Here is a 72,089-nt window from a genome sequence, read left to right on the forward strand (position 1 = left end):
CAGCTGGTTTAAATAGCAGTTTCATTGCTAATCTAAAAAAATGTTACAGGTGGTGGCAATTGTGTTATAATAACCTTTCTGACCCTCTGATGACTTCTCCAACCTGAAGTACTATAAGATCTGTAATGCATTCTGAGAAATGATCACATCTTTTTTGGGACCACAATGTTTGCTTAGATGGTAAGTTTTATAAGGGTCTTTTCTAGCTTCACTTCAAGTCAATAGCACAATGTCATTGACTTTATGGGGAAGGGTTGGGCTCTTATAATTCAATGCTTGAATTAATCTAAGATAGTCAAGTCAAGGAACAAGAGTTTAGTTGCTCCGCCATGGGGGTCTTTGCCACAGCAAAAGTCCTGGTATTTTAAACTCACAATTCCACTTTCTTTCTCTACTGCCTAAAAGTAAACATAGGCTTGAGAGAAGTGAGAAGTATTCCACAGATGGGTTTCTAGCAAGGCTCCTCATGAAAGCCTGGTGTATAGTGCTATTGTCAAAAAAGGTATAACGTAGATAGCTTTGGTGTATGCTACAAGATATGATATGGTGAAGATGCAAGACAGAACTTAGACCATGGAGGGCTGGCAGGGCTGCACCTGCAGCCCAGAAAGGAAGGAAAATACCAACCCAATTTCCGGAGCAGCATCTTGCTCAGGATTGGCAGAGGGCGGCCACTCAAAGGTATTTCTGGCCCAGAGAAGGGCAGAGAGTGGGTCAGCTCTCCGCAGGGAGAGAGGAGTGAATGAGCATCTGGGCAGACAGAAACTGCAGAGCTGCCTGGGGAATGCTGCTGCGGGAGTGACCCTGAGGCAGGCAGAGGCCTGCAAACAAGCAGCCAGTGGTAATCTCCGGAGCAGAGCTACAGCTGGGGATTGGAGGGAGGGAGTCCTTGAGGCCTGAGAGAATCTCAGGAGTGGAGGTTTCCAACAGAGGATCCAGAGGAGGGCCTGAAGGAAAAACTCCAGCCACAGGTAGAGCCTCCCTGCACAGAAAAGGGGACATTACCAGAGCCTGACAAGAAGGCTGAGAAGCAGCTGGGGTTTTCTGTGACTTCTTTTTGCTGTCTATCTTGATTCTTTTTGAGCACAGGCCAAGACCGGCCTCTGGAAGGGTGTACCCAAAAAAGGCACTAGGACACCTTGGTGTAGGGGTTACAACAGGCAGCACTGCAACCTGGCTGCAGAAGAATATCATAAAACACCATCTGGGGAGGCTAGGCTGGGGTAAAGGAGAGGTTTGGAGGCTCGCAGAAGACACAGGGCTCAAGACCAGGCAGGATCACCGTGGGCATTGACTCCCGGGAATATATAGGTCATCAAAATCATGGCAGGTGAGAAAACATAAGATCCACTTCCTGGCAGATGTGGTGATCCAGAGCCAAGGTCTACCCTGTTGCCACCTATAGGCAGATGAGTGCAGGGCAGTACTAGCAAGCCCTATAATATCTACAGACATCACAGATAAAAACATGGAAGAGTGGCTTATATGGTTCATGGTGCCTGAGCATCTGTTCTAAATCCATGTTAGCTCCTTATATGGTCCCCATTGCGAGGTACTGTGTTATCGTATAAGGAGCTAAGATGGATTGATTATTATGACTTATACCAGTATGTGTGAGAGAGAGTCCAGTTTAAACTACCTAAATTGTATAATAATATGAGAGCTCACAAGCAAGTACAGATTGGATGAATGGACTGTAAATGGATAGAAAACTGGCTGGATCATTGGGCTCAGAGGGTAGTAATCAATGGCTCGGTCTAGTTGGCAGCTGGTATCAAGTGGAGTGTTCCAGGGGTCAGTCCTGGGGCCAGTTTTGTTCAATATCTTCAACAACCTGGAAGATGGGATGGAGCATACCCTTAGCAAGTTTGCAGATGACACCAAGCTGGGGGGAGTAGTAGATACATGAGAAGGTATGGCTAGGATTCGGCAATACCTAGATAAATTGGAGGATTGAACCGAGGAAATCTCATGAGGTCAATAAGGACAAGTGCCAAGTCCTGCACTTAAGACAGAATAACCGCATGCCCCTGTACATCCTGGGGACTGACTGCCTATGCAGCAGCTGGGCTGGATTAGTAGGAGTGTTGCCAGCAAGTCAAGGGAAGTGATTCTTCCTTGCTATTTCTCACTGGTGAGACCGCATCTGGAGTACTGTGTCCAGTTTTGGGCCCCTGTAACAGGCTTGGCCCTAGGGGTGGCTGTGATGCCTCCTGGTAGCCATGGAAGTCTTGCCTTGCTTGGGTTGCTAAGGTGCCCTCCCTCTTCTCCCACCTGCCACATCTTAATGTAAATATCACTTCATGAGAAGCGAACCTTCCCCAGGGTCCTGAAGCAAGCCCTTTTCTGCTATCATTCAGTAGGTTCTTCCCAAACTCTACCAACTCTTGTCCCACCCTCACCCACTAGGTGGGGCACTCCTAGCATATTTACATCTGGATGCACTCATTGCCTTAAGAGCTAAATTCATGGCCTCTGACTCCCCTCCAGCAATGTCCATGCCTTGCAGGTGTTAATGGCTATCACTGAAGCAGGGCACTTTACCCCAAGTCATTACCAGGCCATCTCAGGCCTCTACTCCCTTGCTGGTGCTTTGGCCTTCCCAACTTCCTCCCCTTTCCTCTAGCTGTGCCTTTGCCTAGGCCCACTGCCCCAGCCCTTGCTTCTGGGCTTCAGCTTCTGTCTCTGTCCTTTTTGGGTACTGGGCCCCTGGCCCCTTGTGGCTTCCATCCAGGCTGGGCTAGAGTCCATCTCTAGGATTGCACCCTTGCTATGGTTAACTGCAATGCACCCCTCAGGCATCCTACTGTGGCCTCCTCATGCTCTCCTGCACTACACCCCAGTCCACTGGTCTAACTGTAAACAAAAAATACAAGCCCACTGGCTGAACAAAAACTCTAAACCTACTGGCTGTATAATGGACTCTTCCTGGGTTACAGTTCCTACAAGCCTTTAGCATTTGCTTCCAGTTCCCAGATATACCAGGGTCTCAGATCTTACACCCCCTCTCATCTACCCTCCTGCAGAGTTCTTTCTCCAGTGACCTTCAGGGTCAGACTCACTGCCATGGCACAGGCCCTGGGCTTAAATGCCTCTTTCTGCTCAGGTGGCTTCCTTCTAGCGACCTGTAGGTCTTTCTCTTTAGGGCCTGACAACTGGTCTCCTTGGTGTCGTGCACTGCAGGGTTAAAACCTGAGGCACTGTGCAGAGATTTGTTTTGCCTTTAAGAGAGGGAGTAAGATTTTATCTAGCTACGGGTCATGGAGTTTGTTGACCGCAGGCTAGAGTACAAAATTTACGAGTTGTAGTAAAGAAGCTTTTATTTTTGTTTACTTACACGCTTATGATGGAGACGCATAGGCACAGCAGCTTGATTAAATACTTTCTGTTTCAGCTATCTAAGTTACAAGCAGACTGCTAATTCTCTCTCCGTTGACGGATCGTAAATCGGGTCGATGAACAGGGGGAGGGGTTACGCCTGGGAAATTCGATGACGGAGAAGCGATGTCACAGTTGGCCAGACCACGACAGACAGGACTGATTGATTGAGTCCTAAAATGGCTTCTGCCGGGTTTGGGCTGGGTGCAGTTTTTAAGGTTTCACTCTTTCTCTCCCCGCATCACTGTTTACATCAGATGGTATGTTGTTTTTTCACGCTCCTTTCTAGTAAGGGGGGTGACTGGGTGAGAGACTTTGTACAGCACTACAATCAGGAGGAGTACAAGACACTTGGCAGTTGGCCTCTTTTCAGCTGCTTGGGCTCTAGGGAGAGAAGCTGTAGCAGATAAAGTACCAGGAGCCCTAGGTCATCTGTTACAGCCTCCCACTGCAGAAGACAGTTTGGAGAAGAGAAGACTGAAAGAGGACTGAATAGCAGTCTTCAACTCCCTGTAGGGTGGTTCCAAAGGGGATGGAGCTAGACTGTTCTCAGCAGTGGCAGATGACAGAGCAAGGAGTAATAGTCAGCAAGGGAAGTTTAGGTTAGATATTAAGAACTTTCTCACTATCACTGGAACAGGTTATACAAAAAGCTTGTGGAACCCCCATCCTCGACAAAGCCTTGGCTGGAATTGTATAGTTGGGGATGGTCCTTCTTTGGACAGAAGGCTGGACTAGATGACCTCCCGAGGTCCCCTCCAACCCTAATTCTCTATGATGCTATGATTCTAATGTAAGTGCCAATAAAAGAGTCAGTGGAGTTGGCCACAATCAGAATTAACCCAATGAAATGAAGTTGACCTCTTACTACAAAGGCTTCTTATAGATTTAATATCAGAAAAAGTTTTGGGAAAGAATGACCAGAAAATTTGGATTTTACTAGTCTGCATGTTCTTGAAACAATCACTTTTAAAGATACTAGTCTAAGGAAATAAAATGTTGTGGATCTGATTCTCCATTTTCTAGAAAATTCTATTTCCCCTGATGCTATTTATTTTAGCTATTCTTTGCTTCCAAATTCATAGACAAAGGAAGATGACAAACTCCACTGTTTGCCATTCCACCTTCTCTCTGCAGCCACCTAGCTGTACCTTTTATGTTTTTATGCATTTCTGCATTTACTTTAACTGGTAGCTGTGTAATTGTTAAATCACTGACATTATAGTTCTTGCTGCCCTGATCAAGAGTACAGTTATGCAACAGTACATGGAACTTAGAAAAAAATAAAGCGCAAATAATGATAGAAACTAAAAATTGTGGATATTAATGTTAGCTATTTCAGCTGGTAGTCCTTTTTGCTGTTGAATCTATGCCTATCTTTTTGGAAAAACATGCCTGTCTCAATAAATGTATAATATGGCCCTGATCAATAGACAAGATCTGTTCTCTTCCACTATACATAAAGGAGAACATACATACTTACAAAAATTGTTTGTTACTTACAAAATAGGTAAAGTGATGCAGAAAGTTCTTAGTCATTCATTAAAAGAAATGGCAGGGTTCTAAGTTTTCTAATTCTTGTGTAAGTAATAGGAAAAGATAAAATGGACTTATTTTCCTGAGTCTTCTTTTGAACTAGTGTAATCAAAACCCTATCTTATTTTATCTCTTGCATTTCCTTCCAGGGGAAAAATAAGAAGCCCATTTTAGTTCTGGAGAGTTGTTCTTTCTTCCGTTCTTCCCCAATTAAGAGTACAGTTATGCAGCTGCACATGGAATTTAGAAAAAATAAAGCACAAGTAATGATAGAAACTACAAATTGTGGATGTTAATGTGGAACATTGCTAAAATGAAAACCCAAGAGAAACCATATAAGATAATGTAGAAAAGAACATTCTATGAAACTCAGCAGTGCCTTGAGGCACTAGGAATGGTGAATGCATTCAGGAGTGTCTTGATGCATTGCCACAGTGAGCTAATAAGGAATCAAATGAAGGCTGTTAGATTCAAACATTAAAACCTTCAAGTCCAAAAGTGCAGTTTACCTATCAAAAGTAAAGACAACAATAATCAGAACATTTGGGCTTAAATAAGTCTACCTTCTTGTAGTACTGCTAAGATAAGTATTGTACATATCTAAAACCATGAATTACACAGTGGTTATTAATAAGTCATATGAGACACTGCTAGAGGCATTAATTGTGCAAATAATGAACGATACTCAGACTGCTACGTACGTGGGTTTACAGGGCAAAATAGCCAAGTAGCTCACAGTTCTAACTATCTTGGAATTGGGAAATAGCTAATTTTAACCATCTTCAGCAAATATAATAGGGAGATTTATTCTTTTACAGCACACTGCACAACATAATAGAAACAAATTAGTTTTGACTTTAAGATCAGGTAATTCTCTTTATTGCAGGAAATAGCAGTTTTTTGGGTTTTTTTACCTGTGTACAATGACCTATGCCTATCCCTTAATTTGTGCCTAGAGTACATTTTTATACATAGCTAAATCAGGGAAGATTGTGGGGCGGGGCAGGGGGTGGAGGGAGGGAGCAGGAAGGCAGGGAAGAGAGACAGAGATTCCTAATAGACAAAGCTATACTGCAATACTGCACACACACACACATGCAACTTATGTCATTTACTTATGCAACTTCTGAGTACAGCCCCAACAGGAGCAACTGAGGCTAGCTGCATTCAGACTAGCCTCTTGTTTGGTATTAAGGCTCTCTTTCTATATCAGAGATACAACTCAGATGTGACCAATCCCCTGGTCACAAACCTAGAGTAGAAGGGATGAGGAACCAGCAAATTGGTGTCAAACAGTGGGGTCCAGGCTTTAGTTTGGAACAAGGAGTCAGCAGGCTAGAACCTGGAATGAAGATAAAAGCCAGGAAGGCAACAAATAGGACCTCAAAAACTGAGAACAAGTTGACACCTCAAGATTAGCCAAGTAGCTTGCTTTTTATAAGCAGGCAGGCACACCCATGGAGGCAACTGTGGCCAGCCAGAAATACCCTATTTATTTGAATAAAAGGCAACCACCTGCCCTGCCTCACGCAGATGCCTAACTAATGTAACTAACTAATGTAAACAACAGAAATCTGTGATGTACATAGCAGATAGACTGGGCAAAGATTCTGGTTGCTAAAGTGAGGATTTGTATTGGGGGCTATTGAAAATTCTATTTAAGAGAGTATTCCAGTTAGTAAAATGCCAGTTAACACAGCTTTTACTGTATATATCTTTAATTTCCCAGCCTGTGTGTCTGCTTGCTGCTTGCCTGTAACCAACACAGTGGGCCTTGCAGGAAACTTTGTCACTAACAGGCTTTTAGAAATCAATTAACCCTTGCCATTTTCCTGGACCATTGTTATAATGTAATATCTACTTTTACCTACAAGCCAGTTCCCAAAAGCAAACCTCCAAATACCATTTTCTAGCCATCAGGGACAGGCAACAAGGGGCAAACTGCATGCTTACCCCACTGCCTTCACACTGCCCTCCCCTTCAACCTATTGCCTGTCCCCCACTGCTCCCTCTACCACCTGTCCTCTTACTGCCTCCCCCATTGCCCCCTACTTGTGCCACCTTGTGCCCCTATTGCTTATCCCACTTTATGTCCCCCCCCGCTGCCCTCCGCATTACTACCCCCGTCATTGCCTATCCCCCCCCCCACACACACACTGGCAATAATGGGGGATGGGGAACAAATTTAAGATAAATCTCCAATAATTAGATTCTATGCATAGAAACTTATAATACATTTATATACATTTTCCATGTACAGATTCTAATTATTTGAGGGTCATCTTATATTTGGATAAATATGGTAATTAGGGTTGTTAGTAGCAAAGCCCATTCAAGTAGCCAGCTGGGGGCAATTTGGCCTGCCTGCTGTAGTAGTTCCTGACATTTTGGGGCTGGGGAATGGGTGAAGAAGACCTAGAACCAGGTGTGCAGAGCTGTTGTTTTGCCTTTTGTAAAGGGTCCTATCTTATTATCTCATGTTCAGTGTGCTCTAAAAATGCTTTGTACCTAAATCCCAATCAGGTTCAGCCGGGAACTGAGCTATTCAAAAGTAGAAGTCTTAAGGCAAAATTCTGCTTCTCTGCTGAGACCAACAAATGCATGAAGTGATTGAATAATATTCCATTTTGTCTATTAGAGTAGCCTGAATGGCACTAATATGTGCAGATTTCTTACACATTCCCAACTGAGCTATACTATGCATACTCACTTATAATCTAATGTAGCATCCACCTCCATACACGCTCTATTTGAATTCAGTTTCAGCATGGAAGTACATAAATGCTTGGCAAAACCTGCCTTCTCTTAAGATGTTTTGAATCCTGAATTTTCATATCACATGACAGTTGCATAAAAGCCAGGTTAATAACCAGCAGTTGAAACTAAGTCGCTGAGCATCCTGGAAGGAAAGAGTCATGGGGTAAGACAAGGAACACTTGAGAAAACTCTGTGGCCCAGTGACATGGCCACTGCACGTGTAGGAAACAAGCCCTTGCTTCTAATTCTACTTGTGCATTTTTCATTATGAAGTCACTGGGAACACTTCATAAAAAGCATTAGGAACAGAGATCGGACTATATAGCATATTGAATCTCTCTCCCAGAGGGGCTGGGATAGATACATAAACTGTATTATTTGGAAAGCTTTATAATGTTAGCCCTCACTGCAATATTTCTTCATGAGGGAAAGACCTCAGTAAAGGCATTACCCAGAATCCTTAAAAAGAGAAAGTGTGTGCCTGTATTTGGAGAGAGGAAACTGTTATCTTTGCCCAAGGCATTCACAAATAATGACTCAAGCCACATGTATGAGAGAGAGTGGTGCGAGACTGGCAAGCACAGAACGTATTGTAAACACAAAGTACATCTATACAGGCATTGGCATTAGCAGATTAAATAGAATGTAACTTAATATTCACACATGCAGATTCAATACACACATGCACATCTCTCTCAAGAACTAATGCCTAGAAAGTTCTTACTAACAGACTTAGAGATCTCTGAATTTGCTTTCAGAAGAAGAAAAATTGCATATATAATGCTCAGAAAATCTTTTTGGGTAAATGTGGTATCTTTTATTAGACGAACTAAATAGTTGGAAAAATTGTTCTTTACAAGCTTGCGGGCACAAAAACCCTTCTTCAGGCATAGAGAGAGTCTGCTGGTGTTTTTGTCCTCTCTTGGTTGGAATAGAAGCTAAAGCCATTATGCCAAATGCAGTCTGTGAAAATGCAAATGAGTATCATTGACTCCAAGATGAACATGGGCCAGCAGTGTGGAGAAGCAGTTAGGAAGGCCAACCGTACCTTGTCATGCATCCACAGATGCATCTCGAGCATGTCCAAAGAGGTGATCCTCCCCCTCTATGCGGCACTGGTCAGGCCACAGCTGGAGTACTGCATCCAGTTCTGGGTGCCACACTTCAAGAGGGATGTGGACAGCATGGAGAGGGTCCAGAGGAGGGCCACTCACATGATCAGGGGACAACAAGGCAGGCCCTATGAGGACAGGCTGCGGGACCTGAACCTGTTCAGCCTCCACAAGAGAAGGCTGAGGGGGGATCTTGTGGCCTGTTACAAACTAGTCAGGGGGGATCAGTAGGCATTGGGGGAGTCCCTGTTCCCCCGAGCACTGCCAGGAGTGACCAGGAATAACGGTCACAAGCTGGCAGAGGGTAGGTTTAAGTTAGATATCAGGAGGCGCTACTTCACAGTCAGGGCGGCTAGGGTCTAGAACCAACTTCCAAGAGAAGTGGTACTGGCTCCTACCCTGGGGGTGTTTAAGAGGAGGTTAGATGAACATCTTGCTGGGGTCATTTGACCCCAGTATTCTTTCATGCCATGGCAGGGGATCGGACTAGATGATCTGCTCAGGTCCCTTCCAACCCTAGAAACTATGAAACTATCGGGAAAGATTAGAATGGATGCAAGTTAATATGTGTGAGACAGATGGGTGGGGGTGGGGGGAGAGGAATGTTGACTTGGTGATAGCATGTAGCTGGTAAAATGTAGAGAGGTTACCTGGGGTTATTGGATGGCAAGGAGGTTATAATGTGCCAGAAATCCAATATCTATATTTAGTCCATGATTTTTTGTGTGCAGTAGTTTTATGAAGTAAAGTTCATAGGCTCATTTATGAAAGGTGTTTTATAAATTCCCTTTGAGGATTAGAACTGAAAGATTGGAGAGAGAGTGGTTGTCTTGTGAAAATTGTGCACCCACATGTAATGGGGAATTTTTGTCTTCAATAGATTTTCTCTGTGCATTCATTCTGGTACACAGTTGCTGTTTGGGATCTCCTATGCCCCTATTTCCATTGGGGCATTTAGTGCATTGGATGAGATATATTACATTTCAGGAGATGCAGGTGTAAGAACCAGGAATGGTGATGGCTCTGTTGTGGGTTGTAGTTATTGTGGGACTGGTGGAGATGTGTTGGCAGGTTTTACATTTCTTGTCCTGGTATGGTCTGGATCCATTTGGTGTGTTTTGGGCCATAGGAAGTTTGCTTCTGGTGATAAGATTGGTGAGGTTTGGTGCCTGTTGAAGGTTAGGAGGGGTAGTTTTGGGAAGATCTCTTTAAGAATTGGGTCGTCTTCTAATATGGGTTGCAATTGTTAGCAGATTTCCTGTATAGATTCCAGGGAAGGATGGTATGTCATAACTAATGGTGTGTGATCCATGGGGATTTTGGTTTTGTACTTCAGCAGTTCTTCAAGTGGTATCTGAGTGGCTCTTTCAAAAGTGTGATCTATCTCTCTGGAAGGGTGTCCTTGTAGAGATTAGTTATGACATACCATCCTTCCCTTTTTTCAAGTATTCAGTGGCAACTGTTAATCCTCCTGGATCATGGTGTATGCATGAGGGCCACCCAGACCTTCAATGCATATACCTGGGCAGGAATTTTTTTGAGGAATGGAGGCTGCCCAGACCTTCCATCTTCCCTTTAGGCCACTGAGATAGACTCCAAAGACCAGAGTAAGTTCAGATGTTTGGTGACTCAACAACTGTAGTTGTAGAGGTGTCTGGGAATTGAATCTAAGTCACCTGGGTGGTAGACAAGGATTCTGCCACTGAACTACAGGGGACTCCTCCATTCTATTAAGCAACAGGACTATTAACCAACACCCTTGGAACATATAATAATGTTCACCAGCTGTCTGTTGCTAGCCAACCCTTCCCTAGGGGTCACCAGCCTGGTCAAGTTAGGGTGAAAAAAGGCTAAGACTAGAGCAGGATTTTGCCCTAAATGTATAGACAGCTTCCTAGTCAAACACCATGGTGCCTAGTAAGTGTAGGTACTTTGAAGGTGAGGCACCTCCAGGACTGTTTTGATAGTATTTTTGCATTAAGGCACCACAATTTCACCTAAATCCTGCTTTAGGTACCTATGTCTTCTATCTAGCCCTAGATCCTAACTGGTTCTAGTTTTGGAACCACTTATACTCCATTTAGAACAAAGGCTGATCAAGGAATATAACTTTTACATTCTCTCTCTATAAAACACTGCTTATTAAGCAGGTGTCAGCTTTCTATATGAACTTCAGTCTCTGATGGTTCCTTAGGGCTAACTTATCATTTTGAAGGGCCCCCTGGTTTTCTTTCTCTCAGCATATTGGTTTTTCATATGATGTACTAACCCAGGACTGTATTAACTGTTTCATCAGGAAAATACATTCCCAACAAATTGAATTAGGAAATAGCAATATATAAGATGTCACTACTAATCAAACCAGGTAAAATAGCTGTTCAAAAATAAACCTTAAACATGACTGTAGAGATTTTCAAGTAGTCAAATGCACTTGTGAATAATATCCTGCATTTAACTGAAAAAAATAAAATAAAATATTTTTTATCAAATAACATTCAATTCTTAAACTACTGAAACACATAAATAAAAATTAAGTGAATAAATTATTCCACGAAAACACTAACATTCATCATATATATAATTTATACCATATAGTTTCTCTACCTCTAATTTTTGTGTACTTGCTCCAAAAGAAATGACCTCGCTGATTTTCAATTAATGCAATTTGTCATTTGATTTTCCCTGGCCACACCACACCACATCTTCACTATGTCATACTGAAATACATAAATCTAGCAATAAAATCACAAAATTATTAACATTTTAAAATTATTTTCTTATTGTGAAACACCTAGACCTAGAACAGTTACTTCAAAATAATGTATATGCTGAGTTTTCCCTCACAGTATTTGTGTCTACACATACATTTATGCCAGCTTACAATTGCTGCACAGTAAGTTATTGTGCAGTAAGTGGGAATAGGCTGGCGTCTACACATGCAGGTGTTAAGTGCACTAATGCTGTGTGTGGACTGACTTGGGACTGCACAGTAAGGTGTTTACACTGCTAACTAATCAGGTTTAAATTTGATACTTCCAGGATGCAGGTATCAAATTTACGTTCAAGTTGGCATAAGTCACCATATTTACTGTGTACTATGGGCATGTGCATGTAGACATGCACCCATACTGCAGTTATTTTGGTTATTGCACAGAAATGCACATATATAAATGCTCCCAATGTCAAATTCCATCAAAATGAAAATGAGACTTTATTTTTTGAAAATATGATTATGTCACAGTTGTCACATCCCTAACAGTTGGGGGGAAGGGGGAGCGGTGGAGGAATTCTTTCTCATACAGCCTGAAGAGCAACACAGGTGTGTAGAAGAAATCAAGATCTAACACATTAGTTGTCTTTTCAAAATGTTTTTGATAAGCCATGGCATTTTATTGCTGTATAAATGGATATATCCTGTATACCACGGTGATAACATCTAGGTTCAATTGTTATTATTTACTACCATCAATGTCCCTGTGGTATTTTTCATTTTATGAGGGAAAGTTATGAGTTACAGTTTGTTCTTTGAACAAGATTTTATTCAAAGGTGAACCTGAGAAGCATATAAATTATATTACCAAGTCCAAACAAGATTCTCTTGAAGTCTGAAAGAAAGAAACTTTGAAATGTTTATAACGTACTATATTAATTTAATTCATTTTGTTTGCCCTCTCATGCATCTATATCTGAGCAGGGGAAAATCTGTTGCTATGGTTTTTCCTACAACCGTTTTAAGCCATTATATTTGATCGTTTTATATTAGAATATTTTAAAAATCTGAATGTTGTGAATGATAGCATCCAGAAGGGCAAACTAGGTTTCAGAAACATTTATTTAATTTTAACTTTAATATAATATAACTTATCTCAAAATCTCCATTTTAGCAATTTATGAAGTTTACTACTGTGCTTAGATTCTCAGCTGTAAAATGGGAATAATACCTTCTGGCTGCTCAATATTTTGTGAAGCTAAAGATACTAATAGCGAGAGGATTCTCATTTTCTACACTAATTGGATCCAGTTGGCATCTAGAGATGCAGACAACTTTGAGCAGAGTAATTTCCTTGAAAAAAATGTTTTGCCCTTGATTCAAAAAAGGATACAAGCTCTCAGCTGTTTGAGTCTTGCCTTGCTAACAGAGAAAAAAAATCACACGCAGCAGAAGGAAGTTGGCTATTCTTCAAGAACTCCCCCCCACTCTGCAAAACACCCAAAATGTAAAGACTTACCCTGAAAGAATACTCTGCTATTCCTGGTTCTTAGATTGTGCTTGTCTGTACCATACAGTCCTTATATGCCTTTGCAACTACCTTGGGAAGAAACACTGAAGTTCCAACAAGCTACAAGGAAATTTTAAACAATTTAGTTTTGTTTAAAATTGGAAGGATATAAAAATTTGGCCTATTGGTGATATGTTATTTATAAATATCCTCTGTGCAGTTTGTAGTCTAATTAATAATGTGATTTGTCTGTGTCAATTAGAATTGAGCAGGCAGTTGTTTGATTGTTTTTATTATTTTTTCAAGTGGAGTGGTTATTATTAAAAGGACCGTCCCAAGACGTACAAGTAAGAAAATACACTTTCTTAATAAAATAGACTAGAACACCACCATTCTGATCATACAATAGCAAAAAAAAAGCAATATTGAATGACTAGCATTTATGTTACTTGCACCATTCCTTAGAGAGAGAAATTTGGAGTAAGAAAGAAAGGTATGTGTTTTCTCTACCCCTGTGGTATTATCCCAGAAGACTAAATATATGCATTTGACTATTACACTTTTTATTACTCATAATTTAATTTTGTCATTTAAGGTCATTTATTTTTCACTTCAGCTAGGTACAGACATTGAAAAAGCCTCAGGCAGAATTGTTCTAAGTTATGCAGTTTTTTGTAAGTGGCATAGTTTAGATTAGTAGAGAGCCGAACACACATTCCCTCTTCGGGGTGGGCAAATCTTAGACTTGGTTCCGCCATTTTTAAACCAATTTTGTGTGCTGAATTTCTGTTCTGTTATTAGTATAGACCAGTTTTAGATCACTCATATCAGTAAAAGTGTAATGTCTATATCTGGCTTTAATGTTGAAAAAGTAAATGAAGGCTTTTGGCTTTTAAACTCATGCTAAGCTTGTGCTCTTACTAAAGTTAAGTTGTCTTTATCAAACACGGGTCTTCATGTCTGCCACTTGCATTACAAATCTGCTACCCACACATACTTCAGGTTATAAGTTAGTGCAAACTAATAGGTACTGGACATGTCTACACGTGCTGCTATCGCACCATTGTTACTGCGTTATCATTTAATACTTCCTTGTGGAAGTACTAAAAGATGGTGCAGTAATAGCCAGTATTGCAACTTGCATACCACACTCAGTTATTTTTAAGCACTACATTGCTGTAGCAACACTCTCTAATGGGCGAGTGAATCAATACAGCAACCTAGCTGTGCCATTATGGGTTTTGCCATGGATGCTATGTCATCATAGCGCATTGCTACAGTGACATAGTGTCATGTGTAGATGTGCCCTCTAAGTAATAAGACTGAATACAAGGACAGTAGAAATTAGGTGTGCAATGCAACAACAGGGACAAAGTAAAATTAAACAGAGCATAGGACTCAAGATGCACCATACTCTTAATTTATTGTAAAGAAAAGCAGGATGAAGAGATCTGTACAGTATCTCTGAACATCAGAGATTCAAGACATTTTTCTCCAACCTAAATTAGCCATGATTACTATTCCCAGTGCAAAATTTATGGGATCCAGATTTCTTTTGAGGTCTAAAAGAATTACCAGGTCCAAGCTAATGAAATACAGTATTATTAATATAGTAACTCACTCGTCTTCCACATTTCAACTGAATAGCTATTTGATATATATTTAGTGTGTTTCATTCATAGATGTCAAAGTATCATAAAATGTGCAAATTTAGAAATGGAAAAAAAATTGAATTTGCATAAGAGTGGAGCCCACAGAGTTCCTTTATTAGTAAAGAAATTTATGGTATATAGAAGATGCATGGTTTGAAGATGCTCTTGCATGCACTGGAAGTGGATAGAGAAAAAAGTCAAAATTGATGTTCCATGGGAAAGAAATTAATCTTAGACTCTTGCTGATTATTGCTCTCCACAGAGTTGATTTTGTGGATTAAATATTGTAGAGCAGAACCCCTATGGCCATACTCACTCATGCACTTTTCTGGTATTTGGAAAGGGTTTCTCCATAGATAAAATGACTACTAAATTGTTTGAGAACAACAATTTATACAGGAAGCAAATGCATACACTGTTTTACAGTACTTTCTTATGGTGAAAAGGAAATATAGGACCACCAGTACTGACATGCTTATGTGATTTAATTTCTATGTGTACATGTAAAATTACACCACACCTTGATCCACCAAAGCACTTAAGCATGCTCTTACTGCTAAGCATCTGAGTAGTTTCAAAAAATTCAATAGAAGCATTTACGTGCTAAAAAGAAAGAATGTGTTTTTCTTTGCTAGCCTGGACCTAATAACCTAAAGCTTTTATATGCTCAGTTAAGCAGAGAATCCATCACTTCAAAGATCTATAAATATGAATTCCTTATTAAATGAAAGCATTTGGATGTACTGGAGCTTGAGTGCGCTGGGGAATGAGTGTACATGTTGCACAAGGAGACTGTTCAATGAGAATTTTGGCTATTTAGAAGTTTCTGCTGAACTTTTCTAAAAAAAATGGAGGTGTTTTTCCAGTGAAATTATCCCAATTATCTAAATCAGTGACTCCTTCTGGCTATACTTAAACCCCTTTTTGCAAAAGTAAACCTCACCAACTGAAACTAAAGCTCATTTATTTAAATCAATGTAATCCATTTTCCCAGACACTCTTAAGTAGACTTAAACTTTCTTATACTTACTTTATTTGTAACTTGAAGTAAAATCAATATAAAGAACTTTTAACCTGACTCAGAAGTGGCCACAAAAGGGCGTGAAGCCATAAATCTGTTTCTGAGCCTAAATCAGTACAGTCCTCTTGAGCTGACAGTGGTTTAGAGTTGTGTTCTTTCACTGTAAAAACAAAAACACTGTAAAAAGTTAGAGACAGTTTTTGTTTTGTTTTTCAAAAAAAAAAGCACTGAAAAGAGGCAAACTTTTCCAGTGATGCATGAATTTAGCACCTAAATTTCATGGGTAAAATTCTGGCTTCATTGAAATCAAAGTAAAACTCTCTTTGACTTCAGTGTCAAGTTGTAGCTAATTGTATGTATATGAATGAAATGCTCAGATATTATTTTATATGCACCCAAAAATAAATGGGTGGATGTTGCCATACCATAATTTCTCATTGGTACTTATCAACAGAAAGTGAAAAGCTGAAAAAGGTAGGGGGAGGGGAATGAAATGAAATCTGTGAGATGTTCAGGAACTCTTTTTGGATGTTGGTTTTTATAAAGAAAATATGACATAGAACACATAAAAAGGAGCTCGGATAGTCTTTGGAGAACCTGTCAACCTGAACTAATTGACAGAGGAGTATCATTATTTAATGAGTGAGTTGGCTTTTAACAAATTTTTCCATAGTTTTGAAGCACAGTGATAAGGACAGTCAATGCTGGTTAATAACCATTTATATGTAAATTGTTTCTATCTTTAAGAATTATAATGAGTATCCAAATCTTCTAGACAGCTTTGAAGTTCTTGGCCCCAAATGTGGATTTTCATTCTAAAGGAAATTAATTATTTTATTTTATAGTTGAAATGAATGCAAGACGTTAAGAAATGTACTAGACATCATATGTTATTTTAGAAAGTGTGTAATCATATTTCTTATCTCTTTGAAAATGAACACTGTTTAAACACATAAGTAAATAGAAGTAATTTTTAAAAAATATTATTTATTTCACAAAAGGTGGAGCTCTGAGAATAAATATTTTATTCTTGTTGGGACACTGATGCTGCTGTCATAAAGAAAAATTAAGGAGAGAAGAATGTGAAGGAAACATACAGCAGGAAAGGAATAAACTGGAGTAAGGAATAAAAGAGAAGGGAAGGAAAATTAAAGCTAAAAATAGTGAGAGAAACAAATAAGGACAAAGATAGCCAGAGGCAGAGAGTAGATAGAAAGTGAGAAACACAGAAATGGAACTACAGGCAAATAAAAAAATAAAATCAAAATAGAAATCAAGCAAATAAAAGAAAAATAAGAAAATGTAAAGAGGAAATATAAACAGAACAGAATTTTTTTTTCCTTAAGTAATTCACTGAAGCAAAGGGTTTGGAGGAAAGAAAAAGAGAAGTCTCAGGAGATGGATATGAACCTAGAGGGAAGCCTAGGGAAAGAGTAAAAAATAGAAAGATAAGAAGATGGCAGTATGTGTATGTAGTATGAAAACAAGAGAGAGTAGAAAACATATTTAAGTTATTCATCATCACAAATAAATGGGAAACCATTGAATACTCTTTGAAATGTCAATTTTATTACATTCATCTGCCCTGACAGGTAAAAAACTTACTCGCAGATGCAATAAAAATAGATTAGAATTAGAGACTGATTCTGGGAACTATGGGTCAGTGGATTTGGTAGAAAGGGAGGTCTTCTGCCTCTAATAAAACCTAGTAGTGTTTAATTTGAAATGATTTTTCTTACTTTGCAACTTGAGATGCAGATTAACTTAATCCTATTCAACATTATCTACATAATTCTTAATGAGGATCATCACCATTTCAGAAAACCTGAAGTCTGTTAGTAACAGAAATCTGAAATGTCAACTAGAAGGTGTCCATCCAACCACATTATGACTGCCTACTCTTGATTAATGCAGTCAACTTAAACTATTGAGATATAAAATGAAGCAGTTTGTATACACTGTATTTTACCCAAAGGCTATCATTTTCAAAGTCGTTTCTGGCACCTAGTATAACATAGAAATTGAAAAAGTTGAAGCCAACAATTTTTCATAGTGAAATGTCTTCTTTAAAGTTAGAAGATACATATTTAATGGTTCACCTGAAGCTACAATCTTTTATTTTATGTGGAGATGGTAACTAATTTATAGTGACATTTTGAATTTCAGATACAGGAGGGTATCACTTATCATTAGAATGATTTTCTTTTTTAACTTGATATAGCTTTACAATAAATTGTGGGCTTTTCTTTAATTATGGTTCAAAATTTCAGGATATTTTAACAGCTATTTGTTATGTTCCAGGTGATTTATTAATAGTTGTTACAAATATGATCCATCCTTTTACTACTTTTGATTAAATATACTTCCTGGGGGAGATTTAAAAAAATAATTTACAAGTTAAAATAGTTGGATCTCAGTAAAATTTTGCTTTGAATTAAAGTTTATGTAATGAAGATTGAGCACTGAGGGGAGAATACTATTTTGTTTTACCCTACTGTGAGCTTTCCATTTTTGGTACATATGCACAATTTGCAATTCTACTCTATATATAATGTGGATCTCTAAGGATCCACATGGCTACTTAGCATGTATGTTATGATCTGGCTCAGTGGGTACATAGCTCCTTATACACATACGCACATTGTAACCTCGCACGAGCCTATTACTAGCAGGTGAAGCAGCAGAGCCTGGCCATGTTTTTATAGACTTCATAGAAATTAGGGCCTGGAAGAGACCTTGTGAGATAATCAAATCCATCCTCATGCCATAAGTAAGAAGTCTGCTGGGGTCAAATGATCCCAGCAAGATAAACATCCAAATACCTTTGGAATGAATCCAGTAAATGCTTGCACCCCGCCCCCCCCCCCCAGGGGAAGTCTATTCTAGACCCTGGAGATTCATACTGTAAAGATTTTCCTTATGTCCCATCTAAACCTGTCTTTCAGGAGTTTGTGGCCATTAGACCTTGTTATCCGTTGGGGATCCCTGGTGAATAACTGTTCTCCCAGGTCCTGATGTACCTCCCTTATATACTTATAGACTTCCACCAAGTCCCCCTTGAGCCTTCTCTTCTCCAGGCTGAAGATTCCCATGTCCCTCAGCCTCTTCTCATAAAGCTTATCCTCTTGGCCTTTGTTCACATGTGTGGCTCTCCTTCAGAATCTCTCAAGCTTATCCATATCCCTCCTGAAGTGGGGGGCCAAAAACTGGACACAGTACTACAGCTGTGGCCTCACTAAGGCCCAGCAATACAGATTTTGCTATGGAGTGGAGCAGACTGGGTTTTAGCCCAAACCATTGCTCCCAACAGCAGAAGCTTCCACACAACTCATCCCTCTGTATTATATGTTGGTTGCATTGGCTCAGCTTCAAGACGAGGGATAAAGAAAATCATGACTAATTTTTGGCCTATGGTCTGGTGGCCAAGGCCTTATACTGGGAATCTCCCTGAAGCATTCAGGTTAAAATCCCTGTGGTTGAGGGGGTCTATAGACCTTGAGTCTTTTGTTTCTGGGTTAGTGACCTAGCCACTCAGCCTCTGGGGCTGGAACATAGGGTATGCATTCTCCATTTGCTTATTTTTTTGAGTCACCATTTCAGGATTTGAATCCAAGTACTTGCTTATTCAGCCAGATAGAGTTGCCTGATGACAGTGTGCACTAGTCACGTGGAAGATATCATATCCATACTTATATATGGAGTACAATCACAAAACACATATGTGCCAAAAATGGTAGTTATGCATGCCAGATAACTGCTATTTGCTATTTAAAATATTGAGCTAAATTAGAGGTGGTTGCATGGAAAAAAAAATCCTGTGGCAGATATAGTCTCAGTGTATGGATTTTATAGATGTGTGAGGGTGAGAAGTTGTACCCCAATGAAGAGCCTGTCTCACTAAGAAGATAAGCATGTCATCAGACCCTTTGAGCAAGGGGACCTCTCATGGAATTTGTTTTTCATTGACAGAGACCTCTTGCCCTAAGATAAACAGAACTTCTCCAGGTGGGGTGAAGATGTGGAGTCAACGCTTAATTTCCAAAAAGATACCTTGTAAACATAAGATGGAAACATATCGCAAAGGATTTTTTTCAAATAAGTCCTTTGTACCCCTGGCTGGTCCCATCCAACTTATCTTGGAGACTGGAAATAGCTGTTTTGGTTCTAAAGCAAGGGCAGGCAATTATTTCAGGTGAAAGGTGGCTTAACAAGTTTTGGTGAACTGTTGAGGGCTGCATAGGGTAGCCCTGGCCTTCGAAAGTTGCCCCACCCCTGGTCACCATCTTGGGACCAGAAGTCCCACCCCTAACTCCTAACTTTTGCCACCAGAAGTCCCTCCTCTTGCTCCCTGTAAATACTCCTTTTGGGAGGGGGCGGGTTGCCATCTTAGAACAAGGAAAAAAAAAACAAATCGTATACTAAAAATCAAACACCTACTGTAACAGATTTTAATTTTCTTACAAAAAATATTTTTGTCATGATTTGTGTTTGCATAGTGTATACAGAGATGAATGCATAATAACTCAAAAATAAATTCTTAGTCTTGTATACTGTAGTGTGTGTGTATGGTGGGGTGTGGGGTTATGTGTAGTGTGTATGGTGGGATATGAGGGGTTGTGAGGGGTGTGGCTGTGTGGGGGGGCATGGGGTATATTGGGGTTGTAAGGGCAGGGTCTGGGTATGTAGGGTTTGCAGGGTGTGATGGAGGGTATGGGGGTGTGGGGATCCTCGCATTCCTCCCATAGTGCAGCAGCAGCAGGTGGGAGCACTCAGGCTGCTCATGGATGGTGCAGGCATCCAGTGGGGCATGGCTCCAGCCAGTGCTGCACAGCACAGTGAGGGGCACAACCTCCAGTGGGCTATCTGTATAACCAGTGCTCCCCACACTCACCAGGCACAGGAGGAAAGTCCTAGGCACTACAGTCAGCTGCTTACTCTGTCTCCTAGAGGAGTGTGCCTGGGACTTCCCTCCCCTGTCATGCAGGCCCGAAGGGGAAGGCTGCAGGCTACAGTACCGAGGGCTTCCATCCCATGCTTGGAGAGCATGGCGAGCACTGGTAATACAGATGGCTCAGAGGAGTCTTCCCCCCCTCACTGTGATGTGCAGCTCTGGCTGGAGCCAAGCCCTGCCAGTCACCAGCATCTGCACAGTGCACGAGTGCCGTGAGCACTCTGCTTGTGGAGGCTGTGCTCCATGGAGAGAGTGCATGTGCAGTCCCCACACCCTCTCCTACACTCATATGCTGCCCACCAGAGCTCCATGCTGCCACCAACGCCACTGAGCATGGCCTCCTCACTGCCACCAGCTTCAGCCCCAGCCCCACGCTCTTGCTAGCTGCAGCTCTGCCCCCGCTGCTTCCCTACATGCTACCCAGAGCAAGCAGGAGACCAGGAAAGCTAAGTGGGTCCCCAGGGACTGCAGCAGCAGCAGCCCTGTCTAGAAGCTGTATGCTGTCCGGACTGGGCCCTTCTGCCCATCTAGGCACAGTAGAGTATGTTTTGGTGGGGGGGTTATGTGGGAACCTTGTTCCTACCCTCATGGGTGGAAGGACTGAGCAAGGCACAATTTGTTGGTATGCACTGCGGGCTGGATCTGGCCCACGGGCCATATTTTGCCTGCCCCTTTTCTAAAGAGTAGGAGATTCATGTGCTTCCTTCAACATTTCCTACCCAGTACTAATAGAACCTATTTGGAATAAGGCTATACTTTTTTGTGTGTGTTTGTTTTTAGTATTTGATCCTATGTGTCCATCTGTTATGACTGACAATTGCTGTTTTGGGGACAGGTCACTATCTACTCTAATATTTTCTCTTCAGTTCCTTGCTTTGTCCAAAAGTCACCTTTTTTTTTTCATTGCTAGTTGAGAAGAAGTTTTTTTATGATTCGTTACATTTTTAGGAAGTATTTTAACACATTTTTGTATATTTCACATTTGCATATGTGCTTAGGAGAAAACAGCCTTGAAATTGGATATAGCTTTTAGACAAGCATGACACTGGGATCTATTCAGAGTATGATTGAAGTTTGTGTTGTAATTTGATAGGGCTTGAGCTGTGAAGCAGTGTATGAAAAATGTGCTTTGTTTGAATATATATAACTAGGACCTAGTCTAAAGCCTAACCAAATCCACAGAAAGGCTTCCTTTGTGCCCATGGATTTTGTATCAAGGTCCTAATAAATATGAATTATGCTTAACTGATTAATTCATGAATTAATAGACTGTAGTATCTACAGTTTAAAAACAGTGACAAAATGGATTCCTTCTTGTTATTCTTTAATTCTATATGGCTGCATAATTCAACATGAGCCATAGTTACTGTGCATTAAGTTTAGTACTTGGATTACCCAGTACTAAATCAATGCACAGTAACTTGTGCAACTGCATGATAGCACTGGCACATGGGTTTTACAGACACTAACTTCACAGTAGCCTAAGACTACTGCACAGTAGCTTATTAGCATCGGTTTTGCCCGGTACAATACTGCACAGTGTTATTAGGCTACTGTGCAGTTAGCATCTTATGTAGATGCACCATATATGTTTGTTTATTCTTCTTCTATTTGTGATGGCCAGAACCAAAAGGGTTAATGAGCAACTTATAGCAAAATAGGGATCTGCTTTTTAAAAGAATCTGGTAAAGGCGCATAATAAATGTTGCCTAAGATAAAGCTTATGAAACTGTTTCCTGCAGACACATCCTGTCTGGATGTGTAACTGTACTGTTATATTTAACTGTTTGTACCATTCATAAGACTAGCACAAGTTTCAAAAAGCAGAACTAAAAAATAAAACTGCAGTCTTAGCTGATTTAATAAATTTTTGCTTAAAGGTCAGTAAGATTGACAAACCTAACCACAAGGTATAATTAATACATCTTAAAAAATTTCCAAGTAGGTTGAATTTGGGCGAGAAAAATGCTAATCTCAGACCCAAAAGTGATGTGGTGTGATCTGCTTATTGGGTAAACCCAAGCTTAGGCAGTAGCCTTTTATAATAATTTCTAACACCTTTAACCCCATAGGGTAACAGCTATAGGGTAAGATTGTGAGTGGCTCTAAAGCCAACAGATTAGCATAGGACAGGATATAAAAGAACATGCACATTATGTGACCAGTAGGAAGGACAGAACAGAATGGTCATTACTGTCCCAAGCCCCAAATTCCTTACTCCCAGTGTGAGCGAGGACCAGATCCTGACTGAGGCACCTTCCCCAGTATTCCCTCTGACAGCATTGATCGGGGATGCTAGACTTCGCTGGATCAACTCAACATGTACCTGACACTGAGGGACTATTGTTAAGTTGCTAATGAAGTGGGAACTCTTTGTCAATTTGTCCATCTGTTTTTTTATCATTGTCAATTTTTAACTTTTATTGTTATATTGTCTGTTTATTAGCTTAACCTTTTTATTAACTGTTATATGTGCAAACTATATTTTTTCCTGCTTAAACATATTTTTGTTATTTTGTTGTTATAGGTAAAATTCATTTTTACTGTTATAAGTGAAACTTGTCTTTGCTTCACTCCCAACTCCACCTCCTCGATCCTGAAACAAACAGCCCAATGGCTGATACAGTTGCAGCACTCAGTCAGCCTGCAACTAAATTGATATACTCACAGTACCCAGCTGGCCTGTGACATCTGTTCTTAATCAAAGTTGTCTTTTATTTTTCTTCCTAAAACAATCAATTTTTTTACCTCTCCAAGATACTTTCTTCCCTAATTCGGTGTTCCTCTATATCTTGTTTTCTTCTTCAATATTTTCTTTTTATTACTTAGTTATATTCATGTAGGTTCATTCATGTTGTTTTTCTTCCTTTTCCTTTAATTATGTCTTCCCTGCCAATAACGTTTCTTTCATTCTATGTCTAAATCTATCTTTCTGGCTTTTTATGTCACCTCTTCACAACATGCTTTCCCAAAGCCTTTTCTTTATATCTCTTTCTTTAAGGCCTCTTTTTCTTTTTCTCTATTATCCCTCCTTTTCCCTTTTCTTGCTCTTTTGTATATTTTTCTTTGCCCAATTATATTTCTGTGTTTGTCTTCTGAACTCTCATTCAAGAATTCTTCAATAGTTTATTGTCATTTAATTCACTCTGTTGGTAATATCTCAAAAAGTATTGGGCAAACCTGTGTTAGACTCTGACTTCATGCGGCACCCAACAACTAGGGAGATGACTGTCCACTTGCTCATGGATCCTGGTATTCATTAGCCAAAGCAAGCAGGGAGCAAACACCAGCACACATTGCTCTCAACAGCTTTATTCAAAATGGAGAAAGCTTCAGGTGAGCTCCCTCACAGACACACAGCCTGTGAAACCAGGGGAGCAGCACTGAACATGAGTTTTTCCCCACATTTATCCACTTTGGTTTATGCTCATTACCATTCATTCTACCCTCGCCCCTCCTATGTTCCACCCATTTCTCTTCCCATCTCAAGCTCTGCCTCTGTTCACTGTTTGTTTCATTTGCATGTTCACTGTTTGTTTCATCTCAAGCTCCGCCTATGCATTTCATTCATTTACATTTCTTCTTGCTATGAGTGCATGTCTAAGACCTTGACTTCTGCTCTTCAGTCAATGGGTGGACTTTGATGAAAACCTGGAAGCTTCTGGAGGCTTCTTCACCAATCACCATTTACCTTTTTGCATATGTTCATCTCGGATTCTGTTACCAATTATGTGTTGTTTTCCACATTCCAGTTTGTTTTTTTTATTTCAGGTTGTACCATTTTCCACTTTTTTTGGGCCCCTGTATCTTATCTCATTCCTCACTGTAGCTGTTTCCCAGAACACAGGCTTAATTGCCGCTTTTTCCTCAGAAAATGGTTGACACAGTTAAGATGGTTACTTAGCATAAGCAAATAGCTAGCTTAGCTATCATTCTGCTTTACGGTTAGCAGCTTCACTAGGCCACAGGTCATGCCTTTATTCAGCTGTAAATCCAGTGCTCCCTAATATCCAAATATTGTCACCCTAACAACCTGATTACAGAAACTGAGTGAACAAAATGGCTGTTAAAGGAAAATTTGCACCTGGCCATTGGATGTTGTATAGAGTCCATGACAGTAGTTGGAAGCCACACCAGTTCCTAAAAAAGATGGAAATTGTTGCTTATTATAGTCACCTGCATTCATTGAAAAATAAAGCTATTCTGCTAAGACCTGTATTGTCAAATGCAAGCAATGCCCCTACAGAGAGAAGAAGCTGCTTCCTGCAACCTTCCTTATGTTACTGATGATAACTGAAGACATTCAGGACCTGGACTTGCCACCTGATCTGGAAAACGTGAAAGATCTTCAACCCATGTTCAGATTCTCATTTGCACTGATTCAAACTGGCACAAGCAATGCGCTTTCAAAAATATAATAGAACAAAGTAGGCAGTACAAGGATTTAATGTGCATTTATGGTACCAGAAATTACAGGAAATCGTAGTAGGGGAAGTTATGTTTGGAAAGCTATTTTAATTAGTTATGCATCTCCAAAGTCTCTATTTTTATGCAGAAATTAGTAATGACTCATAAAGACTAATTCAGTTCTCAACAGGCAAATGTGGTTGATAGGAAAAAATGGAGTATGTTGGTAAAAGACAATGAAGAGGGAAGCTATGATGTGTTCAAAACGGGTAAAAAAATAATTTGAAAAGGGAAAGAACAGAATAATTTGCTTGATGTAAAATATGCATTAAATAGAACATTGTGTGATTAGAAATATTTTCATGTATTCATGTGTTAAGGTAATCCCTTGCTCACTGTCTCTTTTAATGGCCAGGCTGTGAAGTTCTGGGCATTCCAGGAGGCAGGTGCTAGCAAATGGTCTTGTAGAGTACAGGTATGGCATAGATCAAATGACTCAAATTCATGTTTGATGGCAAAAAGCTCAAAAAAATGTCACTTAGTATACCCCGGCAGGGAACACAGCCAGCTCCAACACGTGGAGCTTCCCTCCTATGCTGTGCAAGTACAAGGGCTGTGCATGAATGGCAGGGAGTGCTGGCAATACAGACAGCCCAGGGGAGGCTGTGCCCCTCGCTGTGATGTGCAGCGATGACCGGAGTCATCCCCTGACCACCTCATCTGCTGTTGCTGCCACCACTTGCCGGGGCTGCACACTGTGGAGGAGTGTGAGGGGGCTCCCTACACACCCCACCTTCCCTCACACCCACACACTACCCATCCCAGCTCCACACTGCCACTGCCCGCCTGGGTGCAGGTTCTGTGCTGCTACCAGCCCCAGCCCCAAGCTCTGCACTCCTGCCCAGCTATAGACATGCCCCTGACACTTCCCTACCTGCTGCTCAGACCCAGTAGGAGACCGGAGAAGCTGAGCAGGTCCCTGGGGCTGCAGCAGCAGCTTCTCCGCACAGATGCTGGTCAGGTGGGGCCCTTCCACCCACAAGGGTAGGAGTGAAGCAATAGGGTATGTTTGAGGGCCAGGTGTACATTTGAGCACCTCGCTTCCACCCTCATGGGTGGAAGGGCTGGGCAGGGTGCAATTTGTTGGTGGGCTCCAGAGGCTCGATGAAAGTGCTTGGTGGGCTGGATCAAGCCCGTGGGTCGTATTTTGCCTGCCCCTGACCTGTATCCCAAATACCCAAATTTTGTGCCAATGTTTATCTGTCCTTTAGCCAAAGTGCTCATTGTTAGTTGTTCCTTTGTCAAATGCATATACTTGGCAAGGCTGAGTAGTTTGGCTGTTCTTTTAACTCAGCACCTGTCCTCATTATTTTTTCTTTAACGGTCCTTTTTTGTACCAGCTTCTCCATTCAAACGTGTGTTTTATTTTTTATTCTTATCAGGTGATTCAGTGGCCATGAAGCAGACTGATTTTGCCTACACTAAAATGAGGTCCTTTTTAAGGGGTCCTTAAAAAAATTGTATCTTCACTGATCTACACACCTTTACGCTTTTTTTTTCTGGTGAGCTATACGGTGAGCTTTGGTAGTTGTTTACTTACTTGGAGCTTCAAATGTCAGAATTGTAATAGAATTCTATTGGAAGCAGGTAGAATTCTGAGAGAGGCATTTAATAGCTCTGTAGCAATACAGAATAGATGTTAGTTAGAGATTATGCAAGAAATTTTGTTTGGTAAACTGAGAATAATGGAACAATGGAAAGAGCCTCTTTGAAATAAAGATAAAATCTAAATTGAGAATTATTATAAGAGAGGTAATATCTTCATATATAGAGGTTTTTGGCAGAGTAGTATAGCTTCTATAGTGTGACTAGAGTGTATAGCTATATTGAGTTCAATTCTTGTATTTTGGGGCTCTCCCAGTTAATGCTGCTGTGAATGGGTGTGGTCTTTCAGAGTATGAATAAGCCAGCTATGTGAGATACTAGATATATTAATCTCTTGATCCCTAGTTAATGCAGAAGCATACAGGTTAACTCAATGCAACTTTGACTTTTTCTTTCTGAATCTGCTTAAAGCAAAATATGATAAAGGAAATTTTTATATTTTATGTTGAAATGCTAAACGATTGCTTATGAGTTACCTATATCCTGTGTTTCATATCTGTCACCATGATATCTGGATGTGGAATACAGAATTAGAACTATATTTTGTCTAGCCTCTTGGTAAAACATTGGTAAGAATCATACCTTTTATGTTGAAAAGAAATTATCTAGATCTGTGGGGAGCTTAACCTCTGCAACATGGTCCCTCAAATGAGCCATTATTACAATGATTACTCAGCCTTGTCTAGAGTTGATGCACATTTCAATGGAGGTCTGTAGGGAAAAATAGGTACATTTTTTAATCATTACCAGTGTGAGTCAAAATGGCACCTGCTGACACTTCAACTAGCCAACCAGGGCATTACCCTTGAATTAAATCAACATGCTCAATTCTAACTTAAAAAATAAATCCCATAGCAATTTACTATATTTGTCTCACTTAAAAAAACCTCAAACCTCTTAAATTGTTGCAGTTTGGTGAAACTCATAGCACATTTGTAACTTTTTGAATTGCACTATGTATGATTGGGGTTTGCATGATGAAGGTAATTTTAGTTCAGAAAAGTATAACTGTCATACAATTATTTTTAAAAGTCAGTGTACTTCTATGTAGGTCTCTATGAGCACAGAAGTAACTAGCTGATTTACACTGAATCATACAAGTCACAAAAATGCTGAAACTTATCTTGAGAATTAAACTTTCTTAATGTTTACACCTATTATGAATAATGCTAATAGGTATCTTGACAGCATACTAAATAAGTTACATAATTTACTCCAGATAAAAGTTGCTGTGTAAATGTATTTGGGGAAAATAAAACTACAGCAACACAGGCTAAGAAAATAAATTTTTGACAATTAAATCGCTACGGTCAGGGGAATACTATACATTTCTGCTACAGGCAAAGAAAAGAAAAAGGACGCATGTCACTTCAAATATTATTTAAAGTTTGAAAAGAAATAAATTATAATAATAGAAAAACCCTTGTCATTAGTTTAGCAAAGAACATAACAAAAAATTGTTTCACATTTTCTTTGTATGAATAATTATACAATAATTTTAGTTTATGAAAAACTGAAGTTGTATTATATATGTGATGCCTTCAGGAGATATGGATATCGAGGACTGGTTGACGTAAGCCCTTGTGTGACAAATATCTAATCATGAAAAATGATCTGCTAGTCTATTTCCACACTAACAGTCTTCACTAAATATACTTTAAAAGTCTGCTTGTTTATCATCTGCAAGTCAGGTGTGGAATTAGATTTCTAACCAAATAAAATTTCCAGAACTCTGCATGCCAATCAAGTGAATTGTTCTCAGGAAAGATCAGCCCCATTGCACTTTTACAGAAATCAAGTGCTAACGTGTAGGTATATATATGTCAAGGTTTCTTAGCATGTCAGAAGAACTATAAGTGAATGAAAGTGCTTTGGGAGTTGCAACTTCATGTTTTCCATTTCAGAGATTTGTTACCAGCCAACAGTTGCTTTTACACTAGAACAGAATGTATATTACAAGGGTAGAAAACTTATAGATGGGAGGTACTTGTTGGGTCATCTATTCTCCATCTCCCTGCCAATGCAATATTATTCTTGATTGCATGTTTATCAGCACCAATATATACACTTTGAGAGCTGTCCTCTGAAGATGGCTATAAATATAAAGATGGCTAGATATCCCCAAAATATATAAAACAGCCACTAGAGAATTCCTAATTCATACTGGGAGCCCTTGGTGGTATAGAGCTATGGTGCAAATCCACTGTTGTCAAGTAATATTCTTTACCTGAGGCTGACGTGGAGAGCATGGCTCAGGGAAAAACGTCCAAAGATGCATGTCTTCTGGCAGTTCCTTGAAGTTCTGTGGAGGTGGAACAACCCACCAGGTGTTTTAAATTATATGACCTGGGCCTAGTATTGAATGGCCCCACATTAGGGGGAAAGAAAAGTTAGCTTTGCATCACTGTTTCTAAGGGTGTTGTTACACATTACTATTTGCCATAGCAGCTCAGCTCTCCCTAGGTCTCTATCAGCTCAGGGTAGTAGAGTTCTGAATGACTGATTGTCCACATGGGGAAGGGGCTGGGAGCAGTGCATCCTGGGGTACCGGAGGACCGCAAATTGCTGGAATTGGCCCCATGATGTAGACTGATATTACTACAATATGACCTGTCTGACACCAGCTGGAGATAATCTTTGCTTGTTCCCTTTCTCTTGGTCCCAAATATGTCCCACATACCTCCCTTTTGTGGCTGTCTAGAGGGCCATTTTCAGCAGGAGTGCCAGAAAAGACACTGGATATTGTTAACTTCTGATTGTGGTGGTTAGAGCACTATGCTAGAAAATAAGGACCCATGCCTCTGGACCAAAATGCTCTCTAAATAATTGTTGCAGATTCCCCAGGGGTGAACTTATTTGGGACTCCCAGATTTACACTCTCTCCAACACTACCCATTGAAGACAGCCCAGATGTAGCTTTTGTAGTGAATGACCTATAGAGGACTTCGAGACCCAGCCTTTTAGTTCACAAATTTCCTTCTGGCTTATCTCAAGGAGAAGGATTCTACCTCTTCAGTGAAACAGATTCCACCAACCACAAAGCAAAGCAGGCAGCTCTTCTTAAGACCAACCTTTAATGGTCAACAACAATACAACAGGCTATTCTTGCATGCCAAAGCTCACAGTCTTTGTCAGGTAATAGCCCCTGCTGTTTTCTTTCAAGTATCTCAATCTCCCTTTGTCTTTCCAATCTTTCTCCCCTCTTTGTCTCTGGAAGTCTCTCTTTAAAGACTGTCCCTTTGCACTATGCATCTCTGAATTGCCTCTGTGGCACCAGAAACAGCAAGGAGTCTTCTTAGGTGCTGGGCTGGAGTCCATTTGTGTCAGTGTAGGTAAAGTGTTTTTCTGTTACTTTATGGCCCATTTTCCCATAATCGGATACCAAGGCAGATCTTTCAAAAATAGGTAAATCCTTTTCTCATGTATAAGTTAGGGAGACTGAAGGACACAACATAATTGTAACAGGAATATGTTTAACCTAGACATACTACAAAGACAAACACTCTGTTAAAACAACCAAAATATAGCCACTTAAATGACAAAGTGTCAGGCCATGGCCTTGAATCTGAGGTTCAGCCTGCCTGGCATGGCCACTCATCCCATTCTGCTACCTCCTCAACTGAGCACTGGGGTAGGCATAGGTGGTCAGCTGACCCAGCTGGCTCTTTACCCCTTCCTATAAAATCCCATGACCCAGAGGAAGTGTCTGGGCAACAAAGCTCAATCTTGTACACAGGCTACATCACCCTTGGCTTGTGCTGCTATTGACTCTCCAGCAGATCCTTTGGCTACCTAACCCAGTTTGCTCATGTGACCTGAATTTGTCCTGACCCTTTGGCTCCCTAACCCAACTCTGGTTTGACTTCCTGGATACCTGACTTGGCTGGCCTTCTGACTCTCTGCTCTGCCCGACCTGGGATCTCTGCACCTTTTACTCAGTTCCCTCAGACAGATCTTCTGGCTTTCTGGTTTCCCTACATTCAGACTCTGCACACTCCCCTTGGATCTTGTTTGCTTCTTTTGACCCTGAGTGACCCCCAGACCTGGCTGCCCATGACCTGGCAAGATACCAGGAAAGAATAATTTTAACTTTTGTGCACCTAAAAGACAGTTTTCTGTTGGTTCTGCCTCTGCACTGCGGGTATGTATGGGTATATAGGTCACATCTACACATGTCACTATGGCAACATTGTTTCTGTGCTGTTACAGGTGCAGTAACAGCCCACACTGCACTGTACGTGCAGTGCATGGTTATTTTTAGCAGCTACTTTGGCATAGTAGTGTGCTACACTGGAGGAGCATGTCGCTACAGTGAAGTAGCTGCTGGTCATTTGTAGATGCCCACAGATGCTTCAGCACATTGCTACAGCAACATAGCATCATGTGTAGGTGTGCCCATAGAGAAGTTATATTTAGATAGAGGGAGGTCAATCTAAATGCCCAGTTGTACAGGTATACAGTGGACTTAAATCGTACAAAAAATGGAGCACCCAATCTAAGTTTGTTCATTTGAGGAGGAGAACTAACTTAGATCGAGCTGAGGTCACAGCACAGTCCTGGGGATGGAAAAGCCCAGCTACTCACTCCAGCCCCAGGGCTGTGCTGTTCCCCCACATACACCCTGACTGGGCTATGTTTAGCTCCTTGACCCTCCCTCCCAACTGAGAACACTCCCCACCCCCCGCATGCACAACTCCACCTGCTGACCTGCCAGCCCCACAAATCCCTCCGGCCATAGTCACCATCCCCCTGGATCCTGCCCACCCCTCCTGAGTTACTTACATCAATTTCCCTGAGTAACTTCCGCACTGGCAAGTGGCTGCACATGCTGCTACTGGTCTATGTTCACATGGCTTAAAGTAAGCTGCAAGAATGAAGCCCAGCTGCAGTGAGCGACTGTATATACATATGTGTGCACGTGTAGACTGGGCATTTGCAGTAAGCTATGCCCTTGCCAGGTACATATACATGTACCTGAGAATAAGTCCAAGGAAGAAAGGAATTCTACCATGCTTTGGCTCCATTAGCTGAGCAGTTAGGGTACTTGTCCCCTGGATTTGTATGCTCATTTCACAAGAGTGTAGATTAATTAAAGGTTATGAAGTTTTCAAATATTATTGCAATGAGATTCATAATAAACGGGAAATTAATGTCTTTTTTCCTCAGAATAGCCTTCAAAAATATCTGCAAGATGTGCACTGTAGTGTCAGTTTTAGTGGCAATGGTGATTTAAAACCTTAGAATGTGATACTATAAATATAAGGATTGGTACATCTTTCACTTCAGCAAAAGCCACACATTTGTTATAAGGATTAGTTCAAAGCAACATATTATACCGTTGCAAAAAAGGTTTTAAATGCAAAGTAGACTGTCACTTATGTAACAGTTAACTATTTTATGCAGTTAAGAACTTTCTCCAATTACTGTTAAACTCAGTGGAAAAATTTATTTTCACTGGGCTATAACCAGTTTTGTAATGTTTCTTCCTAAAAAACTTATGTGATGTTTTCATTTCTGACAATTAGGGAAATGCATCATGCTAGGTGAGGGCATAGGAAAAATATCTTCTGTGTTGGCATTTCTGAAAAATTCTGGCTAAATAGATTGCTTGATAAATTGACAACAGTGGGTGAAAGGTAAGCTACTGCTTGGATGCAATTGTATTTCACTTCTGTTGAAAGCTGCATAGAGGCAAAGATTTATGACAGATGGTAAGCTTTTAATTGGATCTTGTTCAGGAAATGCACATGCTAAGCATCTGTGGTCAAGTCAAAAGTTATATAATTGTCAGTGAATCAGATATCTACAACAAAAAACTAGAAATTTCTTTAGACTTGAAACTGAGCACTGGCGGTTTCAGTTTTTAAAGTGATTTTTCTTTTATCGAAATATGCTAATCTAGAAATATGATAGCAAGTGCGCTCCATGACACTGTGTTTTATCTTAATAAATTATCTTTAACTTACACAAAATGCTGTATCAGAAATCATGAAGTCTTGCACCACTGTGGGTCGTGATCTTATACAGCAAGCTAGAGGAAAATTGGGTTTAGGGTATATTTTTCTATCAAAATACCACACCTATTATGAGGCTGCATTAAACAATAAATCTAGGCTGAAAAACAGATTGTATCATTTGCTATTTCCTAGACACTACTAATGCTAATTAATTTTATATGATAGCCACACATTCAAAATGTTGCTTTATGACAAAGATTCTTTTTTAATATCCAGGGTATATTGAACTATAGGTTCAAACAAATATATATACAATATTATCTTTTAATGAAGCTTATTTAATATGATTTAGACTGAACAATTATAATGTAGAATGTCATTTTTCAAATGCAGAACATTCATCTTAGAATACATATTATGCAAAATGTGTTTGGAAACATAATAATGGGTCCTGGCACTCCATTTACTATCTTCTTTTTTTTCCTAAACAATGTCAGCTCCCTTTATTTACAACTCCTATTAAAACATAATATAAAATGTTTTGAAGAACAAAACCATATTATTAAAAATAGTTATATTCTCAGTTCTTCATTACTCATATGCATTCTCAAATTATGCATATGACTAAAAGAATCCTGCATTCATAGTGTTTTCAGGATCAACTACATAGATCTTAATAAGTTCCTATGGTGAGAGATGATATCTTTTACAGTAAAAGCTCTGTTATCCGGCATCCCACCAGAATGGGGGATGCCGGTTGATCAAATATTCCAGTTAATCAAATATGTACCATCAGTGTGCCAGGGGACAGGGAGGGCGGCCCTGCACAAGTTGCTCTGCCCTGGGCGGTGGGCTGAAGAAGTGGCAAGAACTATGTTCACAGCGGCGGCGAAACCCAGAAGTGGCACTTCCACTTTCGCTTTTGCTGCATCCCTTGGATGCCAGTTAATAGAAATTTTCAGCTAATAAAGTGCCAGTTAACATAGCTTTTATTGTATATGTTTGGTTGGCATCCATCATAACAGGGCTTCTGTTTTAACTGTGATCTCTAAGCCATTTCATAAATTTAAAAAGTAAGAGAAAAAATAAAAGAAAAAGAAAAAAAACACTTTTAGTTCTAAAACTTTATGTTATTAGCAAAGTATATTTCACTGGGGCCTTATTCTTATTTTATTTAAAATTCATTGTGACTTGTTTACTTCACTTCCACCAGGAAATGTCACTGAGTGAAATATCTTTAATTGTAAAAATATCAATAGATATTAAAAGTGAATGGAGATCTTTGAGGAGAAAAAGTACACACGGCACAGGGTTGGACTCAGTGATCTGCTTAGGTCCCTTCTGACCCTAGAAACTATGAAACTTTGAAACTACACCAATGAACTTTGCTGACCTTCATGATGTAGTAAGAATTAGGTGTGTGTGATAGGCAGAGAAAGGGGGGAAGGGGAGTTGTGAACTACCTATTCTGAACATATAAAATGTACCCCAGATGTAGTTACATTATTAATAGAATTGCGCAGGGAATAATTTTTCCTTTTATGTAAATGTTTTAAGATGTCATATTTTTATTTCCCTTATTAGGAACATGAGGTCTGAGTACACATGTGGCATATGGAAAACAGCTTAAAGTGCCTATATTTAATCAGGCAAAGCAGAAATGTGAATTTACATTCCCCAGATGAAAATTTAGCCACAAGGCTTTTGGTTTTTCATGAATCTTACTCTTTCAATCTGTTTTTGACCTGGTCCAAAGAAACTTCCTCCAATTTGTTTTTATATTGAAACTGTAATGTTCCCATGAAAAGTTTCAGTTTCAACAAATCAGCATTACCAGTAACAATATGCTTACTAGCTTTGGTTGTTATGTTTTTATTTAATATTTTTAAACATTACTATGTTTGGCTAACAACTCTCACCCTGACTAGCTCTGGGCCCTGCCACCTAGCTGAACAACAAGGGTGGTATTTAAAGCCAGGGGGCAGGAACCAAGGGAGAAGCCATCACTGCCCACTCCCCAGAACAACCCATAATCCCCAGTGTGACAAGCAAGCAGGGGGCTTTGCCCCACTGCTCCAGTGTCAGGATCCAGTCCCAAACCTTAGACCTTCAAGAGCAACAGTTCAGCTTTCCATCAGGCCACAGCATGTAGGCAGGGATGAAGCAGTAAGGAATGAACTCCACCAAAAGAGAGCCTTCTACCTCTAGCCCCTGATTCGCCAGGGGTTTCAGCTATAGTTGAGTTCCTCCAACCTATTTAAGGCCCAAACAAGAAACAGGAAGCAGTCTGAACAACAGACTGGACTTGCTGCCTAAAACCCACCCTGGTGAACCTGTTTCCTGTGGGGATCTCTGTCTGCTGGGCCCCCTCGGGGAGAGAGGGGCCATAACTCAGTGGTATTGAAATAGGAGAAGGAGCTGTAGAACAGCAGCCTGAAGGGACCACAGATGAGAAAGCAATGGATGAAGAGGCAATACAGACTCAACCTCCAGTCCTAACTGGTGGGGTGGCAGGAGCAACGAGGAGAGCAATGGAAGGAAGATGGCAGCAGGTTGTAGCGTGGATAAAGACTAAGCCAATATCCCATAATAGATGAAAAAGCCTTTTGATACTGAGCCTAGAATTTAGTCAGACAATATTTCGGAAGGGTCTGAAGGAAAATGCAGAATCCCTAAACTACTTAATAACTCTACCTACATGCTTAAACTGGGACATTAGCTTTAGAAATTTTACCTCCTGTGCTGGCTTCTAGGGAGCATTATCAAGAACTCAGAGAGGATCCTGCTTTTAATTGTTTTGATTTTTGGAACAGCTTTAGACTTTCCAAAGTGGGAGGTGATAGTAAAAAGGTTTACAGACCTCATTATGAAATAGGATGTTAAAACATGGCTGGAGCACTGCTGCAAAAAATGAGGTATCTAGAGAAGGTGTGGGATGAATACTGTTTGGACTGGGGCATGAAAAACCTGCATTTTGCTGTGGGTGAACCCCACTGGCTGGAGGGGTGGGAATGAGGCATCTCCCCTCTAGAATAGTTTTGGGGCCCCACATAAAGATGATTGTTTGGGTTTTTTTTGTTTTTTTTTACCGGGGCAACGTAAATTGTGTTATAACCATGGGAAATATGGAAATTCTGCTGTGGTCCTTGTGCAAACATAAGAGGCATGTGGTAAAAGATCATCACCTTGGATACCTTCAAATCAGCTGGCCCTGACAATCTACACCCCAGGGTACTCAAGGAACTGGCGAGCATCATACCCCAGCCTCTGGCACGGATCTTTGAAACCTCCTGGCGCTCTGGTGTAGTGCCCAAAGACTGGAAGAAGGCCAATGTGGTGCCGATCTTCAAGAAAGGGAGGAAAGTAGATCTGGCTAACTATAGGCCCATCAGCCTGACTTCTATCCTGGGGAAGATCTTAGAAAAGTTTATGAAAGAGGTCATCCTTAATGGACTGGCCAATGCCAACATCCTAAAGGATAGCCAGCATGGGTTTGTTGCGGGTAGGTCTAGCTCGACCAATCTCATTTCCTTCTATGACCAGGTGACCTATCACCTGGACAAGGGAGAAAAGATTGATGTCATATATCTTGACTTCAAAAAAGCCTTCGATCTGGTATCCCATGATCACCTCATGGAGAAACTGGCCAATTGTGGTCTTGGGTCCACCATGATCCACTGGCTGGGAAATTGGCTCTGTGGCCAGACCCAGAGGGTGGTAATTGATGGAAGCCAGTCATCATGGTGTCCTGTGACCAGTGGGGTCCCCCAAGGCTCTGTCCTTGGACCCATATTGTTCAACATCTTCATTAATGATGTGGACACTGGAGTCAGGAGAAGACTAGCCAAGTTTGCCGACGACACCAAACTCTGGGGCAAAGAATCCACACCAGAAGACAGGCAGGTGATCCAAGCTGACCTGGACAGGCTCAGCAAATGGGCAGATGAGAACCTGATGGTGTTTAATACCGAAAAATGCAAGGGTCTCCACCTTGGGAAGAAAAACCTGCAGCATCCTTTTAGGCTCAGCAGTGCTACGCTGGCTAGCACTACAGAAGAAGGAGACTTGGGGGTCATCATTGACCACAAGATGAACATGAGCCTGCAATGCGATGCAGCGGCTAGTAAAGCGACCAAAATGCTGGCGTGCATCCATAGATGCTTCTCAAGCAAATCCTGGGACATCATTCTTCCCTTGTACTCGGCCTTGGTGAGGCTGAAGCTGGAGTACTGTGTCCAGTTTTGGGCTCCACAATTCAAAAAGGATGTGGAGAAGCTTGAGAGAGTCCAGAGGAGAGCCTCGCGCATGATCAGAGGTCAGGAAAACAGACCTTACGATGACAGGCTGAGAGCCATGGGGCTCTTTAGCCTGGAAAAGTGGAGGTTCAGGGATGATCTGATGGCCACCTATAAGTTTATCAAGGGTGACCACCAGGATCTGGGGGAACGTCTGTTCACCAGAGTGCCCCAAGGGATGACGAGGTCGAACGGTCACAAACTCCTGCAAGACCGTTTCAGGCTGGACATAAGGAAGAATTTCTTTACTGTCCGAGCCCCCAAGGTCTGGAACAGTCTGCCAGCGGAGGTGGTTCAAGCACCTACACTGAACACCTTCAAGAGTAAATTGGATGCTTATCTTGCTGGGATCCTATGACCCCAGCTGACTTCCTGCCCTTTGGGTGGGGGGCTGGACTCAATGATCTTCCAAGGTCCCTTCCAGCCCTAATGTCCATGAAATCTATGAAATCACCAGGGATGGTTGTGTAATCTGTGTCGGGAGAAGGGACATGTGTTCTGTTAGGGTCCTGCTCCAGATCTTTTGTGAATATCTTGAGAAGGAGAAAAGCTGATACAGAAAATGTATGAGGGGAGAGTAGAAAGGAGGGCAGAAAAGATGATAAGCAAGGAAAACAACTGGAAAAATGGATGGAAAGGGGCACGAGAGGAAAGAAAAGGAACAGTTGAAGAAAAAATAACAGAGGCAGTAGAGGAGACTCCACAACAGGACCAATAAGAGATTTTTAAGGAGCTGCTCCAGTTGGAAAGCTTCTGGGATGAAGAGGAGGAGGAAGAAGAGGAAAAGGGGTAAACAAGGACCCCAAAGACCAGAGAGAGAGATGAGACATAGAAGGAAAGGAGAAGGGGATACAATGGCCTACTGAAGATAAAAAGGAAAACAGAGAACTGGCAAGTACAGGAAGGGTGGAGGAGGAGGCAACATATATTGAGACAGAAAACCAGGGATGGGATAAGAACAGGGGGACCTTCCTCTGTAAAGTGTTCACAGCATGAAAGTTTAGGTCAAGTTTCTAAGAAATGACAAGATGAAATACCTAAAAGGAAAAATGCAAAGGAAAATGATGATGAAGAGTCCCTTCACAAAACAGTAGCAGATGATCACCTGAAGCATTGCATCTGTTTATGTGAGAAGTATTTTGAGGGAGAGTAAGTGGGCAGGGGTGGGGGCTTTCCTCATGAAAGTGTGAACAGATCTCGTATGTCCATGGGAGATTAGGATACAAGGGGGAAAGGATCATATTGGATTCTAGAGTACTTCATCCAATTCCGGGTGTTGCAATTTAAAGAGGATGTAGACAACCTTGAGAGGGTCCAGAGGAGGGCCACTCATATGGTTAGAGGCTGCAGGGAAGGCGTCATGAGGAAAGGACCTGGACCTTTTCAGCCTCCACAAGAGAAGGCTGAGGGGGGATCTTGTGGCAGTACACAAATTCACCAGGAAGTGGTGGGGGGCAGCCGAGAATAGGAGATGCTCTGTTCCAGAGCACCCCTTGGAATAACCAGAAACACCAACCACAAGCTGATAGAGAGTAGATTTAGGTTGGACATCAGGAAGAACTTCTTCATGGTTAGGGCTGCAAGAATTTGGTATGGGCTTCCAAGGGAGGTGGTACTCTTCCACACCTTGGGGGTCTTCAAGTGGAGACTGGACAAGCACCTGGCTGGGGTTATATGACCCCAGCACTTCTTCCTGCCATTGGCAGGGGTCCAGACTTGAAGATCCTTTGAGGTCCCTTCTGACCATAGCATCTATGAATCTATATACATTTTTGAAGAGAGGTTGACTTTGGGATTTTCACAGTGGATGGATATAAATAAAACCAGAATATATGGGATAGTGGTTTTGGTACGGAATTAATTAATCAAAATGTAGTGGAGCTAGTGAGCAGAAGGATCTTACAAGTAGAATGTAAAGCAAATGGTATGGTGCTTATAACAACTGATGTATGTGCCCTCCCAGTGAAGGCTGCTCTCTGTACTATGTTAGATAAACTGGCAGTGAGCTTGCCAAGAGCCAAACCCAGTGTATTGTTAGATTTTCACTGTCTAATGGAGATGGGGGATAGAAAAGGTGGAGAAAGAGATGACAGAATGGACAAAACCTCCTGAGTGTTGAAGCAAATTGTGGAAAACAGCAGCCTGCAAAATGTGGGGAAAAGAAGCCCAGAGAAGGAAACGCTTTTCATGAGGTTTCATTCAATAATTGATTTGGGGTTTTTGTCAAAGCACTAGGGGTAGGTGCCGGGGGGGAGGGGGTGTTGAGGAATGCCAAGTTTGTTTTTGGAAGATATTTGAAAATAAAGGTAGAAATGAATACTCACAGGGAAAAGAGGAAAGGACTTTGGAAGCTGAAGTTGGCACTTTTGCGGGGGGTGGAGATTATAAGAGAATAGAAGGAACGATATGTGGGATGGCAGACACAGAAAGATATGTATTAGACTTGAACACTGTCTTGAGATACTGGTGGGGATGAAGAATATGATGCCAGAGATGATTTTGTGGAGTGAGTCCCCACAAGTTATGCAGTGGGATGCAAAAATAGGAGAGATTCTGGTAATCTGTTTTAAAGATGTGATATGGAAATCAAGAAATTTGATTATATTTAGGCATGCTGAATTATTAGTTAGACTGAATATGTGAAACTTTTGGTACACAAGGGAACAGATAGAGCTAGGAGAGTAGAAAGCTCAATGTGTGACTGATGTTGTTTACATGAACTTTGTGTATGATATGAAATGTGCCCAGCTTTGGGTGATGTTTTTTGTACAGAAGTAACCTACTTGATTTTGTTCATTTTCAATCCCTAAGTTTGACTATTTTATCATGTTAAATTTTTGTTTCCTTTAAAATAAACGTTTTTAAAATGTTTTATGTTTTTTGATACTTTAATAATTAAAAAGGAAAACACAGTCTCTCCATTCCCATCTCCTGATCCTAGACCTGATGTCCTGTTGCCAACCCTGTTCAGACTTGACTGCCAGTTCTGCTTCATGCTTTGGCTTCATGCTGGACTCTGCCCTCCAGGTATTTGACCGGGTTGCTTCCCAAGTTCTGCCCTTGCTTCTCAAACTAGATCTATCTTGAACTCCGAGCTCCTGGTTTTAACTTAGCTGTTCCCTGACTTTTGACTCCAGCTTTACTTTAGCCACTAGGCAGACACAGACATTGAAGTTATCTGTGGGAATGAAAATCCTCTCCCCTCCAGGACCTGAGAGCTCTGCATCCACAGCCCCAAACTGACTTTCAAGTTATGCACAGAGGGAGTTTCTCCCCTGTGCACACTGTAACAGGACACATCCTAGAGGTGGTTATGATGCCCCCAAGTGGCCACCTTAATCTTGCCCAGTTCAGCCTCTGCTGAGGTGTGGTCTCTCCCTGCATCCTTTCCTGCCATGCTTTGATGTTAAAGATAATGAAGGGAGCCTGCCCTCAGAGGCTGCTGAACTCTGCGTACTCTCTATACTAGGTTCCCCTCTTGGGCCCAACTTGGCCTACCTAATTTGGATTCTAAGCCTGCCACCCACCGCCTATTGGCGCTGGGGCTCTGACCCTGCTGGTCCTAATCACCTGATGGGTTACAATTGTGGCATCCATCCACCCCTACAGCCATATCCATGCCTTGCAGATGGTATACGATACCATTATATAGGTCCTCTTTGGCTCCAACACAATGCTTGACCCCCTCAGGCCTCAAACCTTTGTTGGGGCTTCATCCCTTTTTCTCTGGCTGTGCTCCCCTCTCCCTTCCCCCCACTCAGGTCCACTGCCTTGGACCTTGGTTTCTGGGCCCAGCCATATCTCACCCTCTCAGGCTCTGGGCCCCCCTGGCCTCACTCATATGCTCTGGGCCCTCCTTGCTCCACCTGCTGGCTCCAGGCCCCCTGGCCCTGGTCTTACCCTTCTCAAGTACTGGGCCTTCTGGGATCCCTGGGCACCTATACACGTGCAGTGAGGCTGCTCTGATGCATTGTAATTACAATACCTCAGAGTAGACTTGAATAATTGAGTCTGCTGTAGTGTGATAATTCCCATGGTCCAGCAGACTCCAGTATCACATGTATCAACATCCCCATGCTGACAGATGTTGATAGGAGTGCTTTAGCTAAAGCTGATTCAACAAATTTTAATTAAAGCACCCCCACTGCCATTTTTCAGCATGGGGATGCTGATACACATGACACTGCAGGTGCTTTAATTAGAATGGCTCTTGGGGCCATTCTATTTAAAGTGCCTACCCCACACACACACCCAGAGCACATGTATACATGCCCTCTGACCCACGCAAGGCTGCTCTCTTGCTTCTCAGCCTCCCTGGGGATTTTGGATCTAGACCAGGCTTCTTGTGCCTGACCTTTGCAGGGCTTTATGTTCAGTGCTTCTCAGGCAGCTCTGTTGTCTCCATACCACCCTTGTAGCCCCAACCTAGTCTTCTGGTATCAAACTTAATCAAAACATAAATGCAAGCAAATTGCTTCCAATTTAAATTGCCCCCTGACTCTGGGCCAAAGCCTTACCACATGCCACACACTTCCTCCTTTCAAGCTCTATTGGATGGCTTTCTCTTTACCTTCAGGCTCTGTTGGGTGGCTTGGGTGCCTGACGGTTTGTTTGCTGCAGGCATCTCCCCTAGGAGCTCCTCTCCATCCGGCCCACAAGGCCAGACTGCTTCCCTTGCTTCAAACACTAGGCTTATATGCTCCAGAGTCTGCTTCTTAGACAAACACAGGAGTTTGCCTGATAACAAGCTTGCCCTTCTCTGCTGCAACCAGCTAGAGACCAGCTCCTGTGGTTTTTACTTCTTAGCTGCCTTGGTTGCTCATTGCCCAGGTGCCTGCCCACACTGTAAGCTTATCCTGCTGCACTATCCTCTAAAAATGACAGCATCCTTTGGATCCCTGTCATACACATACAAAGCCCTGTGCCCAGTCACTTGCTCAGGTTTTGAAGACTCCTCCTAGTACTTGAGAACTGTGAACTCTGTCTACTGGGGGGCTTCCTGAAGCAGCAACCTGTACCCCAGTAAAAGCCATAGTCCTGGAGCTCCAGCAGCACTACAGGCAAAGTCTGCCACCACATGCAGAACCCCAGCTTGGACTTCCTATGCAGCACCATGTGCAAAGCCCTATCACTGCAGCCAGAGCCCAGCTCCAGGTGCAGTACTGGGTTTTCATGTGGCACAGCCCCAGGTTCACCACAAGCAAAATCCCACCACTTTGACCACCTGTCAGCCTAACAGCTGAGAAGGAAGGGGAGGGTGTTTTGAGGAGTGGGGGTGTGGTTCCCCTGGGATAGACAGCCAGTCAGCCCTGACCAGTGCTCTCAGGTGCTGTCAGCTGTTTCTAGGCATATTGGGGAGTCTGCAAAGCATGTTGGGATGAGTACACTGAGGCCCCTAGCTCAGTACTCTCCAAAGGGCAGGCTATCTGCAGAACCTGCAGCTAGGCCCCTGAATCCATTTACAATGTTTTATAAGTAGGGTTCCCAACTTCTCAAGCTCAACTGATAAACTTTAATACTTATATGCACCCAAAGGATATTTGTGTACCTAAGCATGCTTCTGTTCCAACCTGTTAAAGTGCCTGAAAATCTGTTAACGTATCTACTTTGGTAACATACCATCATCCTACTCTTAAGATTGAGTCACACAAGAATTGCAAAGAAGGGGACCCATTCCCTTTTTTATCAGTAGTTCTTTATGGACTTGATCAGGATAGAATAAGGTAGCTTAAATACCTAAGTTCATTTATGTGCCTAATAGGTAGCACAAAATCTGGCCCTAGGATCATGTATTTTGACAAGGTCATACTTTATGGAAATAAAAGGCTTAGTTCACAATACAAAAACTGGAATCCATATCAGATAAATATAGAAAAACTACAGGAACAGACAAAAATAATTATATAGAACAACAGAGGTTCAGGGTTAAAGTAAATAAAAATGGTATGAATTGTATGATATTACGCCTGAAGAGTATTAACACTAGTTTGTTTGTTTATTTTCAAATTGGGAATGAAGGACATTGTGAAAGAGGAGAGGTCACTCTTCAAAAATAAAGTGGCCTTAGAAAAAAGACTTCGAAAACCACTTAGTTAAAGAGTAATGAAAGTGAAGGAAATGCATCTAGTAGAGAGAAGTGAATGGCTACTTATAGCCAAAGCAGTAGAGTTACCATTAGGAAGAGAAAGGAGATAACTGTTAAACTGGAGGAAGAAGCGACAAGATGAATAAGAGGTCAGGTATAATGGCATGGAGAAGATGGAAGCCAGAGTAGTGACAGTCAAGGAAGGAACTGAATTAGAGATTAGAGCCTCTGTAAAAACAAAAACAAAAAAACTCAGCTAGTTATAAACCAGGAGAAACAAGAGCTCTCTCAAAAGGAAGGAGCTAAAGCAAGAGAAGAATGGAAGAAGAAATAAAGCAAGAGAAGAATGGAAACTGAATGTGATAGAACTGAGATCACCAGTATAGGGTGTTGCAAAAAACAAAAGTTTAGAAACATTGGCTAAAAAGAATATATAAATACAGGAGAAGGGAAAGACCTAATCTCAATATTGCCTCTGGGCTATGCTACGTATATGAATAGTGTCCTGGATTAAGCAGTCTGAATTAAAACGGGAAATGTAGAAACCTATTCATGGAATACTACCAACATATGTCTGAACCACAGATATGAAAAGAAACAATATACTCAAAAGCAACTGTCAGACAAAATAAACCCCAGTGATATTGCAAGCTGTGCTACCTTTACAATGTGCAGGGATGCACCTATTTTTTGAGGATCAGTTCTTCAAAGATCAGAATTTAGCCCTCATCTATGGCACCTGGCATTTAATTTTTCATATTTGAATTGTAGATGATATTCAAATTAGTACTAATTGCTCTCTGGAGAGCTAAGAATGCCCCCTTTTTGATCTGTGTATTCTATTTACTCTCTTGATCACATAGGAAATGTTGTAGGGTGCAGTTTGAGTGAAGCTTGCAGATGAGCAGATTCACACAAATTAAGAATATTAAGTATATCTGAATTGAATTTTCCAGTTGTGTTTTATTGACATATACAATACATCTTCGTGAAGCTGTTATGTGATATGGTTAATATCATGAATGAGTATCTCTTGCAGAAAATGAAAGGCAGGGAAGAAAACTGTTTATGTTTACTTTAAAAAAGATTTTCTTTACTTTAAAAAAATACAGTATAGTAAATAATTTCTCAGCTAAGATAATCAGTTGACTCTAAAATTGTCTAAGTCTAACTCTTTAGGAAAAAAATATTTTAAAAATGTCTAAATGTAGGCCATTCCAAGGGTTTCCATTCCAAGGGTTTAAAAGCATGATTCAGAAACACTGCCATACATTAAACATGGTAAACATCACAACTGTTTTAATTATTCTTCCCAGTATAATTCCAGCTTTTTATGATAATCTGTGGGCATGTCTACACATTCATTAATGTGCTTTTCCTACTGTGCATTAAGTTTAGGACCTCTAATATGAGGAACTACATAAAGGTGCATTAGGCTGCCCTAATGCACAGTAGCAAATCTTTTTAGTGACACTTAATGCTCAATAGATTAATTCTATTGTGCAAGAGTGTGTTAGCACAGTTTTTGACATGAGACTTTAATGTGCAGTAGAATAGGATGCTGTGCATTAAAACACACATGGAGACCTGCCCTGTGAGCAGGTATTTAGCCAGTTATACACCTTATACTAGTTCCAATGAGATTGTTTTTCCTTGGTTTATGTAGGAGAATATCATGAAAGACAGTGTGAAAAGGCTTGCTAAAGTGGGCATATATCACATTCACTTTTCTCCCCCTATCCATAAAGCCTGTCACTTTGTCATAGAAGGAAATTGGGTTGGTTAGGCATGATTTGCTTTTGACAAATTCATGTTGGCTATTCCTTTTCACCTTAATATTCTCTGGGCAAGTCTACACATGCACCCAACTGCACATAGCTACTACTCAGTCACTTAGTAATTGCTTTAGCAAGTACTAAATTACTGCCCAATAACCACCATTATTGTGAAGTCCCAGTGACACATGGGTCACTTCCAAACCTACTAAACAGTAACAAGGATATTCAGTGCTAAACAGTTCAGTAGCATTGGCATCATTGAGGTGCAGTGCACAACTGTCCCAGTGGCACATAGGTCACTTTCAAATCTACTAAACAGTAGCAATGAGGTGCAGTGCAAAACACTGCAGTAGCATTGGCATCATTGTCCATGCCTGCTGCTATGGTACCATAGCAATTAGCTACATCTCTGTAGCTCACCACTGCAGTGACGTAGTGTCTCATATAGATGCACCCACTAGGTACTTAGAAATAGATTTCTTGATTATATGCTGCAGTGTTTTTCTGTGTATTAAAGACAAAATGCACAGATTCTTGGTCCTTGGGTGGATTTTCACAAAGGAAGAGAAGATTCTGCCCTCAGAGGATGCATCTACACATACATTAAAGCACTTTTTCTAATGCACATTAAATTTAGTACCTCCAATGTAAGGTACTGGAGAAATACACATTTAGCTGCCTTAATGTGCAGTAATGAATGTCCATGCTTTTTATGATGCTTAATGCATAGTAGCCTATTTTACTGCATATTAACATAATTGTACTTTTTTTACACGATGCTTTAGTAAAATAGGCTACTGCACATTAAAATCACATGTATAGTCATGCCCAGAAAGGATAACATGTGCTTATACTCCTATCTGTCTAATGCCATTTTTTCTAGTCACCTGCTTTATGAGAGTGCTCTTTCTTCCCCTCGCTTATCTGTAGCCTAGTGTTTTTTACAGATGAACCAATCTCTATTTCAGTTCCTTTCTTGTTCATCTCTGGCCTAGCTTCCATCTTTTCCATCTCACTGGCTGAGTCTACGCAAGACACTGACTGCACAGTAGCTCATTATTACTGAGCAGTAGTGTCACATGGCACAAAGCAGGATGCAATACTACTGCATAGTAGTAATGATCTTCTGCACAGTCTGTGTCACCAAAAAGCTGTTCAGGGATGCTACTGCACAGTAATGCTGGTTACTGCACAGTTATATAGTAATTGTATATGCAAGTACTAAATGACTGCACAATAACAACTGCACAGTCTGAGTCTCATGTAAACACGGCCACTAAGCCTGACCTTTCACTGGTCTCTCATGGTCTCCCATCTTTCTCCAGTGGAAAATAAGGGTGCTGTGGCATTCCAGTTGGATCAAAATTTGGATTTAGCTGAAAAGGCAGGAAGTTTGCTGTGGTCAGGTCAGTGAAGGTCATTCCCCACCCCCCAACAAATCCATACCACAGTAGTGACATTGAAATATAAGAGAAAGCAGATTATAGCATATGCCAAACTTAATTCTTAGCAAAAAAAATGCCACCAACAATGGGGAATGGTGAAATCAATGGACTGATGTCAATACACATTGACTGAGGGTCTGGCTCAGTACAAAAATACAAAGCTGAATTCTAGTCCTTATCCTGCTGGAGAAGGATTCCTGGCCTTACCTCCCACCCGAGCATAAGCTGAGCTGCCCGGTGCTGTCACATGCATTTGTATAAATGGCAAAATACACACCAATGCTGAGAAAATGGCGGCAGTGTGCTTTTGCAGCAGTTCAAAAGTGCACCACCACCGTTTTCTCAATGCTGATGTGCATTTTGCCATTCATATAAATGCATGCACTGTAGCACCAGGCACTTTTAAAAGTTCCTGGCGCTGTAGCACAAGCATGTGTACAAATGCCCATTGAGGTTCTGTTTATAAGTTGTTACTGGTTTCTGTTTGTCACTGTTCTTGTTCTTAATAGTACTCTGTTATGAGCTGTTCTTCAGGGTTTTCTTAATATAAATTGTTAGATCTAATCAATGACTGAATTGACACTTTTGAAGGTTCTGTGTCTATTTGGCAACAGGACTGTAGTATCATAATATGATAAGAATGGCTTGTTCTTGCAATATTGCTGGGTTCCTTAAGATTAATAAAACCAAGCGTTTTGGTTTTTCTGTTCTGTCAGTGTGTCTATATGTTTACAGATATACCAGCTTACATTTACTGTCCAGTAAGTTAGTGTGCAGTAAGCAGGAATAGGTCAGCATCTACACGTGCAGGCATTAAAGTGCATTAACACTGTTTGATCTGTCTAAAGCCAAGTTTAGCTAGATTTTTATGCCTGTAAGTAAATCAAATTTAATTAGGCAATCAATGTGAAAAAAAAGAAAAATATAATAGAAGCCTCTTATCTTATGCACTCTAATGGTGCAGTAAAGAATCCAAGTAGAGCAGGTTACAAAACAAGAAAGGAAGAAAATGAGAGCTGCTGTGGCAGAGATCCCCCTCACTCAAATAAGGCTAGAAAGAAGAAAGAGCAGAAAAAGCAAATGAAACATTCATCGTATGGTTCCTTCTATATAATATAAAAGCATGGTATATTTCCAGAAGAGTTCACTGTTGACATTTAAGCATCCATACAGTTGCTGTGCATTAGGTATGCAGCTCTATAAGCATTTAAGATCCTACTCTTACACATTTCCTTGAAATTAATGCATGGAAAGATTTGCAGGTACAGACATACAACCTTATTTTGATTCTGGACTCGACATATTGAGTTTTGACCCTCAATCTCTTCATCAGTAATATTTTTTTCTCCTTTATTTTGATAAACAAGCAGAATGCCCAAGGGCTTATATGCTTTGCTGTGGATGATGTAAATCCAAAAAGGTAATTTCATGTAATCACATCCTCATTGCTTCCCAGACTTGCTTCCTAACTCTCCTAACAAACCAAATCCAGTAACCACAAAGAAATTCTTATTGCATAGAGATTGTCATACACTGACCAAAAGATTTTTTCAGATACTATAGATACAATTAGGTGGATATGATTGCAAACTAAAGTATCAGTTTGAATTATTATAGATTTTAATTATTGCTAAATAATCAAACCCTGAATCGCTAATTCAGTCATGGGCTCATTGTTTTTTAACCTGAGAAAGACCTTCTAGTCTTTGAGCATAAATTTAGGGAAGCAAGAATTTATCTTAAAAAGATGTTAGAAGATTGTATTTCTAGCCTTTATTTTTAAATAGTTTAGATGCCGTGGCAGGCCAGTAGGGGGTACTCCTGCCTTGAGTCACCCACCTCACTGTGCCCTCAGAAACTTCCAGGCTCTGAATGCCTCCCTGGGGGCACCTCACTTCTGGCCAACCCCCTTTCTGGAGCACACCTGCTATCCTGGGGGTACAGCTGCCACCACCCAGCCACAGGCTTGATTCTGGCACCATGCCCCCTCAAGAGTAGTAGCCCTCAAGAGTACTTGACTCACTTCAAGAACTTGGGGTGCTTCCCTCAGTCAGAAGCACAAGTGGTGGTCTCTCTTAGTCAGCTGAACCAAGGGCACCCCAAGGCATAATCTAGACACACTCCCAATAAGTGTCCTATGCTAGGTACAAAGGATAACTTTACTGGTTACAAGGAGTAGGGTTGGAATAAGGTACAGAGTTAAGTAGCATCGGAGAAATCCCACAGAGCAAACAGGGTGGCTGGAGCAACCTTTTTTCACACATCTGAGTTACTGCAAGCTATATATCTTGTTAAATCTCAGGTAGCTTACTAACAAGTATCATCCAGAGGCAGGTGGAGATTCCCTCTGGAAGCAGGCAGTTCCTTGATCATGAGTTTTGAAAGAGAGAGACTAAGTTTCAGATGGTCCAGCTCTTCTCTATCTCTGAGACTTCCTCATGGCTGCTTCCCCCTCTTCCTTGGCAGTCCTTAACTTATATAGCCCTTATGACCTCATTTACCTGGTCCAATGAAGGCCAGCAGCTGTTGTCTGTCAGCCAACCAATTTGAAATGCATCACTGGTTGCTGGGCAGACTGGCAGTCTCTAGCTGACCAGGGAGCCCAGGCCCCTCGCCCTGTATGTGATGCCAGTCATGTAGGCAGAGGGAGCAGGTTTCCTCCCTCCCTCAGGAATGTATCCAGATTAGTTTACCTGAAGAGATAAGGTAAGGTGTGTAACCCTCTGCAAGGCTCATATTAACCAAATTGTCAGAGAGCAGAGTTTTGGGGGAGAAACAGAGGTGGCCTTCTGCCACACAGGCAGTGGAAACATTTGCCTGTAAAAGTATGGTAGAAAGAATGGATGGGTGTCATCCAAGAGACTAACTCATTCAAAAAGGCATGAACTTTTGTAGACAACATCATAGCCTACTTTGTTAGATGCAATGGATGGACTTTCAGAGAACAGAGATACTAAATAGAAAGGAATAAACCAATTTAAATAAAAGATAGGGAAAGGATGAAGAAAGGATAAGAAGAGAGGGTACTGCTGAAAGATGTTTGAAGAAATTAAAATGGACAAATATAACTGTTAATCCATTGAGGGACATAAGGTTTATAAAGCTAGTCCAAGTAACGATTAAGAATCCAGAGTCTCTGTAGAGACCACACTTAACACAATTCAGTCTGTGGATAATTTATTCCATAAATTTATGTTAAAATTAGTATTTAATTTTTTGTTGTTTAAGAACCGCTACTCTGAGGTGGGTGATGGAATGTCCAGGGAGAGTAAAGTGTTCTGCTCCAAGCTTTTTTGTTTTCCTGGACTTGATATCAGACTCATTCTTTCACTTAGGAATTGCTCTATCTGTCCCATGTAGAGAGCAGAGTGTTACATTTGGGTGTAAACAGATAATGGTGTATATTAGGGCTGTGTGAAGCTTTGGGTGCTGATTTGATTTGGAGGAGATTCAGCCCAATCCAGTGGCCAAATCTCTGAATCCAGATTGAATTGAGAGACCAATAAAAAGGTCCAAATCCATTCAAAGCCTTTGAATTGATTTGGAAAAGATTTGGAGAAAGATCAGAGATTTGGGCAGTCCCCACTTGCCGCCACAGGGAGCTGGACCTGGACTCCATGCTGGTAAGTAGCAGGTAGGGAGACTGGAGGAAGGGGGAGGGGACCATGGGGAACCTCTATCAGACCCCATCCCCTGCCTGCTCTTCCAGCTTCAGTGAGCACCCCCGATCTCTGCCCATTCTCCCAGCCCTGTCAATGGCTGCCCTGCCCGAACCTAGTGTCCCAGCACTTTAAAGAAGAAAAAAAAGCCCTGCAGTCAGTGGATGTTGCAATGACTGTTGAGGCCTCTGGTGGCTCATGGCAGAGCCCCGCCGCACAGTGTGGGGCAGTGGGGGGCAGCAGGGATTGCCAACCCCCCCGCACCTGGCAGGAGCTGCTGAGTTCAGGGCATTTGTTTTGGGGGTTTTTTAAGAGCCAGGACACTGGGGCTGGCTGCGGCAGCCATTGACAGGATGGGAGAGTGGGCAGGGGATGGGGCTTGTTTGATCTGGCTGATTTGGTGGTGGCTGAATCTCTGAATTAGATTCTGCTGAATCGGTTCAGGGCAGTGATTCAAATCACTGAATCAAACCACTGTCCCCTGAATTGGCCAAATCTGAAGTGAATACTAGCTTCTTCACACAGGCCTAGTGTACACGACACTGGCAGAGGGACAGGTAAAGGAACCCCACCAATTCTAATCCGTGTTGTTTTGTCTAGTGATGATGTGGGCTGTACTGATGAGGCGGCACAATTTATGCCTTCTTTAATGAGTTAGTCTTGACAATACTGTCCTATTTTGCCTTCTGCTTAACATGGCAAACTACTGCTCTCTGTAAAGTATGAAAGGCACAGATTAGGGGTAGTGAAAATATTATAAATGGCAACAGAGTCTGGTCACTGTTTAATGATAGTGGCACCAGGAAATAGAGCGGCTTGAGGGGTTTGTAAAATTACATTTTTTCTATCAGGAGGTAGATCCATTATCTGTTGCTCTTACTTTCAATTTATATTCATAAGTCTTTTAAAGCAACCAGAAAACAAATCCAATTATTCTATATTCAAATTAAATATTTTCATATTTTACTATTCATCTTAGCTTAAAGACCACAGCATTGCCAATATCCACATCTGTTATCTTTTCATTCTAAAAGGAGCTGCACTGTAGGTGAACTTCCTTCTGGCTATATTCTTGAAATGCATTTAGTAATGAACCTTGGAGGACCTTCATTCTTGAATCCTTCTAATAAAAAATGGATTTTGTTTCAGGTCAACTCTCAGTAAAAATAATTGTACTGAATTATGCATAGCAATTAGCATTGTGATACTGGCTACTCCAAGAGGAGGTTGTCAAACAGCATTCATACAAGAAAATCACAAGAACTCAATATGTTGAGTCCAAAATCAAAATAAGGTTGTATGTCTGTACTTGCAAATCTTCCTGTGCATTAACTTCAAAGAAATGTCTAAGAGTAGGATCTTACATGCTTATAGAGCTGCATACCTAATGAGCAGGGATCCTGGTTTTCTCTGATTTAAAAAAAATCCCCAATGTTTGGATTAAAAAAAGGTAACCTCAAATCAAAATGAAACACCACTAATGCATACACATACACACACACACACACGCATATATGTGTGTGTGAGTGTGTATATATAGAGAGAGACAGAGAGAGAGAGGTGTTTCATTTAAACACAGGAAAATGTATATTTGGGATTAGTTTTTTAATCCAAAAATTGTGGATTTGTTTAAACCAGAGAAAGCTAATGAGCATGCACAGTAGCTGTATGGATGCTTAAATGACAACACCAAATGAGGACTAGGTTCACACACTACTTATCAATGTTAAGAGTAGCAGTTATTCATCTGGCTACCTATTATTTGGGTGTATCCAGTGAAACAGGATTCTGTGCTTCATTCTAATGTTCACCATGATTCCCTTTAAAAAGGTAACATGCTTATGTTCTTCTTACTTCCATACTTGTATTCAGCATTTAGAGAAAAGGAGACAATTAGTAGCATAGCCAGCAAGAGATTATATCTGCTTGGAAATATGCTACAACTTGACTTTGGTAGGAGTCCCTAAAAAAAAAAATGTGGATGTTGAGAATTTCCAGCTCCACAGCTACCTAATGAAAAGAGTGTTAAAGAAACTTACCTTAAGTTAGTAAGAGCAGCAAAGATAGCCTTCTGATCTATGGAAAAGATAATAGCAGAACTTGGTGCTCAGCTCTGTGTGCTCAGATGGGGAAGAGCCCCTTTCCCAAAGCTCTGAGGAGGGCACCAACACCACCATGGTGCCTCATGGGTCTCCTCCAGCACCCCCACAAAACACCCAAGAAACCATCCCAGACCCACCCTGTGATCTCAACACAGAAGGGGTCAAAGCAGGGTCCCTCAACAAGCAGAACAACCCTCAGAGGGACCCTACACAGACCCCCTTGTATTTTGCCCTGCCACCAGCTGAGCTGACCCCACCCCTGTCCCAAGGGGCTTCACTTCTCCTTGGGAGTTCACTGGGTAGTTCAGATGGCTCCCCAGATCTCTTCCCCCACTGGGGTGGAGGAGAGGAAAATAGATCCCCCCCTCTAGTAGTCAGGGGTAGCCGGCTGAACCACAAGACCAGGAAGAAGACAATCAAGAGTCTGTGGACTCTGTGGAACCAGGATCTCTAGGCCCTGACTTAGCTGCTTCAGTTCCTGGAGACCTCTCAGCATTATGGGAAAAAGGTGTACCTCATCCTCGACCACTGGAGGGACTTCCATCGAGTCTTTAATGCTTTGAGGATGCTGGTGGGGGGAGGTAAAGGGTCAAAATGCCAGGCACTACATATAGGCCCACAGCTTCCACAACAGCTCTATGTTTATGGGAGGTCAGTGGGGTTGCTGTCAGGCTCTGGGCCTGGCATTGTAACTCATGTGGCCACTGCTGAGCTTGCTGATACCCCAGCAATGAGGCCACTACACATCATGACCCTCAACATCCACAGCTGCAGGATGGGTCTCCACAGGTGCCAGGTCCTCTCCATCTTTGGGGCGTGGTACTCTGTGTTCTTCCTGCAGCTGGAATGGGGAGACAGGGTGTACTTCAGAACGTGTGGCTACCTTGTTGTCCCTGAGCCTGCAGCCAGAGATCCTTTACGATGTTGAGGTGGTGCTGGGCTGCATGCTCCATCTCTGGGTTAAGGGAAGGGACTTGTTCTAATCCTGCTGAACTTCTGAGCCCCTGTGTATGACTTAGAGATGGCTTGGTTCTACCAACAGGTGGCTGTCTACCCCAGTTCCCTCAACCCTCATGAGTGTTTGGTCCTCAGTGGGGACTTTAATGTCACCCTCAAAGTGCAGGACTGCATGCAGACAGTTGAACCAGGCCACTGTCAACATCTTCAGGGGTGTCCTCTTAGCCCACTTCCTGGTAGATATCTGGTACACCTGTGACCCTGATGACACCACCACCTTCACCTTTGTGAGGGTGCAGGAGGTGCAGATAAGCCACTTTCAGTTGGAGAAAATTTAAATTTTGATACTGAACACACCCAAGTACATGCCTCCAGCATTAGGCCAGCCCCCTTCAGTGACCACCACCTCATCAACGCTCAGGTTACTATGCCTCCTAGCACTTTAACAACAGCCTTCTGGAGGATGTGAACTTTGTGACAGCCTTCCAGGAGTTCTGGATGGCCTGACACAAACAGCAGTGGGCCTTCCCCTCAGCTTGGAGATGCTGAGATGTGGGGAAGCTGCATGTCCAACTCTTTTGCTGTAGCTACACTCAAGGGCACACCTGACAGAGGGAGGCAGCCAGGGAGCAGCTTGAGAGGGAGGTTCTGGAGCTAAAGAGGTACTTGGCCACCAACCCAAACAACCCAACCCTTTGCAGAGAATGTCAGAAGAAGTGGGAGGAACTCCAAGTTCTGGATGACTGCCACACTTATGGCATGTTCATCTGCTTATGGATCCAGCTCCTCCAGGAGATGGACTATGGTTCCCACTTCTATGCCATGGAGAAAAGAAGGGGTGTCAAGAAGTACATTACCTGCCTCTTGGTGGATGAGGCTACCTCCCTCACAGATTCCAGCAAGCTGTGAGAAAGGACGAGAGCTTTCTATGCAGAGCTCTTCTTGCTGAATCCAACTAATGCCAATGCCAACCAGGTCCTATAAGAGGGACTCCTACAGATCATGATGGGTGACCAGGATTGGCTGGATGCTCCTGTCATCCTGGCTGAGTTCTTGGATGCCCTCTGTCTGATGCCCACTATCAAAGGTCAAAGTCTTTGATTTCAGATGCCGATGGCCAAAAGGTCAGATGGCAAAAGGTCAGAAGCAAACACAGCAAACTCTGTAATTGTAATTTATCCCTCTGTATTAACAGTGCTACATATACACACCCCTGTCTGTGCCTCATTTCAAATTACTTGAGAGAGAAACTGGCCTTGACAGTTCAGCATGATATCGGTACCCATAGTGACCAGATAAAAATGAAACTACTTTAATGAAGTTGTAAAATTAAATATGCTACACATGCCATCCTGTGACAAAACAGAACCAGTACCACCCAAGTAAAAATAACCCCCCTTTTTATGAAACCTGAGCAAACAAAGAGAACACAAGTGCCAACTCATTAATTTTTCATTTTTGGCGTATAATAATTGGTCACCTTCACCTAATATAATTTTGAAAGGACTTCTGCCCAAAGCAGAAAACAGAGAACTGTGTATACACTCAAGAAGAACAGATCGTGCATCTCTCCACCTACGTTATCTTTCTGGCGTATCTCCGTCTTGCCAGCCCATCTATCTCTCTATCTCTGGTGTTATCTTTCTTATCAAGAGCTCCTGGTAATCTGCAGACTGCAATGGCTTATGTGAATCACTCGGAATTTGTAACAAGCAACTCTCTTACCCACCCTGTAAATGCTGGGTAACATGATATCTGCATGCTGTAACTGAATAAATCAACTCCTCTGCCTACACTCCGGCACATCAGTAGCATAAGTAAAATAAACCTTTTGTATAACCAATACACTGTGTTTAAATCATAGTGACTCCTGCTCACCGTTATCACCCACCTACCCGGTCATAAATCCCCCTCCTCGCGCCAAGCCAGTCGTGCTGACCCAGGCTCGCAGGTCAAGGGTGCACCGGCATTATGGGGTGCGACACCCACCAGCAATGTACTGGGCATCAACATACTGATGGCAGAGTTCTATCATGCCTTCTGGGATTTCTTCAGCTCAGACCTCACTGCAGTCTTGGTCAAGTTCAAAGGGGACAAGGGTCTCCCCCTGTTGAGCAGGATGGCTGTGCTGACCCTCTTATCCAAGAAGCGGGGCTCTTGAGACCTGAGAAAATGACATTCTGTTTCCTCTTCACAGATAACAAGGAGGTGTGTATCTGGCACACTTCATAGACCCCTCTGACACTTGTCCCATTTGTGATGGAGACTTTGGAGCATGCCTACCTGAAGTACACCAGGCTGCAGCCCTTTCACTGACTGCTCCAGAACTTCTTGCTGAAGTTCTGGCTGCACTTTTCCCCTCACCTGTTTATTCATGCACTCCCCATCCATGGGCCCACCAAGTCCCAGGAGCCCCTAGTCAACCTTCTCCAGACCCTGGCTAAGCTAGTGATATATCTCACTAGAAAAGAGACTGGCCAGAGGAATCCCAAGGGAATGTGAGTCCAGTTTCCTGGCCCTGCTCTTATCCTGTCTCTGAGTGCAGTTTCACTGGGCAGTGGCCACTGGCTTTCTGGACTTATTCAAGGGCCAGTGAGCACTGCTCAGCCTGCTCTGCTCATTTGGAGCATTTATTTAAACCTATGACTTCTACTCCCGTCCCTGTTCTGTTATGATTCATCCCAAGAAATTCATAACATTCTAAGGCATAGCCAGCACGGGTTTGTTGCGGGTAGGTCTTGTTTGACCAATCTCATTTCCTTCTATGATCAGGTGACCTATCACCTGGACAAGGGAGAAGAGATTGATGTCATATATCTTGACTTCAAAAAAGCTTTTGATCTGGTATCCCATGATCACCTCTTGGCCAAACTGGCCAGTTGTGACCTTGGCTCCACCACGATCCGCTGCCTGGGAAACTGGCTCCGTGGTCGGACCCAGAGGGTTGTAATCAATGGCAGTCACTCATCGTGGTGCCCTGTGACCAGTGGGGTCCCTCAAGGCTCTGTCCTTGGACCCATACTGTTCAACATCTTCATTAATGATGTGGACATTGGAGTCAGGAGTGGACTGGCCAAGTTCGCCAATGACACCAAACTTTGAGGCAAAGCATCCACACCAGAAGATAGGCGGGTGATCCAAGCTGACCTGGACAAGCTCAGCAAATGGGCAGATGAGAACCTGATGGTATTTAACATCAAAAAATGCAAGGTTCTCCACCTTGGGAGGAAAAACCTGCAGCTTCCTTATAGGCTCAGCAGTGCTACGCTGGATAGCACTACAGAAGAAAGAGACTTGGGGGTCATGATTGACCACAAGATGAACATGAGCCTGCAATGCGATGCTGCGGCTAGTAAAGCGACCAAAATGCTGGCGTGCATCCATAGATGCTTCTCAAGCAAATCCCGGGACGTCATTCTCCCCTTGTACTCGGCCTTGGTGAGGCCGCAGCTGGAGTACTGCGTCCAGTTTTGGGCTCCACAATTCAAAAAGGATGTGGAGAAGCTTGAGAGAGTCCAGAGGAGAGCCACGCGCATGATCAGAGGTCAGGAAAACAGATCTTACGATGACAGGCTGAGAGCCATGAGACTCTTTAGCCTGGAAAAGCGTAGGCTCAGGGGTGAGCTGATGGCCACCTATAAGTTTATCAAGGGTGACCACCAGGATCTGGGGGAACGTTTGTTCACCAGAGCGCCCCAAGGGATGACGAGGTCGAACGGTCACAAACTCCTGCAAGACCGTTTCAGGCTGGACATAAGGAAGAATTTCTTTACTGTCCGAGCCCCCAAGGTCTGGAACAGTCTGCCAGCGGAGGTGGTTCAAGCACCTACATTGAACACCTTCAAAAGTAAATTGGATGCTTATCTTGCTGGGATCCTATGACCCCAGCTGACTTCCTGCCCTTTGGGCAGGGGGCTGGACTCGATGATCTCCTGAGGTCCCTTCCAGCCCTAATGTCTATGAATTCTATGAAATCTATAGATGTAGGATCGGAAGGGACCTCATAGATGTTCTAGTCCAACCCCCTGCCCTGGGCCGGACAGAAAAGTGGGCTCAAATGACCCCAGCCAGGTAAACATCGAGCCTCCTTTTAAAGACCCCCATGGTAGGAGCCATCACCACTTCCCTTGGAAGTTGGTTCCAGATCCTAGCCGCCCTGACTGTGAAGTAGTACCTTTTAATGACTAGTGTAAACCTACTCTCTAGCAACTTATGGCCATTGTTCCTTGTTACTCTGGGAGGTGCCCAGGGGAACAAGGTCTCTCTCGAACCCTGCTGGTCCCCTCTAGTAGGTTTATAGATGGATACCAGGTCCCTTTTCAGCCTTCTCTTGTGAAGGCTGAACAGGTTAAGGTCCCACAGCCTCTCCTTACAGGGTCTGCCCTGCTGTCCCCAGATCATGTGAGTGGCCCTCCTTTGGACCCTCTCAATGCTGTCCAAATCCCTCCTGAAGTGCAGCGCCTGGAACTGGATGCAGTACTCCAGCTGTGGTCTGACCTGTGTTGCATAGAGGGGGAGGATCACTTCCTTGGCCCTGCTTGTGATGCATCTGTGGATGCAGGACAAGGTGCAGTTAGCCCTGTTGTCTGTGTTCTCGCATTGTTGGCCCATGTTCATCTTGGACTCAATAATGACTCCAAGATCTCTTTCTGCTATCATGCTTTTGAGAAGGGAGTTCCCCAGCCTATAGGTATGCTGCTGGTTCCTACTGCCCAAATGCAGCACCCTGCACTTGTCAGTATTGAATCCCAGCCTATTTTCATTTGCCCACCCCTGTAACCTGTCCAGGTCCTGCTATAATCTGTCCTTCCCTTCTAGCATGCCCACCTCACCCCCAATCTTGGTGTCATCTGTGAATTTAAGCAGGCTGCTCTTCACCCCATCGTCCAAGTGGCTAATAAAGAAATTGAACAGCGCAGGCCCAAGAACCAAGCCCTGGGGGAAACCACTGCCCACTTCTCTCCAGGTCAAAAATGACCCATCCGCCACCACTTTCTGAGTACAACCCCTCAGCCAATTGCAATCCATCTGACTGTGTATTAATTAACAAATTAATTGACACTTTCCCAGATGCCTGCTTTTCTGAAGGGGGCTTTTAGTTTCACTTGGTGGGCCTTTCAGCAGTGAACCCTAAAGTGTAAAATAGGCCTGTGTCACACAGTGGCAGACAGGGAATGCTGAAGAATTGTTGAGTATTGTACTGTCTGCTATACTAGATTTTTGGCTGATCCTTAATATGGGCGGGGAGGTAGAAACAATGGATGAGGAAAGCAAATTTATCATTCTACATTTACCACCCACTTACTGCCAAGTAACTCAAAAAATAAACTCTATGAATTTCAGAAATAAGTTAATTTTTCAAGCTTAGGAAACATGGATAACTTGTCTAGAAATTGCTTAATTTCAGGGAAACTATGGATTGCTGATATTGCATAAAGTTCTAGACATTCATTTGATTAATTAATGTATGCATATCTCAAAAACACAAACAAAAATTAAGTGAAAACCTTTGCTGTATTGCATGTTACATTATATTAATTGAATTTTCATCTGGAAAAGATTTTGCTTTAAAAAGTTTGCCTGTCAAATGTTTATGAAAATATGAGATATAATTCTGTTTTTATGCTGAGGAATAGATTATTTCACCTGAGGCATCATTCCTTCATTAAAAAAGATTTATCTGTATTCCCAAATGCATCTTTTTTGTTGTTTTGATCTATATAATCATACAAAACCTGTTAGAAGCCAGAAATAGCTTCACACTGTAAAAATTGTAAAAATAAGCTTAATTAATTTTATATTTTAGAATTTAACAAGAAAAACTAAAAAATAAATAAATAAGGTAAGGTATATATATTTTTCGGGGGAGGTATACATTTTAGTATATTCAACGATATACTAGTAAGTTGTTTAAGAATATCCAGGGACCTCATTAAAGGCCATGACCTTGAGTAAATTTGATTTAGCCTGAAGGTTATTGAAACAGGCTGGTGGAGGATTTTTTCTTCTTTTTTTTTTGGAGTTGATATGATTTCAGAATACTAATTAACTTGGAAAGATATTTTCTTACCACAGTAGACCTAGATGTAATTTTTTAGGGGTTAGATAATTCTAGCTCCTTGTTTCTCCATATATACTTTTTCATTCACTTTTTAAAAAGTCTACAGCACAGTTATACAATACATTAAGCGTAGCACTGTACAAAATTATATGACTTATACTGTATGTTTGTATCTCATTACATTATATGTTAAATGTGGCTAGGCAATCTTTTTCTACTACAAGCAGGAATGACCTCCCATGTGGGTACAGACGTAAAGGAGCTGGGACTCTGCCACCTCAGTTCTCCTCAGCCATGCAGGCAAAACACCTGCAGGCCACACTTCTCCCCAAGACAACACAGGGAGAACACCCATAGAAAATGCCCCCCTACCGCCAAATGCCACCGAGGCTCCATGTCTGTAATCCAGATACAAAGGTTCCTCCAGCTGAAAGTTACCAATGCCTGTTTTAAGCTATGGATCATTATAGATTATTTTGATCTGAGCCTATTAAATGGAGTCTATTAAACTATAGTTTATGTGATTATATTTTATGTATTTACCCTGTTAGAGGTGTTTCACATTGCGTGGGTACATAGTCACATCACTTATTATTGCTTCTACACCCAGACTGAATAACTAAAGAGTTTTTAGTCATGGCTGACTGTGTGACATAGAGAGGGGTTTCCTAGAAGCAAGCAACCAGGAAGTCTTGCATCCCAGAAGATAATTTGGGTTTAGCATCAAGCAGCAAGAACTTCCTGATATTGGCTGCTGCCTAACCCCAACTGACTCCTGGGATGCTGCACTTGCTGGACACTCTATGGTCCCAGAAGGACTTAGCCTATGCCCGTATCCAGATGAGCAGGGGCATATGGTTTCTGGTGCCACAAACTGCATGCAATGAACATTAAAACATGTGTCACAATGCAAATTTGCAGCCCGGTGGCAAAATTTGTTACTGGAATTTCCCAGTAGCGAAAAAAACCCCAAACCAAACAAACAAACAAAAAAACCCTCCCCGAAAAAAGAAACCACCAGAAAAGAAAGTGGCATAACACACACAAAAATGAGTGCATTGGCACAAATGGAGGCCTGGTTCTCTGGAATTACACTCTGGCTGCTGGCCAGGCCTCCATGCTACCCTAGTTGTACCCCTGATATCCAGCACATCACCAGAACACCAGGTAATATTGTTGGGACCAGCACTTGACTCTGAAGAGCCAAGAGTAGCTGGGCTAGGTCAGTTTGCCCCAAGCGGGACAATTTATCCCACAACAAAGCTCACATTCAGAGGCATGTGCTGCAACACAAAGTAGCAGCAACATTTGTGCTGCTGCAAGCACATGCCCCTGCTCATCTGGACACAGCTTATGGCTATAAATAGATGTCACTAAATGAAGTGCATAATTTGTACTAGAAAGTGGGCTGGCAGAGCTGTTTCACTCTATTGGGAAAAACAGACATTGCCTGTTGTCTTGCAAGGTTGGGCCTATGCTACTCTCAGGAGCAGCTGAGGCATAATATTGAGGGACAACAATCAAGGTGAGACTCTGGAAATGGGGTAACCCTGGGTTTCTCAGCTTGCAAGGACACATCCCACATCTGAAACCTTAGGTGCACCTCTGCAAGCAGGGAAACATGGGGTTCACATATGCCCCCTGAATCAGACTTAGGGCATACCTCCACAAATGGGGAAAGCTGGGCAGGTGATGCTGGGGCTTTAGCCGCCTAATCCTGCAGGCCCCAGAATTCCTATATAGGAATCCCTGGGAGAACCTACCTGGGGTAGGCTGGAGAGTACAGGGAAGCTCTAGGCTGCCCATATGCTCCAGCCTTAAAGCAAATGGCTGTCCACTGCAAAACAGCAGCACAAATGTATGCTGGCTTTTGTCACAACAATGCATCAGGGCATTTGTGGTTCAACCAACGGCATGGATATCTGTTTGATTTCACTTTGTGCCACCATAAAAAAATTATGAGGGTACAAAAGTGATCTCTTTTTTTGCAGTCTGTGTCACTCAAGATTAGGCCCCAGACCCTTGCAAAAGACAGTTAAAGACTTATGTCTTTGCTGTAAGTAGTTCTTTATATTAGTTCCTGTACATAAATTGGTGTTTCCACATGACAAGCCTCATCAAGATACTTCTGGCATCTTGTTTGCTGCTTTAGGCATAAGCTACAGTGCTCAGCCAAGAGATATAACTGTAAGTATTAACACAAGATCCCTCCCCTCCGCCTTGCTGATCCAGACACAAATGGCAGTCTCCACTGCAGCAAAGAAAACAGATCCTATGCTTAAGACATGTAACCCAATTATGAGGGAACAGATGCATGTTGTATGTGAGAAAGTGTGTTTTCCCCTCCCAAAAGGATCCTGATCTTCATCTGATCAGGAATCCTAAGAGCCCAATGCGAAGTTAAATTTAACCTTCTTGTATATTTGTGTATCCAGATCATAAGCCATGCAATTTGAGAAAATAAGATTTTTTCACAGACATATTGTATTATTTATTTTATTTGGGCAAGCTGGCTACAATAAAACCAGAACTACAAATACAGAAACACAAGTGAACATCTAGCTAGTAGCACTTCCTGCAGTGATTGAAAGGTAATGTCATGCTGAGATGTTCATAGAATCAGCATGACACTCACTCCATGTTACAATCTAAGTGTTTCTTGGAGGTGTCTCTATCTTTCTCTCTTTTTTTTTTCTTTTAAAAAAACCTCTTATTTTCAAAAATTCAGTGCTGATCTTAAGGACCTCACTATAGAAAGTTTTATTTGTTTACTCTTTGTTTTTTAGAAATAAAACATTCAGAGGATACAACATCAACAACAAAATGTTTCTATGGAAAATGTTTTAATTTATAAAGACTAGTTAACAGAGTTAACGATGTTAGTTAACATTTTCAACACCAGAGAAAATATGAAAGCCTTATTACTTTGCACAGAGCCAGATACTATTTAGACTTTTTGTATAGCTGATTTTTATAGTGTGTTTCAAGTTTTATGTTTCTATTTGCTGACTAAGCATTTACGTACATGATTAAAATTTTCAAAATGCTCTCTGTTGTAACAGTTCAGTCTATAACATGCCTAAATAGATATAATGCTACATTTTTAATGTTTTTATTGGCAGTAGTGATAAGGTGATGTAAAATTCCCTTCATCTCAAGTTCTTTGGTGTCTTGCATTTTGCAGGCATATATGCTATAGGAGGGAACCTCTCCATTATGAGCCTCATTCTTTTCCCATTTTAGTATGCTTTTCACAAGGGTAATTCTGCTAGTAATACTTTCTCAAATTATTCTTATTTTAAGCCAGTGGCGCTCAACCTTTTTTGTCCAGCAAGCTGGATGGGAAGAGCTAAGTCCCTCCATGAGCCAGATCTGGCTGGTGGTCCTAATCCAGTGCCAGGAGTAGGCTTTGTAGGGCCCCATCCAGCTATGTGGAGGGGGCAGGGGGACAACCTGGTCCTGATCTAGCCACATGGGGGAAAGAGACTTTGGCTTGATCCCAACCCATCCCTGAAGGGAGAGGGGACATAGGCTAGCCCCCAGCCTGGCCTGGCAGAGACAAGGGAGGTTGACTCAGCCCCACAGTAGGGAGGGTAAAAGGGTTGCCTGACCCCAACCAAGCTACAGGGAAGGAAAGGGACATTGTGTGGCCCCAGTCAGGTCCTGCCAATGAAGGGTCTTGGCCCAGCTCCAATCCATTGCATGGGACTTACGATTTTGGCAGCAGAGAAATCTGGCAGTATTAACTGTCACTGCTCTCCCAGTGCATTTCTCAGCCTGTGGTGAGCAGTTTGGGTGAGATTCTAAGGCTCTGTGGGCCACATTTAGCTCACTGGTCAGAGGTTGAGCCCCCCCGGATTTAAACCAAGGTGATAGGAGAAGCAGATTCTACATGCTGAATTACATAATCAGTGGGTCTCAACTTTCACATCTCTAGAGAGTGAGAGCACTGAGAAAGTGTTATATTAACCTATACCCAGTCCTCATACTGTTCTGACTGCTTTGGTAATGGAAAGTAATGCTAGGGCCAGATTAACTATCCCATTAAGTAATCTTCCAAGGAGAAGAAAACTTGAATGTTATGACATACTTTATCAGGACATTCCTGGGCTCAGCTCTGGAGGAGAGGCCATGAACTCAGGTTACTTAGATTCTCTACATTTTAATACAAAGAGTTTGAAACAGGATTGGGTTTCAATATTCTATATATTGAGCAGAAAGTGGCCTAAGTCAGCCAACAGGAAATGCTGGAAAAGGGGCTGTATCTGAAATAGTATCTCTTTCCCATATTCAAGTGCTTGCTTGATAATGCACTAGCCAGATATTGAATATGAAAAAAAAACAAGCAAACCTCAGAAACATGGATCATAACCTAGGACTCCCATCTCCTAACTAAGTTCCCTACCCATTAGGTGCTCACCCTTTTCCCCTGCAGGCCAGATGGATGGTGCGCATGGGAAGGATCTAGCCAGTAGTTCCCATCTGGCACCTAGGGCAGGCGTGATGGGCACAATTTCACCCTGCAGAGGAGGGCAGGTGAAGTCCAGCCCCAGCAGCAGGGGAAGGAGATGTAGTTTGGCCCCATCAGGCAATGGGTCATGGACCATTCCCAACCTGGCCCTGCAGGGGGCAGGGGGTATGATCCAGCCCCAAGGAGGGGTTGAGGATGTGGCCTGGCCCCTCAGGGGGAGAGAAGGGGATGTGGCCCTGCCCCAACCTAGCACCAGGGTGGGAGGGGGTATGGTCCAGCTCCAACCCAGCCCTATGTGGGGGGAGAAGGGGGCATGGTCCAGCTCTAATCCAGATGGAGAGGGAGGAGTTGTTGCCTGGCCCCATGGGGGGAAGGAAGCACAATTCTGACTGCCCATATGACACTTGGGGTTTGGGATATTGGTAGGGCAGGGAAAGTGGCTGCTACTCCTCCACCACCAAATTTCCTGACCCAGAAGGAGCCCTGCAGGTTGAATGCCAAGGCTCTGCCAGCCAACATTTGGCCTGCAGGATGAAAGTCAAGCACCCCTGCATTAGGTTACAGTAGTAAGCTTCTTCATGCTTTTTGGATCTGTCCTTCTGATGAAACAGTGCTGAGTATTGTAAAATTAAAAAAATAAAGAATAAGATAAGATATTAGGAATACTTTTCCATGACTCTACTTTGCCGCTACTACTGAGCTGGGATTTTGAATTGTGAGAGGCACAGCACTATAAAATGGGGTATGGATGGAGCATCTTTGTGAGTGCATATTAGAACAATGTTACTCCTCAAGGATAGTTTGATTTACAGTAGCCCAAGATCTAAACAACACTAAGGTACTGTTTGCCTTAAGTTATAAAAGCCCCACATGGGAGGTTTCAACCTTGTTGCTTTATTGGCCTAGGGTAGATTTGACCATTTAATAGAGCTCTTCTGATCAGCTATAACATTTGAAAGGATATAAACTACAAATACCAGTGTACCTTCTACTGGGCATTAGATAATACTCATTAGAAACACCATATATCATCAACTTAAGCCTGCCAGAATTGCTGGCTATATTGAGTACAGATGCTTACCTACTTCTTTTATGACCCACTGGGATAAAAATATGGTCCCAGAGCCAAAATATTGTTGTTAACTCTTATTTTTTGTCTAGACTCTATGGATGACCATACTTCTATTCTCTGTGCAGAACACACTGGCTCAACAGCTCCCATTTTGTATTAGATGATGTTTAATAGTCAAGGCCATAGCAATTTTCTACTGTTACTTTTATTACCTCAATTTGCATATCTTTTTTCACTGAACAGTAAAAGCAAAATGACGATGTGCAGGTAAGATATAGTTTCTAAACACAAAAAAATCATTATAAACTATAGATAAGCTATGGAATTGGCTCATGCTTCTTAGATTCCCAGTTGTAATGAAAACACATCATTATCATGAAATGGGGTTCATAGAAGCAATGCCATTTCATACTAAATAAAGGTAAAAATAAGGTCACATACTACCTGATCTTACAAGCAGTATGTAAGATATGAAGCATCTTACAAAAGATACAAATCTATACACCAGTGTAGGGCAGAGCTGGTGACAGAAAAGGCCCAAGAGCACACTCTAGCAGAGAATGAGACAGGAATCTGTTCTTGAATATCCCTGATAAAAGAAGACGACTCCAAATGTGTAGTGATTTACTTGGGGTGAAAGTTAAAATTATTTTGTGAAAGGGAAAATTATTTTGAATAACTCTGCTACCTTAGACAAGAGTGCAAACCCAAACAGAGGATCTGCTTAGCCACATCTCAACATTTTAGGAAGTTCCTATCTAAACTTTACAGGTAGCCTTATCTCTTTGTAATGAGATTGATTTAACATCCAGATCAGACTATTCCCTCAACTTGGGATACGTTTGTTATTACAGGGGGACCTGGTGACTGTCTATAAACTCACTAGCGGGGACCAGAAGGGTTTAGGAGAGACACTGTTTCCCCTACCACCCCCTGGCATGACAAGGAACAATGGACACAAGTTATTAGAGAGTAGATTTAGATTAGACATCCACAAGAACAACTTCACAGTTAGGGTGGCTAGGAGCTGGAACCAACTTCCTAGGGAGGTGGTGCTGGCTCCCAGCCTGGGGATCTTTAAGAAGAGGCTTGATGCCTACCTGGCTGGACTCATTTGAGTCCAGTCTTTTTTCCCGCCCAGGCGGGGGTCGGACTTGAAGATCTACAAGGTCCCTTCCGACCCTACTTCTATGATTCTATGATTACAGAAGTGTACAATCAGATCTGCAAGTGCAGAGCTCTGTCCAGAACAGAGACCAACTACATATGTCTACACATCTGACTTCAGTTTTTGAGGATTGTTTATGATACATTTGTTTTCTTTCTTTTCTTTTTTTCCTTGAACCTTTATATACTTCCTAATCTAAGTAATGCTTTCTATATTACCTCACCGGAGATACATTGCAATACAGTGTTAATTCCTAAACAGAATTTGTTTCCAATAATGAAATTATAAACAATTGGCAATCTGTATTCTCTTCTGTTTCCCTTGCTGCCTTCTTAATATACCTTGACTGGATTTTAGAGGTATGAACATGTATACAGTTCTTGATAGCAGACATTTTATGCATATTCAAAGCTAAAAATTAGAATAAAATAAGGAAGTACATGACCCCTAACTGTAAAGAGGCAATAGAAAGTTGCAAGAGAGAAACTGTAAAGGGAAAAAGTATGATGAAATGTATCGTATGTCTGAGAGTACTTGCACAAAAAGGAAATTGTAGATCAGCTATTTTCCAAACAACATAAAAGCCCTTGGCCTAATTGAGGATGAAGTTACTAACAAGTGACACTTGAACTGTGCAACTTCAAAACAGTTATTTTTAAAGAAGCACGTGATTCTTTTATTATATAATTAAAAAATGATGCATTGGGGTGGGTCTGTAGGAAAGAAAAATTGAAGTCAGAAGTCATATGATATAGACTCCTGTTCTCTTGTCATACATAAACTCCTGTTCCCATTACCTCATCATTTGCATCAAGTACTATATATATATATATATATATATATATATATATATATATTAGGTAATGTAATGCATACATACATTTTACTAGATAGATAGATAGATAGATAGATAGATAGATAGATAGATTCATTAACTGCTTATGGGGTGGGCAATTATTGTGGCTCAAAGGATGCTTAACAAGTTTTGGCAAGCTGTCAGGGGCTGTAAGGGTAGTGCTGCCCCTTGGCAGGTGCCCCTCCCTCTTGTTGGCATCTTGGAACTGGAAGTTCTGCCCCCTAACCCCTAATCTTTACCACTGGAAGTCCCTCCCCTTGCTGCTGGAAGTACTCTTTTATGCAAGGGGGTTTTCCAACCAGAAAAAAAAAAACAAATTATATTCTAAAAATCAAATAACTACGACAACATACATTAATTTGATTTCAAAAAAAATATTTTTTTCTGGTTTATATATGTTTGCATAGTATACATAAAGGTGACCTGCTATTCATCCAACAATTGTACACTTGAACCTGTAAGATGAATCATCAAACAATTACAGGCTATACTTGAAAAGGACCAGACCTGGAGATGAACATTCACTGCTCCCTGCGGCCTTCAATCACCCCCATAACATTGCCAAATCATCAGCAACAATAAACTCCCCAGTGATCAATAGGCACCTAATGGAACCCAGCCCAGCCTCAATAATAAAGTGTGAGGCCTGTCAACACAACTCTACTGCCACAGCAATCAACACTCCCCCAGTTTCTTAATGGGAATGGGGTGAGAGATAGTGTTGAAGGCCTTCCAAAAGTCCAGGAAGACTATGTTCACTGCTACCCCTGCATCTAAGGATTTGGTGACCTGGTCGTAGAAGGCCACCAGGTTGGTCTGACAGGACCTGCCTCTAATGAACTTGTGTTGGTTGCCCCTAAGCATAATCTTCCCTGCTGGCCCCTCATGGACATGTGCCAAAATAATTCTCTCAAAAACCTTGCCCAGGATTGAGGTAAGACTAACTGGCCTATAGTTTCCTGGCTTCTCCTTCCTCCCCTTTTTGAAGATGAGAACCACATTGGCCCTCTTCCAGTACCCTGGCACCACACGAGAGCACCATGAGTGCTCATACAGCCATGCCAGGGGTCCCGCAATGACCTCAGCCAATTCCCTCAGCACTCTGGGGTGGAGATCATCGGGACCAGCTGATTTGAATACATCCAGTCCCTCCAGAAGCTCCCTAACTAGTTCCACACTAACCCTTGGCCTCAGTGCACCTCCCCTGGGGTTTGAGGGGAGCCCAGAGGGGGGCTGTCTGTTCCAGTTCCTGCTCAGGAAAATGGAGGCAAAGAAATCATTAAACATGTTAGCTTTGTCATCTGCTGTGATGACCAAATTTCCTAGCGTGTTCTGCAGGGGCCCCACGTTACCTGGAACCTTCTTTTTGCCCCCTATGTATTTAAAAAAGGACTTCTTGCTGTCCTTGATCTGGGAAGCTAGTCCCACTTCCATCTCCGCCTTGGCCTTCCTGACTGCCTCCCTGCATCCCCAAGGAACCGCAGTATAATCCTCCCTAGTGATGGCCCCTCCCTTCCATTGGGTGTACGCCTCTCTTTTAGCTAGGAGACACTCTCAGATGCTTTTGGTGAGCCTTGGGGGCTTTTGTGCCCTCCTGCCCCCTTTGATTCATGTTGGGATTACCTCCCTTTGGGCTTGGAGGATCGTCTCCTTAAGGTTTGACCAATCTTCTTGGACCCCTGGCTCCCCTCTCCTCCCCTCTGGGACCTCAGTGCTTCCCCAACTATTCTCCATAGCTCATTGAAGTCTGCCCTCCTGAAATCTAGGGCTGCTGCCTTGCTGTAGGCCTTTGCCACCTTGTGCTGGATGGTGAATTGTAGCAGGCGATGATCACTGTTGTCCAGGTGGTCAAGCACCTGCAGCCCCCTCACCAGGTCATCACCAGTGGCCAGCACCAGGTCCAACAAGGTATCTCCCCTGGTGGGACTGTGCACCTCCTGGGTTAGACAGATCTACTGCATTCTGGCTAGGAACCTACATGAGCAGTGAGACCTGGGTGACTGATCTTCCCAGCAGATGTCTGGAAAGTTCAGGTCATCCATGATAACCACATCCTTTGACCTAACTACCTCCGTGAGCTGACTTGAGAATTCCTGGTCTAGCTTTTCCCCCTGGTTGGGTGGTCTGTAGTAGACCCCCACCATTAAATCTCTTTCCCCTTGACTGCCTTGTATTCTAACCCAGAGCACTTCAGAGTGCCTCTCTTCTGACTCTTTGCTAATTGATGAGGATGTGCATTCCCCCTTAATGTAGAGCGCCACGCCCCCACCTTTCCTCCCTGTCCTGTCCCTCCTGTACAGCTTATAGCCCTTGATATTCACTGCCCAGTCACAAGCACCTACATTGAACACCTTCAAGAGTAAATTGGATGCTTATCTTGCTGGGATCCTATGACCCCAGCTGACTTCCTGCCCTTTGGGCAGGGGGCTGGACTCGATGATCTCCCGAGGTCCCTTCCAGCCCTGATGTCTATGAAATCTATGAAAACGTTGGGTCCCACCACGATTTAGTGAACCCCACTATGTCAGGGTTGGTGTCAGCTAGCAGGAGGGTAAGTTCCTCCTGCTTTTTTCCCATACTACGAGCGTTTGTGTAGAGGCATTTGAGGCCTCCTGTGGATGTGTGCACTGGCTCCCTAATCACAGCATTGCCCTGGCCCCTGTTGCTTACCTGCGTATATATTCCACTCTTCAATCTAGGCTGGGCTGTACTTGTGGGTGTTGCTTGGTTTGGCACGGCAAGTCTTCCTCCGCCCTTGTCTTCCCCTTCCCCCAAGGAGCCTAGTTTAAAGCCCGCCAGAGAAGATCCACCAACCTAGAAAACACACATTTACCTTTAGGAGAAAGGTAGAGCCCATCCCATCCGAGCATGTCACTTGTTGTGATGCATGGGTTGTTGTCGAGGAAACCAAAGCCTGCCTCGAGACACCATTCCTGAAGCCACCGGTTGGTCTCTGCGATGCATGTCGAATGCCGTCTTCCATGTCTGCTAACTGGTAGAACAGAAGAGAATACCACCTGTGCACCTATCTCCTTCAGCATGTCCTCCAGAGCATGGTAGTCCACCATCAGGTGATCAGGGCTTCTCCTGGCCACATCATTAGTACCCACATGGATTAGGACCATGGGGTAGTAATCGGTGGGCTGGATCATGGCCCGGATCATCCCCTTCATGTCCTGAATCTTTGCTCTGGGTAGGCAGTAGACCTTGCATGTTGAGGGGTCCTGGCTACAGATGGGGTCCTCTGTACCTCTCAGGATGGAATCGCCTATGATGATCACTCAACGCTTTTTCTTCCTACCCTGCTTAGCTCCTTCAGCCTGCTCGGGACATGGAGGATGTGGAGTTGCCTCCTTCCTGGTTGCCTCCTCTCTTTCCTTCTCCTCCAGAGTTGCCAGGGGCTCATACCTGTTCTCCAGCAAGACTGGAGGAACTGGTACTGCTGTGTTACGAGCAGCCCTGGTTCTGGAGGTGACCGTCTGCTGCTCTGCAGTGGAAGGCACTTCCCGAGATGCTTCTTCCTTTGGTGTGTGGCCCTGCAGGGAAAGGAAATAGCTGTTTATATCATCCTCCACCTCCCTGATTCCCCTCAGCCTGCTAACCTCCTCCTGGAGCTCCCTCACCTGCACCTCCAGGGCCCTAAGGTGAGTGTGGGGGTCCCCAATCCCTGCCCCCCCAGGCCTTGCTGGGCATCTCCCACAGGCCAGGGGTTGGGGGGACACCAGGCCCCCCCATGGGCTCTGTCTGGGTAGAGGCCTCAGACAAACCCCGGGTAGGCTGCAGCCCCTGGGCAGGGGCCCTGGCAGCAATCTGTGTCGACACCATTGTAGGAGTTGCTGCTTGTTTATGGCTTAGTGCGGTGCTTCGCCCTCCTCTAGTAGGAGTCTGCCTCCTGGCCCTTCCTGCTCTCCCACTGGCATGAACACTGATGCAAATGCCGGCATGCTCTGTTCACGCCACATGGCTCGGGAGCACAGCTCCCTACTGTCTCAGCTAAAATGGACCGGGAGCTTCCCCTCCAGATCTGGCTCAGCTGCATCCGGTCCCTCTGCCCACTTACCTTAGGGGGATCAGCTGCTGCTGCCCCCACTGCTGGCTCCGCTGCTACTGCATCTGCCTCCGCTTTGAGTCAGGTAAGGGAGCACACGTGTGTGCGGGACATGTGAGCCTGGATCCCTCCTCTCCTCCCTGCTACTGGCTCCCGAGATACCAGAACACAAGTAGAAAAACATTTTTCACAGAAAAAAATCACTCATGTCTGACTTCACAGTTCTTGTGATCAAGGGAAATCTCCTCAACATCTTTATAAGCATGGGGACAGAAAGTCATTAGCCTATTGGACACTAAATACTAGAGACATAACATATAGGATTTCATGGTCTATTACAATTTACCTGACACCTGTTAACCTGTGAACTTCACCAGTGATAATGACTGTCCTGAAAAATATTGTTCTCCCCTTATTGAGTTTTTACTCTATTTCTTGTGTCTGTCGGCTCCCTGATAGTTTCTCCTATATCCTGCTTTTATTTACATATAGAGCTTATCGCAAGCTTTTGTTCCATCTGTTATTTAAGTTGTTGTGTCTGCTTCTCTTCCAGAGGCCTGACGAAGGGTATGCAGATACCTGCAAACCAGGCCTGTGCAAAGGAGCTAGTATTCACTTTGGATTTGGTTTCAGCTGATTTGGGGAGACAGTGATTCGATTCAGTGATTTAAATCACTGTTCTGAATCGATTCAGCCAAATCTGATTCAGAGATTCAGCCCCAGCTGAATCAGCTGAATCAGCCCCATCCTCACCCACTCTCAATAGCTGGCCTGCCTGCTCTCTCAGCTCCCACCTCTTTAAAAAAAAGCCCACACTGACCAGCTGCTGGCAGGCAGGGGGTGATCCCAGCTTCCCTCTGCTGCCCTGCGCTGTGTGGGGAGCTGTGCCATGATCCCCCCAACCACCAACGATTCTCCCAGCCTCCCTCCCCCATGGCTGCCCTGCCCACCCCAGCTCCTGGCCCTTTAAAAAAAAAAAAAAGCCCCTACTCACCAGCTGTTGCCAGGCGGGGGGGCAATCCGTGTTTCCCCCCACTGCCATATGCTGGGGGGAGGGGGCTCTGCCATGGACTTCCAGAAGCCCAAAGGCTGCTGCAGCAGCTGGTGAGTGCAGGGTTTTGGTTTTTTTTAAGAGCTGGGAGCTGTGGGGCTGGCGGGGCAGCCATGGGGGGGCTGGGAGAGAAGGCAGGGATCATGGGGCTCATGGCAGAGCCCTCCATGCAGTGGAGGCAGTGGAGGGCAGCAAGGATAGCCCCCACAGCTGGCAGCACCTAGTGAGTGGGGGCTTTTTTTAAGAGCCAGGAGCTGGGGTGGGTGGGGCAGCCATGTGGGGGGGCTGGGACAGCGGGGTTCAGGGTCACTTAGGGGAACTGGGGGAGCATATTTCCTGAACCATCACAGCAAGAACAACACCTTAGCACTGGCCTTACATAATT

General features: G+C 42.6%; 2 pseudogenes; both read right to left on the reverse strand.

The window, feature by feature from the left end:
- Positions 1–9,439: 9,439 nt before the first annotated feature.
- LOC149865619 (uncharacterized) lies at positions 9,440–55,368 on the reverse strand (annotated as a pseudogene).
- An 11,663-nt stretch (positions 55,369–67,031) lies between these two features.
- On the reverse strand, positions 67,032–70,430 carry LOC149865620 (uncharacterized; annotated as a pseudogene).
- Positions 70,431–72,089: the final 1,659 nt, after the last annotated feature.

The sequence above is a fragment of the Crocodylus siamensis genome, chromosome 4, assembly GCF_052110815.1.
Source record: "Crocodylus siamensis isolate JL-2025a chromosome 4, ASM5211081v1, whole genome shotgun sequence".
NCBI classification, from domain to species: domain Eukaryota; kingdom Metazoa; phylum Chordata; order Crocodylia; family Crocodylidae; genus Crocodylus; species Crocodylus siamensis.